A 72089-nucleotide genomic window follows, 5' to 3' on the forward strand; every position below is an offset into this window, starting at 1 on the left:
CGGAAGCCGGACACGTACGAAGACTGTCACGTACCATTTTTACCAGCCAATTTTATTTTAAACCACATTTTCATCATATACTTCGACAGCTGACATTTTAAGGCTTATTTGTAAAAAATTTTGTTTGATTCTGTACAATTGTTTTTTTTTTCGGTGACCCATCAAATATGGAAAATCGAAAGCATCATTTTCGGCATATTTTGCTTTTTTATAACTAAAAAACCAAAATGCTGTTCAAACAAGAAAAAACTTGTGGTACATGTTTGGATAAGATGTGTTGAGAGAAAGACTGTGCCAAAACTGATTTACAAAATTGCGTTCTGGCAATTTTAAAATCGAAGATACACCACATTCTGGATGGCCATTTGAAGCAATCTGCCGTATAACAACACATGAAATCACTAAGAGATTAAGAGACTAAGAGAATTCTGTTAAATTGAACCGTTTATTATTATTTAAAACGAATTGGTTTCGTTTCAAAGCTCGATATATGGGTTTCACATGTTATTAAAAGGAGATACTCTCTTTGGTGGGATTTTAAGGAATTTTTTTTTTCTTTGAGCTTGTACCAGACAATTTAACAATTTATTCGAAAGTGTACTGCCATCGAGTAAACAAATTGAGTAATATCATCAAACAGAAAAGGACAGAATTGATCAACAAACAAAGTGTAGTGTTTTACCATGATAATGCCAAATTTCACACAAGTTTGGTAACTGGTCATAAACTGTTATAGCTTAGATGGGATGTGTTATCACACCAACCATATTCGCCAGATCGGGCACACTCAGATTATTACTTGTTCCGGTCTATACAAATTTTTTTAACTTTAACACATTTACTTGAAATGACAATGTCAAAAATTACTTGGATCAATTTTTTGTAAACAACGATCAAAATTTTTATGAATGTGAAATCATGCTACTACCAGAAACAATGACAACGGGTATTTGATCAAAATGGTCAATATATAATTCAATAAAATATTTATTTATTATAAGAATATTGCGTTTATTTTTCTATGGAAAAAACGAAATTACTTTCCGAACAACCCAATAGCTTATAGCTTATAGATATGTGTACAGGACAAAATAGAAAATATAAAATTGGATAACTTTTAACCATGTTAAATCTAATCAGCCAAAAATAAAATACATCACGTTGATCATAAGTTTCTGTTATCAGGGCATTCGTTTCTACCGAATAATAGAGATTTTGGAGTTGTAGAAATGGCGTTAAGTAAAAATAATTTAATCTTTTTGGGTTAATGTTACCCTTGGTGGCAAGATGGCGACCGGGGAAATTTTTCCCTACATTCTAGACGGCGACGGGGAAAATTTTTTCCCTGCGTTCGACGTGGCGGCCGCGTATCCTATAACCTCGAAACGGAGACGCGCGATTTCGCGTTTGTGACGTGAGAGAGAGGGAGCTCTTTGGAAATGTTGTGACGTAATGTGTTGGTGCCGAGATCGTCGAATTATGCAAATTTCGTTTGCAGGGAGTGTAGAAGACAGTAATGTGTTGCATGTTCGGTGTTGGCATCGAATTTTTTTTTTTACAATATCTGTTCTTTCCGAATTGCTAAAAAGGTAATTTATATTTTTTACGAGTAAAAACAAAAAGAAATTGCGTTCTTTTTGCGCGTGTGTTTTGTTAGAATTGTTTTTTTATTTTTTAGTAAATTCGGTAATATATTTTTTCTAGACGGTTACTAATTTCGTGCACGTCATGAGCGACGTTGATTTGAGTTCGAAGGAATTCTGGGCCAAATGTACTACCAGGAAGTTTTATAAAATGATGGAAACAGATTATTCGGAATTGGGATTGAACCCGGCAATTGATAATGCATTCAAATTTGGTATACAGCAGATAGATTCGACGTGTTCTACGTGCGATAAGACATGCAAATTATATTACAGAAGCGAAAGAAACGAATGTCTTCTTAGATGCAGTTCGTGTGCAGTTAAATATTTAATGTACGAAGGAACTTTTAAAAGCAAATGTGTTGTCTGTCCTGGGGATGTATCTTGTCATTCATATGGCACTACCTATGTCTAGAATGTGGTGCGACGATTTCGGCTTTAGCATCCGGGATATTTCGAAAAGCTAGTGTGGATTGGTCGAATCACATACGTCTGGTAATGATGATATCACTAAGCAACACGACGAGCTTCAAAATCGGCGGGCCGAATAAGATCGTCGAGATCGACGAAACTGTCATTTGCAAAAGGAAGTACGAAAAAGGCAGGTTATTGAAATCGACGAAATGGGTTGTGGGAGGCATATGTAGACAGGACAAGAACTGTTTTATTTGTCATGTAAACCACAGATCCGAACAAACTCTAAATTGGATAGTTTACAAATACGTCAATTCGGGAAGTTTGATAATAACCGACGAGTGGAAGGGGTACAACCACATTGACGACATCGAAGGCGTGGATGAAATGTAAAAAAGGGAAATGACAGACAATCAACGTGAGTAAAAAAATGTTTTTTTCTATTAAAATAGGGTTTACATTAGCTTATTATAATATAGGAGTTCCTAGTCGCGTTATTACGAAACAGTGCGCAACGCGCAGTCTCCATAGAAGACGAAGATAGCGACCGGAAACGCGGCCGCCACGTCGAACGCAGGGAAAAAATTTTTCCCGTCGCCGTCTAGAATGTAGAGAAAAATTTCCCCGGTCGCCATCTTGCCACCAAGGGTAACATTAACCAATTTTTGTCCCCAGGATTATTACGAAGTCATAAAATAATGTTGAAAAAGTATAAACTTTATTCTGAGTGAAATGAAACAAGATTTCATTTCAACAAAACTCTAGAGGACGTAGGTTTTAAAAAGTTAAAGAAAACTAGTGGAAAAACGGTAAGTTAGTTAAAAATATGTTGGATGTATTTTTTAACAAATAAATCGTATACTGTTTAGTGCAGTGATTCTCAAAGCGTGGGTCGCGACCCCCAAGGGGGTCGTGAAAAATATTTGGGGGTCGCTGAAAAATTGATGCCAGATCAATTTTTTTCAAATGTTTTATAAATTTGCTATGGATTCATGTTTAGAAATAATAGAAATAAAAAAATATATAAAATAATTTTTACTTAAATAAATTGCACATATAAATAATAAAAACAATATAAATATTTAAATACGAGCCTAACCCCCTCCCTCCGGGATGTTTTTTGACACACTCATTCTTCGGGGGTCCTTTGAAATTTTTAAGTGCAGAAGGGGGGTCGCGGTCCAAAAAGTTTGAGAAACACTGGTTTAGTGTACAGTACGCGTCCGCCTTCCGATGTGCCGCTCCGCGACGAAAACAAGCTTAAGCAATGGCGTCAGAATACTTACCGAGTGTACACTCGGTAAGTATTTCGACAATATTTTGTTTGTAGCATATTTTATATCGCTAATTTCCAACAAATTATACGTGTTTTGGATATGATTGAGTCAAATTAGTCTAGAAATGATTAATTTTATGGTAAAAAAAACCTCTCAAATAGCCGTACCACTGAACTGCACAACTGCCCATCCGATGACGTTATAATCGGGTTAAACTGTATATTGTTTGTGCAAAATAAAAAAATAATAATAATTTCGGACGTTACAATATCACGATTATTTTTTTCCAAAACAGGAAATTTTCTTTACGCATCGACAAAAATTCAACCGAGGTCGACACGCAACGGGGAGAAATTTCGACATTTGATAGGTTCCTTTCACAGAAAATGCATCGTGAACGACCTCGTGGTCGTGGCCGGCGAAGTTTGAACGATACCAAAGAAGATTGGAGAATGAAAACGGGACTTGCTTTGAGTGTCAAAGTGATCCCGCTTAGTAGTGAGTCTCCATACTTTTGTCCCAAATACGGTTTTGCTTGTTTTATTTTTAGAATCTACGATCTTGTTAAAAATATAATTACCGATCCCATTGTTTTAATTTTAACTCATTCGTAACTAAAGTTGAGCCCGACTAAATGACGATTTCATGTTGTTAGCATTCACAATTTTTAAAATATAACAGGTAGCAGCACACACGCAGATTTAAATGTTGCAACTCGTTGCTGAAATTTTTAAAATGAAGTAAGTAATAAAATTTAATGAAAGAATTTTTACTTAATATGATCATATTTGAGGTTCGAATACCAAAGTGAACTTTTGAAATGTTTACTCTGGTATTGAAATGCGTACTGTAATTTTACTAAATGTGTACTCAAAATATCAAATAATTAAAGAAGTTTATATATGTATTTTAAAAGATTTAGCATAGAGAATGGAAATTTTAATTACTACAAAATATTTTGAATATGAATTTGTCTGATATTTAAAAATTTTGTATTTTTTCATTTAGATAATTTTTACCTTGAAAATATAGAAAACAGAAACTAAAGGAGAAGAACGAAATTCAATCTTGGAAGAATGAAATCCACGAATCAATCTTAAGAATTTGTATTTTACAGGCTTGAACGATGTGAATTTTTGTTAGAGGAAACATGCTATAAAGGAAGTATTCTTTCAAAATACAGTATCCTGTTTATCTGAATCTAACATTATACAATTCTCCGTTTAACAATACAAATAAATAGGAATATGAACAAAACATTCTAATGTTAAAAAGTCATATTAAATTAAATTTCATGCAATGTATTTCATGTAAGTTGTTATTTCTTTCAGTTGTTCTTTGGATGAAACAGAAAGTTTAGAAGAAAATATTTTCCAAGAGTAAAGAAAAAATTGTATATTAGATACTGTTTTACTTACATCGATGTGTTTTATTGTAAAATATCATTGAAGAAGCAGAAGAGATCCATTTCATGGATATAGAAATAAGGATCAATGCAAAAGCATGAAGATATACAAATACTTTTAAAATATTTCAGAGAAATTGTTTACACTAATATGTTGTGTGATTAGCTGTGGCTGAAAATATTTATAATATGATATATTTATAATCGAAATTTATCATCTGTAAAATTAGTTATGATGCAAAAATCTACTTTTAGATATAAAATTCTTGAATTATAGTTAAATATAATTAGTAGTTAATTATTGTTCTGATTGAAGAAAATTAATTGATTATACACAGATAAAATATTATTTAAAATAACCTTTTTTAATTGCAGATAAAAGGAACCAAAAGAAATTTTCATGTAAATACTGTAAAAAGAACTTCACAACTAAACAAAATTTGCAATGTCATCAAAGAATACATACAGGAGAAAAACCGTACAGTTGTGACGAGTGTAAACAGAAGTTTTCACTAAAGCAAGGCTTAATTAAACACCTTCGGGTCCACACTGGAGAAAAGCCTTACACTTGTCCTGAATGTAAACAGAAGTTTAGAGAAAAGAAAACCTTAATTAATCACCTTCGCACCCACACTGGAGAAAAGCCTTACACTTGTGACGAGTGTAAACAGAAGTTTTCACTAAAGCAAGGCTTAATTAAACATTTTCGGACCCACACCGGAGAAAAGCCTTACACTTGTGATGAGTGTAAACGAAAGTTTACACGAAGGGGAAGTTTAATTGCACATCTTCGTATCCACACTGGAGAAAAGCCTTACACTTGTGACGACTGTAAACGAAAGTTTACACGAAGGGGAAGTTTAATTGCACATCTTCGTATCCACACTGGAGAAAAGCCTTACACTTGTGACGACTGTAAACGGAAGTTTACACAAAGGGGAAGTTTAATTGCACATCTTCGTATCCACACTGGAGAAAAACCGTATGAATGTCAATTATGTCTAGAGAAATTCATTCGAAACGCAGATCTGAAAAAACATTACAAAATTCACAGTTAGAAAATTTTCCTTTAAAACTTATTTTCATTTATGTATAATTCATAATCAAAAGATTTAAGCAACACTGGTTTAAAATTAAAAATCATTTGTTATGTTTTTTGAATGCCTTGAAAGTTGCAACTAAAACATTACAATATTTATACTCAGAATTTTTTTCAAATTTTTTAATTCTATAAAAAATACAACTTTTTCGTTAATGTATGGAACTCGGTATTTTGTATCGCACGTCGTTTTATGATACATTTTAAGCTCTTCAATATCCTGAAATTTTTTAATTGTAATTTTCTGTTTGAATATACAGATCAGAGTTTATGTGTAAGTTTGTTGGATACACGTTTTTTTCTTAATGAATTTCATTATCATAACCTCATATCAATACCTGAATTGTTAACATGTAACTAATATGTCGTTATGTAAAACGTTCTTAAATAAAGAAATGTTTCATCGATACTTGCCCGTATTAATTACAGTTAATATTAATTTATTCGATCAGTAATTAGGATAATGCATATTTGGCCCTGATTCCTAATACAGGAAATTCTCGTTAATTAGAACTCGAATTGTTCGAAATCCCGTGAGTTCGTAACCGTACTTTTTTTCCAGGCCTGGATGTAGATTTACGTATTAAAGAATTAGTTCGAAATTCGAAGTGACCTTATGCCTGTTATAATAATTAATATTAAAATTATTTTACAATACAATTATCTCAACAGATGACGCAAAACACAACTTTTAAATTATGACTGCCGGAAAATAGGAATTTTTATAAATGGAAAAACACTATACAAGTTCTAATAACATTTTTTTTTTCTTCGCTTAATGACTTTCAGTTACTGCAGTGGTTTCCAACCTGTGGGGCGCGCCCTCCTAGGGGGCCGCGAGACTGTTGCAAGGGGGGCATGCAGCTGTTTCCAAAATATCATTTTCGAATACAAACCAAAAAAGTCGAATAGGTGTCAAAAAATGAATCAGCAAAATAGGTATACGTAATCCACAATCCTCGCCGCGAATTTTTCGGGTACAAATGCTAAAACATCCATCCATACTCTTGCTGGAACGAAAACATTTCGCTTTCGCGTTTGGAGCCGAGCGCCGGCGGGGCGAGGAAACAAAAGACAAGCACTCGGAACATCCCGGGTATTCTCGTGCTTACTCGCGCCAAACTTCAGTAAACAGAAGCATCTGTTTTTTTTTCTGTTGTCTATGAACAGAATTAGTTCGTTAGTAGTGCTTGCGATAACCACGTTGATATATAGAATGAAACACTTCTCTTTGGTAACTTCTAAATTAATATTGAGGTAAATTTCATAACTGTTATAATAGTACATTATTTTTAGTACATTTAAAATTATTATTTCTTATAATAAATAATTATTTTTTATGTATATTTTTACATAATATTGTATATTATTTTGTAGCCCATTAAATAAATTATAATATCAGTTGAGTATTTATGAAATTACATTGTTAGAAAAATTAAGGGGGCGCAACAATTTTTTTAAGGGGGGCGCAGGTACAAAAAGGTTGGAAACCACTGAGTTACTGCATATTTCGAAATGGATTATCAAAAGAGAAAATTGAAATGGCAATTAAAAGTAAATATGTAAACCTTAACACACTTAAAAATGTAGCCTTTTTACTCACTTTTCAAACGTTTTCGGCCAGATCGTAATAAGTTTTATAATTAGCAAAGTGTAATAAATTGTTTTGAAATACTTGATTACTGTGTTTGGTAAGCCCTAAAATATAAATCGAAAATACGTTGAATAATAATAATGCAAGGGCAAGAAGCAGAATTATGAATGTTAAATGTCATTGTGTTAATTTAAAATTATACACAACGTTCAAATTAGATAAATTTATAACATAAAAATAAGCTTTAATTATATAAAATAATAGAAACTCCCCCTGTCAGGCACGACTGACGCTTTTCATGAGAAAGTAAAGATTGCAGCTAAGGGGTTCGCTAGAATGTTAGATCGTTACTTCCTATAGATTAATATAATGTCACGTGGTCAGGACTGAAACTTTTTTACAAATATGTAATAGAAGCGACAACATGCGGCTGTGTTTTTATAGTTTAAATTTGATAAAGTAACTTTAAAATCAGCCATCTGTAAAAATATTTAAAAGTGCAATGAAGGGAATTTCCGTGGTCAAAGATGAACGTCACTGCAACGTAATACGACGCCGATCCGAAATCGATTTAACGTTTATTATACAGGTTTTTTTTAATCTTGAGACAAAGAAATAACTTACTTGGATCTCATTATTTCGAGAAAAAGGTATCTAGAAAAGTTGTAGGGTTTCGAAGGCCCAATCAGTTGGTGACCTTGGATGTGACCGTGACCTTCAAGGTCATTTGAGGGTCAAATCTTTTATTTTCAATGGGAGCGCATATTTTTGACCCCGGCAATGGAAAGAGCGGGAAATTTTACAACCAGATATACCTTTGACCTTATGGTCTAGGTCAAAGGGCAAGATTATTTTAAGGTTTAAATTATAAGCTATTTAAGTAATAAAAAGTATGGTTTTCCATTTTTTCTAATGGAAAACCATACTTTTTATTACTTTAATACATTAAAACAAAAAGAAAATATACAATCTACATCAACGTCACACCAGAATCCAATCTTACATTTTCTCACGCTAGAGGCATCAAGAATCCTTAGACGTTACTAGCCAACAATTGGCAATTGCGATGATGATGTTTTAAAGGCGTTCACGATCGTTGAAAAAAAAAGTCGAGACAGTTAAGTGCTCAAAACAAACAACCCTAAACGAATTTTTCAGTTTTTCATCTATAGAGTAATTGTAAATGGAGGACACAATGTATTGTAAGCCTATACTTCTGTATAACGCACTATATACCTGTCACGAAGTGAGATAATTTTAACAAGCACGTTTTGCAGAAAATTCAAATCCATGTTGCTCGGGTCGGCAAATTGCAAATGTACTCACCGAAATCTCGCTTCCATTACTCTCCACTTGGGTGACATTTAATACCTCGCTACAACGCGATGACAGTAAATAATCGCGAGCGAAAGTCTCCGAAACGATTGCTTTGCTAGCGGGATATTCAGAAGGCAAGCGTGTGTCACGGACACATCTGAACATCGTTGTTTGGCTGGGTATATTCGGCGCTTTCTCCCGAGGTGACTGCGCTAAACACCAAACATCTCGCTAGCAAACGCACCGAAAATTTCACCTCGATTAGCTTTCGACTTCTGAATCGGATGATTTTAACAATGGAATTCGAACAATAAAATTCAACAATGCGATTAATTGTTGCATTGCATTAAAATTTGAAAAATTTCTAACACTTTTCGTAATTTTTTTCGAATAAAAATATTTTTCGATTAATTGTGTTTAAGAAACAAAAAAATAATTGATTTATATTTTATTTTTATACTATAATATGAAATTAAATTATATTTTAAGGTAATAGAAATGGAATGAAAATGGTATCTTATTTATAGTGATAAATTGTTATTAATATGAACCCCAAATTAAGATAAGATTCATGACACTGGTATTAATATCATAAAACATATATTTATAGTTTTATACATAAACTAAACTCGCTAAATTAAAGATCCTCTACTCGAAAGATCGCTGAAGGGTTGTGTTGCTTTTTCCCATTTTTCAAATTTATGTTAGTTTCATATCTGATCTTTCATTCAATAGATTTCTATTTATTGAATATTTTAATGCCTATTTTCTAATTTGTTTCAAGGCTTTTTTATTTCTCTCTATGCGCAATGTATTAATCTTTCACGAACTCAAATTAGTGCTCACTAATTAAAGTTTTGTAATATTTCTTCTTGTTTAGATTTTGTTGGAAAGTTGATTTTTACACAATATGCTAAAATACTCAATGGCCGACCGGTTAGGTTAACCGCCTACCGTTCTTAACGATGTTTAAGAAAAAGTTTGTTCTATTCATAATTCGACCAACAGAGCCAAAGATGTCAAACTTGCAGTCAACTGAAAATACTACAAGCTTGAAGTATTCATAATCTTTACCTATAATATGAAACAAAATAACTTAGTCAATGTAAACGTCTACAATAACGAAACGTAGTTTTATTCCAATTCAGACTTATTTTACATAACATTTACATTATGTATGGACATTTTCCGTACGGACACGTTGTTAGAACAATTTTGAAAAAATTGACAAATGACACTTCATCGGCAAAAATTTGAAATTACCAGAATTGATTTCTGAAAAATTTATTGGTATTATAGTAAATATGTACACTGTTTATCAGTAAATATCAAATAATTTCAAAATAGAATTTATATATATATATATTGAATTTTCTAATGGTAGCTGTTTTAACTGTTGATTAATTAAGTAAACATCTCTTCAATCCGAAAAATTCTTCGGTAGACTACACTCAAACCTGTTTTTGTGCGGTCTTTTTTTGTGCGATTTTTTATACGTGCAATGTGTTTCGTGCAATTATTTTTGTGCAGTATACCAATTTGATTGAAATTCATATACCGCGCACAAAAAATCACACAAAAGAAATCGCACAAAAATAGACTGCACAAAAACAGGTTTGAGTGTACCTCACAGCCAATTCAGGTTATAAAACTCCTTTATTGAAATGCATTTGTAAAAAACAATAAAGGAGTTTTATAACCTGAATTGGCTGTGAGGTAGTCTACCAAAGAATTTTTCGGTTTGAAGAGACGTTTACTTAATCAATAGAATTTATATATTTAAAATGATTCGGCGTAAAGAATAGAAATCTTAATTAGTGTACAATATACGTTGAGTATGAATTTGTCTAATATTTACCTAATATTGTCTAATATTACTCCCCCTGTCGACAATACTGTTCCATTATGGGTGGATTTCTCTTCCCAAGTTATTATTGATTCTATTGTTTTGTATTTTAATGTAAATATGTTCATATAGTTGTCTTTTAAAATTATTATTATTATTTTTTCTTTATTTTAACCGTATTTAAATATATTTCACGCTTTTTTTTGTTGCAGTGTTCTGCCACTGTCGAATTTGCACAATTTCCTTCGATCGCTCGAATATGTTCTTCTATACGTATTTTTAATTTTCTTTATTTACAATTGCAATCAAATGAATATACTACTTTTTCTTCTGTTAATTCCTGTTTTTTTTTTCATTATTATTATTTCTATAATATAAATATCTTTTGGTTGAGTTCATTTTTTCGGTATTAAATTTATATTATTAGCTAATATTTTCTTAACACTTTCTAATTTACTTGTTCTATTTTTTATTTTGTCTCTATACATCTTTAATATATTAAATTTCATACTAATAAGTATGAAATTTAATATATTAAAATTCGATACTAAACGCGATACGCACGCGTAACTCAGAGTGCCCATTGGATGATCACTCCTCATCGTATTATTATCACTTTGCCCGATCAGGTGATAGCAGTATTCATAATGATCGGTCAATTTGACAAATTAATCAATATTTATCAAACTGCGCACCTTTTTTGGTCATTATTCATAATGCCCGATTAATCACTTGGTCCATAACATATCCACTGTAATAATCGAAGAACTCAGAATGCTAATTGAGCAATTTTTTAAAACATATTTTTATTTATTAATATTTTAGACAAAATTTAATTATCAAAATGAATAAATGGAAAATATTATTATGAACACATATTTCGTATATTGAACACACGGGGGCGCTTCTATTTCGTATGAATTTCTCTTTATCCAAAATAAAACATGAATATAATAACATAACAAATTACAAACAGTTTAATAAACAGACGATTTATTTTAATTAATTTAAGAAATTTATAATTAAAAGTATTTACATTTTCAGCTTATTAATGCAATATTAGTACGATGTTAATGAATCACGTGACACACTTTCCCGCCAGAATTGAGTGTTTTGTGTTGTGTTTAGCATGGTGTATTGAAGATCTTTAATTTTCTTGTTTTGATATTTGTTTATATAAACCTAGTTTAAAGGTAAAATTTTGTTTCAATTTCCATGTTTAGTGTAACTTTGATTACCGAACAAAGAATTATTTTAAAATTTTAGATTTAATATGTCGACTCCTTCGAAAACACCGCCACCACCTGATACAAATGATGAAAATTCGGCTACTCGTAAGTTATATTTAAATATTATGGATTAAATATTAAATTAAATTGTAATTTAGTCGTGTAATATCTATTACAAACAGCGAAACTTTAATCAATTTTAATAAATGCATGGTTAACACATACGTCTTTAAAGTCTAACTGATATGAATAACAAGGAGTCATAATATACACTTTAATTCACATATAATTATAAATATTTAAATAAGTACAAGGCCACTGCCCGATTGGTGGATTATTAAATTATTTTATTTTGAAGTAATTTGAATTATTCAGAAGTAAAATCCTTTCATAATAATCACTTTTTTTGTAATCTGTATTGTTACTATTCCATTTTGTATTATTATTTTTAATGATACATCTTCAAAAATTGGTGTCATTTCCTTGCATTCAGGTATACAGGCACTCACTATTTCTGTTGTGTGAACTGATTGGAAGCAGTGGCATAGCGAGGGGGGCAAAGGGGTATATCATGCCCCGTGTGGTCACCAAGAATGGTCTCCAAGACAAACTATATGTGTTTCTGGAGAAGGGAGGGGGCGCCAATAAAGTGTTGTGCCCCGGGCACCAATTATGTTCACTATGCCACTGATTGGAAGGTAATTATGTGACATAGAACTCACTCTTAGGGGCTGACCATAAATTACATCTGCATTTTTCTTAAAATTTTTACTCCTCCTCCTTGTCCCAGTTTGTCCAAGTTTCTGTAACCTCTCCCCTCTTCGGATGTCCAACAAATCTGTCTTCTTAAATCCTTTATCACTTTATGAACGATAGATACCACAAGTAGAAACAAAACATACAAGAAATTCTGAAGTATAATAAAATTAATTAATTATATAAAATGTAATGAAATAAACAAACGTCCACCGAAGCTTAATTCCTCTCTTCGTCCAACTTTCGTACGACTTGGGTTAATTTCTTCTCCCTTCCGCTGTGGACATCATTTATGGACATCCCCGTACATTAAATTATATTTATTTTTATAATGCAAATTTATGACATTATTATACAGAATTGCATATTTATAGCTCTTTTTACTAAAACTACATTCGTAATATTTTATTTTTAATAATTTATTATCTTACCAATGAAAATATTTATGTGACGATTTTAAAAGGACCTAATAATCGATAGACCACCTAAATATTACTTAAAAACACTTATTTTAATTTTATGAACGTAAACTATGACATTACCATATTTTGTTAGTATAATTCAGGTCTTGAAAAAATTTAACATGGAAAATAGGGGCAAAAAATGAGAAAAATCATGATGTATTTTATGCTAAATTGAAAAATCATATTTTTGTTACACTTCTTTAGTTCTGTATAACTGCTTTATAGCTGTGCAGTTGTGGCTTCTGTTGTAGTATCATTTTTCGGAGATGAAGTTTGAGTATTGCTGTTGCTCGCGGGCAATGTTCCCTCTAATTTTTATTGTAGCTGAGTGGAACGTGTACTTCTCTGAGCCAAAAAAATTTTGCTGAGTAGAATCTGAGCATATATATATATATATATAAAATCTTATTTTTTCCTATAAAAATTAAAGTAATTAATTATAAAGTAGAGATTAAAATTCATTTTAAAACATACTTCTATACAAAATATTATCTTTTGTCAATGATTTCATATTTTAATGTATTTAATTAAAATATATGTAGCAATAATCATGTTGCAGACAGAGTGAGAAATAAGTGAATAACGATTCAAATCAGTGTGCATGCTCGCCTGTGCGACAAAAATTCTCGTGCGCGGCAAAAATTTGAGCAGTGTGCGGCCACGCAGTCACACAGCTTAGAGGGAACATTGCTCATGGGTGCAATTTCTTTAGATAAAGTAAAAATATTAGGTGCAGTAGTTGCCACTTATTGTGATTACTGGTTAATGTTATCAGCTTCTTAATGTACGAGTAATTAAAACACATTTTCCCAAACCACTTCTATATTTCTTGCATAAAATTTGGCCACTTATTGTTATCAGATTAAAGTAGAGCATTTATGATATTTATAAATGACAATTTAAAATTAGTTTAAGACAACTTCGTGAAAGCATTACCTAATACTTTTCTGGAAGTATTATTTAATAATTATTTTTTTGCTATTTTTTAAATATGGAACCTGATTGTAGATTTATTAAAAAGTATTCTATACCAGTTGGCATGTCACCAATGAGAACTCCCTTTCTATGACTGTCACTCCTGAATAAGGTACTTTTAGAACATTGACAACTTTAAATAAACAAATAAATGTTGGAGTTACCATTATAATACTGTATGTATTTAATTTATCATCACTACTAGGTGCATATATAGACACTTGGCAATTCTATCATCAACTTTAATTTGGGAATTTCTTATTTGCCGAGACGCGTTTCGGACTTAAGAAATTCCCGAATAAAAGTTGATAGAATTGCCAAGTGTATGTATATGCACCTAGTAGTGATAATAAATTAATCAAAGAAAAGAAGACACAGTTTCAGATTATACAACTGTATGTACTTTTATTCATTAAATAACATCATAAACTAATTTCCTTTAGTTTACTGTAGTATATATACAATATAAACATCCATATGCCTGATAGTTATATTAAAGCCAAATGATTGCCAGATTAGTATTAATTCATATGTATTTGTATCCTTTTTTTATACTATTTGTTATGTAAATGTCTACTAGGACAGATTGAATTAATAGGACTTATTGTACTGGTTTTCCAGTTCTGCAAATGAGGAATACTTATTCAGAGGAAAAACAAATGATCTTGATTACTCACCTGATATTTCATCTGTAAACAATAAAGATCATTTGTTTTTCCTCTGAATAAGTATTCCTCATTTGCAGAATCAGAAAACCAGTACAATAAGTCTGTTGATTTGATCAGTCCAAGTAGACATTTACGTAACAGATTGCCAGATTAGATTGGCCTATATTATTGGATTTCAAACTATTCGAGTTTGAATTACCAAGGATTTCCTGCATGTAACAATTTTTGTTTCCAGCTAATTTTTATCAAGTAATGTACAGTAGAACACAGTTAAGTGCAGTAGAGTTTATTAGAATAATTATAAATATGCTGCTCCAAGAAAAACGTAAGCGCGAGTTTTCATTGCTATACTTTTCAGTTAACGCATCTCTTAGAAACAGTACTGCTGTTAACTCTTACTACATAATTTTGCACTAAAAATAGTCACAACAGACGATTTTTTTTTTTTTTGTTTTTGGGATACAATTTTCATCAATTTTACAAATAGAAAAAATATTACGAGTGGTTTCATTTCTTTTCAAATGTTTCTCACTGAGATTTTTAAACTGCAGCATATGATATTAGACAAAGAATTTAACTAATCATTAGATTGTTTCTTTTATTGTAAGAATGATTAAAACAATAGCTTTTCAAAAATATTTTTTTACAAATAAAAATGAATTTCTTTTGAACTTTAAATAAAATTTAATTGTTTTTATTGATTAATAATAATAATATTTTTTACTTAGCTTTATGTCTACATAATAAATTTTACTAATATTAATATTTTGTTTTTTCTACAGCTTCAAAAATTCCCAAAAAAACTCGTAAGTTTATAATTTTGTTGTTTAGATTATTTTATTATGCTATAAATATATAAAATATATTATTAAATTTAGTAGTGTAGTTTAAAGCTAGTTTACACATTATTGCCAACATTTTGTCCCTTGAAATTACAATTTATGTGGATTTGCCTTATTTGAACAAACTTGTAATTTATTGACAACCTTAGCTTGACAAGTTGCAACTACGTTGTAGAAAATTTGAACTGTCAAAGTTTTTTTCGTCGTAACATTGGTGAACTAATCAATGACAAGATCAGAATCACATATTAGGCCAATAGAAACTAAGCAACTTGATTGCTGATGCTATAAGTCAGAGACTGATCACATATCTTCAGTACATTACTAATTGTGCAAAGGCTGATTTCTGGATACAAAGCTAAAATTAGCAATATTTGCCAGATATAACCACTTAAAAGGGGGTTTTTTGGACAAATAAACCAAAATGTTATGTTCTTTGAATCCAACTCTCATCCAAGTTTATGAATTACTCAAAAGACAATTAATTCTCAGATATTTTATTTAAATGCATTTTGGATTGGAATTCTCGCTGATTCTACTTCAGTAAAGGCCCAATCTGTGGCAGATGTTACACTGATATTTCTGACTCCGAAATTAATCACAGTAACCTTGGGATTGCTGAGAATTCCAATCTGAAATGCATTTAAATAAAATATCTGAGAATTAATCGTCATCTGAGTAATTCTTGAACTTGTGTGATCATCAGATTCAAAGGTCATAACATTTCAGTTTATTTTGAATTCGGTGTGAAGAAGAGTGAGAAAGTATGAATATTTTAGTGAAAAAGCTGTGCCGTAAAGATGACTATCAGAAAACTTTCATCTAAATATCATTTTTCCCACTTGTAAATAGCTTCAATCATGTTTTCATTTTTGTCACATGTTTCTCAATGAGATTATTCCAAAATTTGGTGCACTAAATTCAATTCCACATGTTTGTCAGACCTTGATGACTCTGGAAATTAACAGGTCATATATCGCTTTACTTGTTAGCCACATTTTTCACATATTGCTGATGGTTTCTAACAGTAACATGCAGACGTACTGCAGACAAACTACATCCTTGTGGACATTACCATTAACCAGGTCTCACTGATACAGGTGATATCACTTTGCTACCAGCCTTAGACTTCATTCTCACCACTTTCAAGACACAAATGCTCTTGCTGCTCAGAATACCTCATAAGTTGTATTTCTGTGCATTATGTGAACGTGAATCATCAACAACTCTCGTCAGTGTTTTTTTGGGAGTGACAAATTGTCAGAGGTAATCATATAAAATTTAACTCTGATTGGTAAAACTATTTGATTAAGTAAATAAAACACTTTGAAATGTGTTTTTATTTACTTTAAAATAATTATAAGGAATTGCATGATCAAGAGTGATCATTGGTAAAATGATATTCTCCATAATTTTCTTTTATATACCTTTTTGTTAGACTAGATCTACATGGATAGATTTTTAAGTTTCAGCTGCTCACTGGGAGTAATCTTATATATATATATAAGATATATATATATATATATATATCCAATAAATAATTAAATGCTGTTAAAAAGTATGTGATGAAGTATTGATAATGTTAAAAGACAAGATAATGTTACTGCTTTATGTATATATCATTGGATAACTTTGTCACTATTACATTTTACATTATGTAAGAATTTTAGTTTTTTTTGTAAGGAACAAAGCACTGTTAAGATTCTACTTTAAATTTCTTTTTATTTTTAATTTTCATTGATTTTCCACAAGTCATTTAGCATTGCAGAGGCGAATTTTTAAAGATCACAAAAGATTGTTTCTGGAAATGTTTTCAGTCTAAATTTCAGCATTGAACAATTTTCGTATGGAATGAAGCACTTTAAATAAACTCCGTAGAGTCAAAGTTTATAAATAGACAGGATTTAATTCTATAATACTTCAAAATTTCGTAGCATTATTAATTCTTATGGATTTAATAATTCTATAGAATTTTGGTAAACTTAAAATATCAGTATTTTTATTTATTATTTGTATTGATACTTAATTTAAATGTTAAAAATGGATTTCTAATAAAATATATTTATTTAAATAATAACAATGATAATTATTATTTTCTAGCATCAAAAATACCTACAAAGACACCTGTGAAGATTTGTGAGTATTAATTTTTTAGTTCTAGAATAAATTGTAAATATTAAATTCCTGTTTATGTTCATAATTTCTTAAAGAAATATTTTATCTAAAAGATATAAAGATATATTTAATCTGTTTGCAATAAATAACCAAGACACAAACAAAAAAATAAAAAGTAATTTAATTTCAGCTGGGATCTAAATCTCTCTTTTTCAATGGTATGCGGAAGGTTTTAACCATTTATGATCTCACTTTTTATGTATATTTAAGTAAAATGTTATGAGACTAAGTTAAATTAATATAATACTCATTTTTGAAGTGTTTATACGCCATTAATAATTATAGCATTTGTTCTAAAGTACAACAGAGTCTTGATATACAGGATGTCTGAAAAGTTACTGTGCAGTGAGAAATTCATATAAACATACAGGTTTCATAGAAACTGGTCTGCTAGATCTCCAAACCCCAATTGCCCCTGATTTTTAACTTAGATGCAATGAAGATACAGACAGATGTACAGTACTGTACAATAACATTCCACACTCTAGAGGAGCTAAAGATGGCAGTTACCAACACATTAAACTGATCATTCTTGCCACTTTCCAGAATGTGTTTGACAATATGCAGAGTTATGTGCAGACATGTCTGCAGGTCTCTGGGGGGGAGACATTTCCAGTATTTGCTATAGGAGAAACTGTGATATTGTACATAAAATTTACTTAAACCTTTTTCATTGCAAGATAACTTTTAGACACTGAATACTATCTTTCTAAAGTGCCACTGTGTATACTTGTTAAAGGATCTTTCCCATAAATAATAAATAGAGAATTATTTAGTGTATGTGCATTGCTAAATGCATAATTTTGCATTGCATATGACGTTATTACCAGATTGCATGACACAAACTTTCAAACTTAAACTTATGTCTTATTACTACAGTAGACCCCTCTATAACACGGTAGATAAGTTTCATGTTATATGAATCTATGTTGTACGAGTCACTTAAATACATGAGCCAATCACAGCCCGGCACATGGGCTGTGATTGGCTCATGTATTTAAGTGACTCGTACAACACGGAACTTACTTACCGTGTTATAGGGGGTCTACTGTATATATAATTTTTATTGTTTGAGAAATACTTTAATTTAGCACCATAATTGAATTAGATGTGAGCAAGTGGTGGTGCTAAATTAAAGTTTGGCTGTGTGTTAACAAATTATTATTAGCTATTCAATGTAGATGGTGCCATATTTAACTGTACTTAGATATATCTGATTTCTAATAAATTACTAATTAAAAATATTTAGTTATATCTTTATAGTTTGATAGTTAAGATCTTTTTCTGTATTATCTGAAAATTGTCAGAACATTATTTTTCTTTTTAGCTTCTAATACGCCAACAAAGACGCCATTAAAAACTCGTAAGATTTCATTTCCATTTTGAAACTTAAGTTATAATTATATTCTAATTTTATTAAAGAATTATTTAATTTACAGCTTCGAAAACGCCCTTGAAGACTCCATTGAAAACTCGTAAGGTTTTATTTCTGTTTTAAAGTTTGATTATTGTATAATCTTATTAAAAAAATTAATTTTAATTTTTAGTTTCAAAAACACCCTCGAAGACTCCTTTGAAAACTTGTAAGGTTTCATTTTTAAAATATTTTCATTTTATAATTAAAATAAGCTAAAATTACATCAATAATTATTGATATGACATTTATAAAGTTCCTATTTATTTCAGAATATGGTAACTCTTAAATTCAATTACAAAACAATAGAAGGTTTACATTTATTGAATAATATAAGAAAAAGATTTACAAATATGATGTCAAAAATGTATAGATAGTTGAATTGTCAACTTTAAATTGTTTGAAGCTTCAAAAACTCTTGAAGACTCCATTAAAAATTTAAATTTGGTGAAAATTGACATGTGATTTTTATATGATAATATTTTATATTGTTCTATGTGTTAAGATAATATTGAAGGTAATAGGCATATTGATCAAATATTTCAGAAAGGCATAAGAACCAAAATGTTCACCTTTGTGACATTTTGTCTATTGATGCAAATTACATCTGATTAATGTTGTTTCTATACAAAATTTTGGAATAAAATTACATTTACATGATTTCGTAATCATTTCTATTCTCCCATAAAATTTACAGTTGGATTTATGTGCCCTTCTGACGTATCGGCCTTGATACAGATGTTCAGAAACAGTGGTAGTGTTCAGGAGTTTTGGAGATATTCTGGTGTCCTGTCAGCCAAAATGCATCTTGTGCCAGTCTAGGGATTGTTGTTCTAAATTTTAGTAAATTTAAATTCTCTCATCTTTTCTGAGATTTTAATATCTGCAGAGTCAAGCACATGCCCCATGATGAATTTTGAGCAGTTTATCATTGATATGTCAATGCCCATAACTACATCTTCTGCATTTATAGTTAGTTTTGTATAAGGATTGGTGTTCTGTTGGTTTACAACCTCCCAGCAAAACATATCTGTCAAATGTACGAGGGGAGTTGATATTAAAGGTACTGGCCAAAATTACAGTAACATTTATAAATAAAGAAAATACTTAATACATTTCACAAAAACTGCATACTTTTGTTTATTTCTCGACATAATCACTGTAAACATTGAGACATTTATCCTAGCACGACATTAGTTTGAACATCCCTTTACAATACTGTTGCTTGTTAAGTTGCTTGAAGTATTCCAGAACAGTGTCTTCCAATTTCCCCTGATCCGCAAAGCGTTTCCCACTAAAACTTTCTTTAAAGCTCTGAATAAAATGAAAATCTGACGGGAGGGGCTAAATTTGGACTATATGCAGGATGTTGCAGGATCTTCCACTGTGCCAACCACAGTTTGGTTTGATTTGACATGTGGAGTGTAGTCAGATTTTGTGCTCTTTGATTTTCATTTATTTGGACTTCTAAAGAAATTTTCAGCAGGGAAACACTTTGCAGATCAGGAGGAATTGGAACACACTGCTCTGGAATATTTCAAGCAACTTAACAAGCAACAGTATCATGAAGGGATGTTCAAACTAATGTCACTCTGGGATAAATGTCTCAATATTTACAACGATTATGTCGAGAAATAAACAAAAGTGTGTAGTTTCTGTGGAATGTATTAAATATTTTTTTATTTATAGATGTTAGTGTAATTTTGGTCTGTAACTTTAATATCGGACTCCTCTCATGTTATTTTGCAACATTTTCTCTCCTTATCCCTGTCTTTATGTTTTGCTTTCTCTGCCTTATTAGTGGCATATCTTCAACTCTCAGCATAGGAGAAACTATAGAACATTCAGCTTTGGATAAATCCATTAAAAATAAAGACACTGCATCCTGTTTTGTTTATGTTGTCTTTTTAAAAAGTTCATTAGCACATAGTAATCTAAGTCAGCAGCCACTGCTTAATTACTAGACACTATCTGTTGTAACTATCCAATCAAAGTCTTCCTCTCTGTACATTACATCATGATAAATATAGTCTGTAATAGAGACTGAATTCCTTGGTTTCATATTTTTCAGATAAAGAAAACATTAGTTCATTTCCAGCAAGGAAATTACTCCAAATTTATCTCACTTGTGAGAAGTACCAAAATTTTCTAAGCAAAAGGGGATACAATCTGTTGGTGTTTGTGCTGATAAGCCACCCTTATGCACTGGTGAAAAGTATTTCCTAGTGTCAATTTAAATCCAGTTCATCTCTGTTCAGAAATTTAATAAATTCAAAAGAGCAATTTATTTAATAATTTGTCTATAGTATCTGGCTTATGAAACTTTCTTTCAAACTTCTGTGTAATTTCATTTTATATCTTTTCCTGAATATATTATTTTATTATTCTTTCACTGAAATAAATAGGGAATCATAAATGCCTTACAACATTTACAAGTGTAAATGAATATTTTGTGTTTAATTAAAATAGTTTAATTATTTATGTATTGAAATATGCTATTCTATGGTTTTCTCATTAGAGCTAAGATCAAAATTTTTTATAAAAGGATATTTTAGAATAATTTAAAGTACTACCTTTTGCACAGAAGTAATTGTTAAAATTATATTAGGACAAATGAGAAACTACAATAACACACTTTTGGTTATCAAAGTTAGCATCGTTCCACATTCTCTTGGATAATCAGGTTCTACCATAATTATAATTTTTCTATTGTCAACAAAGTTTAAATTGCTCTACAATTTTTCAAAAAATTTGTCCAAGTTAGTAGGAATTTTTTATATTCTTGCTGAAGAATCATATTATCCGTACAATCGTATGCATCTTTTATAGAAAGCATTTGAACTTACACAGTAATAAAATCCAAAATGAGTTGTCGTGATGTTTTTTGAAGCATCTTACTCTATTATCAGATAAAATGATGTCTAAATCATATATTTTCAATCATTTTTAATGCATTGAAAATGCATCTGCGAAGAACATTTAGAAAAACATCTTATTTTGAACAAAGAATTAATTTAAAAAAGTCATTTTGAGGTCTGTTGAAATAAATTATTCTTCTAAACATTTGATTTCTACAATTAAGTTTATTTGATTTATATTATTTCTAAAAAAAATATGTTATGAATAAGAAGTAGGATGAGTTTAATATATGTATGTTTTAATGTTAAATAATTTTAGTAAATTACTATTTTATATTTTTAGCATCCAGAACACCTCATGGAACACGTAAGTGTTAATCGATTAAATATTTTAGAATTTTATTTTGAAATTCGAATTTATACATCAAAATTAAATTATTTCTTTTTTAATTCAAAATATGTTTATTATTCAAAATATAAAGTATAGCATATAATACAGTGCACTCTTTATATACAGTGCACTGTATATATTATAGTTAACCAATACAAAGGAATATCTAAGTGTTATAATTATTTTGTTGGTGCCATGTGTTTGTAAGCTGATGAGGGATTCTTGTACCCAAAACGCATCCTTACCTAAATTTGAAATGTGATTATTAAAGACTTAACTTTTTTGTAAAAGATCTGGTCCTTTCTGTCAGCCTTGGTGTGATAAGCTTTCCAAATTGTTAAATCTTATTTACTGGGTTATCTAACTCTATCTAATTTATAGTCATGGGCTAAAAGCATCGTTTATTATTATCAGTAATTTTTACGATAAACGAATGTTTTCAGCCATCTTAAAATCAATAATAATTATATTTATAATGGTATACATTTGTTTTTTATATCTGCTTTTGCATCAATTGTTTATTTCAATTGCTCATAAGTATTATCTCTCCACATTTATTATGAAATAAACAGTTAATGTACATTATCAAACTTTTATCCTGTGACTTTTATCTTTTATTTTGTTTATTTTTATTGTAAAAGATTGATGACAATGAATGAATTTTGGAATATTAATTTGGTTATCAGTTAACGTCATCATTATTTCTTCTATACCTTTTCTTTCTGTGATTAAGATGATTAAAATTTAACATTTCTTTAGGTTTTTACATCAAGCAGAAGAAAATTCTTCACAAATATTCTTTAATTCAATTGAGTAATAATGATATTATTGAGGATTTATATAAATTAGAACATGTCAAAAGAGATTACATAAATCTTTGAATTAAATAGTAAATACAGTAGAGCGTCGATTGTCCGAATGCCGATCAACCGAAACGTTGGTTAACCGAAAGCATTCCAGTTGGATGTGTCGTGCTGAATAGAACGTTTTTGATAGTAGATTAACTTCTAAAGTATAATTTTTTTTTGTTTTTATATTTTTCAATATATTTATTTTGTTTGTACAAAATAAAGAAATAATTTTTAACGATGCAATAGCCACGATTATTAATATAAAAATTTTTGTTAGGCTTAACATCGATGAAAATTCAACGTGAAGCGACACGCAATGGAGAAAAATTTAAACATGGGATATATTAATATACAGTGGAACCTCGCTTAACGAGCATAATTCGTTCCAGAGTCTTACTCGTAATGCGAAACATTCATTAAAGCAAAACAATTTTTTCCCATAGAAATTAATGTAAAATACAATAATGCGTTCCACGCTGAAAAAATGCTCAAATGTTTTATGTATAACGTTTATTTAAAAAAAATTGTACAATACACACTGTTAAGGAGCATGAATTACCGTCATCTTTTCTAGCGCAGAATGAACCATCCTGGAATGAGAATTCGATTTGCAGAAACAAAGAAAAAAAAAATCACAGCCAATATGTTTGATAAACACTGCAAACGATATGCCAAATTCTTCGGTTATGTAAAGGCTATTGTTGTAACGGTCGGGTGTAACTTGATCTGAGTGTCAGGTCAGGGGTGAAAATTCCTACATACTTTTGTTGTCGGGGAGCTGAGTTCTTGTGCAGTCGTCACTCCAGTCAGTTGTATCCGAGAGTGAATAAAGTTAATTGTTAATTAACTATGTGTTTTATGTGAAACAGTGTCGAAAACAAACTCGATACAAAATTGGCGACGAGGATTAACATACAGACTTGCCAGCAGAAATTACAATTCGATATAAAAAGCCGGAAATGTCGTTCCCAGGAACATCAACCAGTGGAGTTCGTTTCGAACCATTCAAGATGGACAGCCAGTGGAAAACTTACAAGGACCGCTTTAATTTTTGCTTGAAGGCAAACCAGATTGAAAATGACCAAGATAAGTGTGCTTTATTTTTTACTGTATGCGGTGAAACTTTATATGAACTTGTAGTCACACTCATAGCGCCGAAAGAAACGACACAAGTTAACTTCAATGAAGTACTTACTGCTCTTGATAGCCATTTTAACCCGAAACCTAGTGAAATCGTCGAATCGTTCAAATTTAACCAGAGGTCGCAAAAACCGGGAGAGAGTATCAACGACTATGTCGCGGAACTACGGAAAATTGCAATGAATTGCAACTTCGGCGCCTCACTAGAGCGTATGTTAAGAGATAGGCTAGTGGCAGGTTTAAGGGATAAAGGAATACAACACGTGTTATTGGCGAAAACGGACACTACTTATAAGGCCATTTTGGATGCAGCATTGGCAGCAGAGGCAGCGTCTAACGATGTTAGCCAGCTTGGGTCAGACGGAAACAACACCCAAGTGTATAACTTAAAGGCGGACTACAAGAGAAAGAATCAGCCGGCCATATTACGCTGTTTTCGATGCACCGGAAGTCATAACCCGAATAATTGCCGATTTGCTCAGGTAATCTGTAACTTCTGCAGAAACAAGGGACACATAGAAAAGGCGTGTATCACGAAACAAAAGAGTGGACAAAGAAAATTTGCAAACCAGGGAAGAAACCAAATTGGGGCACCACGGAAAGAGATATCCAGCCAGAGAGCCAAAGTACACCGAATTGAGGAACATAAAAATTTGATGTCTAACCAGGTCGAGGAATATACATCTCTATTCAAAATACAGGGAAGTAAGATACCACCCTTAAAAATCTTACTCAAGATTGAAAATATACCAATCCTGATGGAAATTGATTCAGGGGCTGGGTACACTGTAGTGAGCGAACGGACCTTAAAAGAAATCAAAATCCAGCGAGACAAGTTAGAGCCGGAAGAAGTCAAATTACAGACATGGACTGATCAGAATCTGGAGGTAGTGGGTACTACAATGGTGAGGGTACAATTTAAAGGAAAAATTAGGAATCTGCCATTGTTAGTAATTAAAGGAAATGGACCAGGACTTGTTGGAAGAAATTGGTTTGAACCATTAGGAATCAGAATAGAGGGACTTTATCACCAACATGATGCAGACGATCTGATACAAGAATTCCAGCATTTATTCAATAATTCAGAAATGGGTCTATTTAGAGGCGAGGCAGTCAGTTTAGCGATAAATAAAGAAGCTAAGCCTATTTTTATGCGGGCAAGACAGGTTCCTTTTGCATTGAGAACAAAGGTAGAACAAGAGTTGAATCGACTTCATCAGTTAGGAGTTATAGAACCAGTTAGAACTTCTAAGTGGGCCACTCCTGTGGTACCCGTTGCAAAACCAGATGGAAGTGTACGTTTATGTGGAGATTACCGCTGCACTGTAAACAGAGAGGCAATAAAAGTAGATGTATACCCATTGCCGGCCATTAACGATATACTTGCTTCACTATCTGGTGGAAAGGTATTTGCCAAGCTTGATTTCAAGGAAGCGTACTTCCAATTTCCTGTGGACCAGGAGTCGTCTGAGATTCTGACTATCAACACATGCAAGGGGTTATACAGAATGAAAAGGTTACCATTTGGAGTGAGTAGTTGTCCAGCTATTTGCCAGAGAGAGATGGAAAAGATCGTAGGAGGTATTCCAGGGACAATTGTGATGATAGATGATATACTTGTCATGGGACTCAATGAAGAAGCCCTACATCAAAAGTTGAGGAAAATTCTTAACCGGATTTCAGAAGCTGGACTAAAACTAAACGAAAACAAATGCCTATTCAAGACTAACCAACTTAAATTTTTAGGATATTTGATAGATGCTCAGGGCATTCGGCCCACACCGGAGAAAATTGCGGCGATCCAACAGGTTCCGGAACCGAAAAACAAACAAGAATTACAAGCATTTTTGGGATTTGTAAACTTCTATGATAGATTTTTGAAAGATAAAGCAACCGAAGCTGAACCCTTATATAGACTCCTTGATAAAAACAAACAATGGATCTGGAAAAAAGAACACAGCAAAGCATTCGTGAAAATAAAAAAGATGTTAACACCAGAAACATTATTAATCCATTATAATTTAAATAAACCAGTAGTGTTATCCTGTGATGCTTCACCATATGGAGTGGGAGCAGTCCTTTCACACATATTACCAGATGGATCCGAAGCTCCTATATACTTTGCATCGAGGACACTTCACCCAGCAGAAAGAAATTATTCACAATTCGAGAGAGAAGTATTAGCTATAATCTTTGGCATTACAAAATTTCATAATTACCTAGCTGCCCGAAATTTTACTATATATACGGATTGTAAGCCAGTTGTGGGCCTTCTGAACCCTGCTAAACCAATTCCTGATTTAATCTCACCCAGAATGATTCGTTGGTGTTTAAGATTAGCAGCATACTCATATAAGATTGAACATCGTCGGTCAGCAGAGATGACTAATGTCGATGCATTATCTCGTATACCAACTACTGTGGAAGACAAGACTATCCCTGAACCAGGAGAGATATTCCTTATATTTGAACAGCCAGAATTGCCCATCACATCTCAGGAAGTAAGCAGAGAAACAAACAAAGACTCAGTGTTAAAAAGAGTTGAACATGCAATCTTACACGGATGGCCACTGAGTAGTCCAGAAGAACTTATGCCTTTTTCTAGGCGAAAACTAGAACTTTCAATTCACCGCGGTTGCATTTTATGGGGACAAAGAGTAGTTATCCCTAGAACCTTGCAACCACAGCTATTACACCTGTTACACTCCACACATGAGGGTATGTCTAGAATGAAAAGAACAGCCAGAAGCTATTTTTGGTGGCCTGAAATGGACTCCCAAATTGAAGAGACTGTATCGATGTGTAGAAAATGCCAAGAACAGAGGTCAAACCCAACCCCAGTTAAGGATACTCATTGGCCATCACCCTCGGGACCCTGGGACCGAGTACACATTGATCATGCAGGACCACACTATGGACATACATATTTTATTCTAGTGGATGCTTATTCGAAGTGGGTGGAGGTAGAAGAAGTACAAACGCAGTCAACCCAGGAAACCGTGAAATTATTGAGGAGAATATTTAGTACACATGGACTACCAAATACAATTGTATCAGACAATCACCAAAGCTTTAAATCCCAAGAAATGGAAGAATTTATACGTAAAAATGGGATACAGCACATATTTACCCCTCCATATCATCCCTCTTCCAACGGACAAGTAGAGAGACAAGTGCAAACTATAAAGAGGAGAATTGAAAAATTACATCACAACCAAGAAAAAACTGAAGTGTTGCTCCCCAGACTTTTGTTTAGCTTACGCACAACACCTAGTAGTACTACAGGTAAAACGGCAGCAGAACTGTTGATGGGAAGAAGACTACGTACCATCTATGATCGACTAAATCCACACCTATATAAGGATAGAATAGAGGAAACAAGAATACGAGAATTCCAGATAGGAGACAACATCAATTACAGATGCTATAGAGACGCAAAGAAGTGGAAACCAGGTAAGGTGACAAAGAAGACCGGACCATATACATACATGATAGCTTCACCAGAAGGAACTATAGAAAGGAGACATATTGATCAACTGATAGCTCGAAGAGAACAACCACTCCAGAACAGGCAACATCCAGTTTCTCAGAATAACCAACATCCAGCTCCCCAGAATAATCAACATCAAGACAAGGACCACCTGTTAGAAAGAGCTCTAGAACACGGACACTACCTGCACATCTCCGAGACTTCGTTTTAGAGGGGAAGATCTGTTGTAACGGTCGGGTGTAACTTGATCTGAGTGTCAGGTCAGGGGTGAAAATTCCTACATACTTTCGTTGTCGGGGAGCTGAGTTCTTGTGCAGTCGTCACCCCAGTCAGTTGTATCCGAGAGTGAATAAAGTTAATTGTTAATTAACTATGTGTTTTATGTGAAACAGTGTCGAAAACAAAATCGATACAAAAGCTATAATTAAATATTAGAAATTAATTAATTTGACTAGAGGTAGGCAGTTATGTTTCCATCTCGTATTAAACTTAATTAATAATTATAAATAGTTAATTTTTAATTCAAACATTTCTAAAATTTAATTTGGAATCGGTCATTAAATTTAATGACCCAAGAATTTGGCATATTGTTTGGCGTGTTTATTATATAACGGGCTATGGTTGTTGATGTTTATAAGTAATATGTGGGAACACAAGTTTGGAAAAATATGTGATCACAGTTGACACTAAGATGCTAGTGGAACGACTGCTAAACACAGAGTGATGGAGCATGTCGCATGCGCACAATTCGGGACTTCCCCTCTCCTCATCACTCATTATGCGAAATACTCGTTGTGCGAGGTGCTCGTTAAGCGAGGTTCCAGTGTACTATTATTGGGATATACTATATTAATAATGTATTTTTTCATACATAATCGGTTATCCAAAAAATCGATTTTCCGAACAACCGCAGTTCCCAATTGATTCAGATAATCGATGCTCTACTGTATATCATTGAACAAATTACATGTTAAGGTATCATTAACTATGGTTTATTTTTTCTACATTTTAAAGAACAAATGTCATGAGAAATGCTAAATGAGAATTAAAATGTCATGATAAATCACATTCTAAAATTAGAATTTAGCATTACATTTTTTCTATTTTTTTTTTAAAATATTAATTATTCTTAAAAGAATTTCTTTTTATGATTTAATATAATTATTATTTAAACTTTTTATTATAGCAAAAAGTGCAAGAATTACTCGTGAGTATTATTTATTAATTTTATCAATTGCCTTTAATATTTTTAAAGTGTCTGGTAAGATAACCTGTAATCGTTTTTCAGCTGCAAAGAGTTTACGAGGAACTCCAAGAAGTTCAAGACAGACACGTTAGTTTTATAACTTATTTTGGCTGTTAATATATTGTAAATATTTCAAAGATTTGATTTTATATAAATAGCTTCTAGAAGATTAAATAGAGATAGTGAAATTGCTATAGCAGAATCTTCTCCTAGCCCTTTAATGGCTTCTCTTCAAAGCAGTTTAGAAGTTCCTCCAACCAGTCCTCATACTGGTATGTAAAAATGTATTGACTGTATTTTAAATAATAGTTGTTACAAAGATAGCAGTAAATGCTTAATTTGAGAAATTACTAACATATAGAATTGAAATTTTCTTTAAATTAATTATAATTTAATAAAGATTAAAGCTATTAAATACATTTTTTTAGTTTTTATTTTGTTAAATAGATATAAAGGATAGAATTTATAAATTTTATTTAAGTATTATGAATTGTCTATTTTGTGAATATATTGTATTTTTTATAAATAATTTATTACCTTAGTTTATATAACATCTAATTATTAAAAATATTATAATGCAAGATTACCTGATGTAGTTAGTAATCAAGATAACTGTGTATAATATAACAATTACAGTTATTAGCTGGAAAAAATGATATATTTCATATGTTGTTTCACTCTGTGAGCACTAAAAGGGTTTTTTTTTTTAACTTAATCGTACCCATCATGGGTTTAACAGGTCCAAAATGGGAGTAGCCAGACAGTAAGACAGAGCCTAACATATCTGGGATTTGATACACTAGAAAATTTCTTGGGATGGCTTAACTACCTCTATTGTCCCCTACCGATATTTCATATTTGAAAGCTTTTCTTGTTATTTATAGAAGATATGGGATCCATTTTATAAAAATACTTTAGTCTGGGGACATGTTTATTATTTCAGTATCATGTGTGAATAATTGTAAGGTACAGTACATTCAGATATATTGCCAGATGGGATTTCAGTGATTAGACCAGTTAATATTAAGTAATAAAGATTTTTATTGGAACTGTAGTTATATTTGTTCAATTCCTTTAATAATTTTTATATGCACGGTAGAACCCCAATTAGGGATCCATTACCTATCACAAAATATGCAATTTGCAAAAATCATATTCATCTGCCAATTGCTTTTATCATCTGATTGGAATGGTGAATAGCCACAGAACAGTCCTGAAATTTAAAAAAGTTACTCAGTGAAAAAGAGTATCACAGAATGTGAATAAGTCTTGGTCCAATACAATTTTGCTGTTAATAAACAAAAATAATGTTGCTTAAGAAACTCAGTCATAAAAACTCTGCACTTTATTTTATATCATCAGTTGTCTTTTCACTTGCGGCTGGTAAAAAAAGTAAACAGGTGAATAAAAAATGTGTTTGGCAAATGGATTGGTAATTGCTATAAAAAAGCCAGGATGACACTGCCAATTATTTAATCCTCAATTAACCAAGTAAGTACCAAGATTAAGCAAAATTTCACAAAATATGTATGTAATGCTCTCTTGCTTTATGTTGAGATTTGGTTTAACCAACCAGACCATGTGGGTCAGATATATTCCTAAATAAATATTTACTGCTCACTATTATTACTCATTATTATTCACCATAAAATAATGTATATAATTAGTGGCTATTGGTTATTATGCTGTTATTCAAGTTGTGTAAAAGAAAATATAAATTAATGTTAGTAAACTTTAAATATACATAAGACAGAAATTTTAATTTAACAAACTAAATGATGTGAGCATTTGAAACAAACTTTGTTGGAGCTATTACTATCATATACATTACTTGTATAAGTTATAAGCCTTTACCTAGATTTATTTGAAAATATTTTAATGGCAGTTTCAGAATTAGTTTAATGTTTAATATATATACTCTTTTAGGTTTTAGTGAAATTGATTTGAGTTCTCCTTTAAATTATGGAACGCCTAGTTCAGCAGGAATGGGAACGCCTAGATCTAAGTATGATCAAGTTTAAACTAAATTAGCTTACTTTGTTTACTTTTACCTCAAAGATATTGAATTATATGTTAAATTTTTAGTCGGGGAACTCCAATTCGTCATCGGAGTGATATCCGAAGTGAAAGAAGATTGCGACAGGTCGATTTAAATGCAGTGGATCAGGTAATATATTATTTTGCTCAAGTTAACAAAGTTTTTTTCAGTTTATTTGATACGTTTCTGTTTCTAGGACAATCATAGTGGTGATGTTCCTATGGCATTAAGTGATCAGGAAGGACCTCAGCTTGTTATTTGGGGAACAGATGTTGTCGTCAGTCGTTGTAAAGAAAAGTTTAAAAACTTTATTCAAAACTACATAGATAGTGAGTTAGAAAGAGATGAAAGAGTAGCTAGCCATGATATAGACCAGCCAATATATTTGCAAAAATTGGATGAAGTAAAATATTAAATTTATTATTTAATTATGCCGTATTTTAAATTTCATTATAAAACAGCATGAATGCATTACAGATTAACACACTAGAGGAACCATTTATGAATGTCAATTGTTCTCATTTAAAAAATTTTGATGAAATTCTGTATCATCAATTAATCTGTTATCCCCAAGAAGTAATTCCGACATTTGATATGGCCGTAAATGAGCTATTTTTCCAACTCTATCCTGACACGGATCTTCCTCATCAAATTCAGGTTCGTCCATTCAATGCTGAAAAGACAAGGAATTTGAGATTGTTAAATCCCGAAGGTTTGTAACATTTGTAAAATTTTGTCGATAGATTTATTTTGGTTATAATATTATTTTGTATTCTATTGATTCTAGATATTGACCAATTAATAACGATTGGTGGCATGGTAATTCGAACATCTAATATTATTCCTGAAATGAGAGAAGCTTTCTTCAAATGTAATATTTGTCATTTTACCGTCACTTCTGAGTTAGACAGAGGAAGAATAACCGAGCCGACCGTCTGCCAAAATTGCAATACAAATCATACATTTACCCTCATTCATAACAGATCGGCATTCTCAGATAAACAAGTTGTCAAGTTGCAAGAGTCTCCAGGTTTGTTTTAATTATTATTTATTATTAAATTAATATGATGCAAAGAGATAAAGTTTATGATAAAATGTAATTTATCTAGATGATATGCCACCTGGTCAGACACCTCATACAGTTTTGCTATATGCTCATAATGATCTTGTGGATTCTATCCAACCTGGAGATAGGTAATATTTTGATGCAAATTTTTATAGTTTTACAGTTTGGGTTAAAAATTTAATGTGTAATACAGGGTCTTCCAAAAAAAAATGCTACCATTTTAATTATTGTAATTATGTTAGTTATTATTTGCTACCATTGTAGTGTACATTAAAACATTGAAAAACCATATTTGAACATTATAATTTCTCAACGTGTGTGATATGAAGTTTTCCTCCTCATGTGATATGTTAGGATTTCCTACACTCACTACAGCTTCTGCAGCTCCTGCAGATTACTCACATTGCATAATGATGATTGATCCTGACTTTCTAGGATAGGTTTTTCTCCTTAACAAAACACAAAATGCATTCTGTGTTGTGGCGTCTCCACGTTTGTTAATGGCACTTCCTAAGGTAGTAGACAACAAGAGATTTGAGTGCAGATGGGAGATGAAACTCAGACAGTGACTTTTTCAGTTGATGTACAGTACATTACATATTTTTCACGTGATAATTAACATAATTACAGTAATTTAAAATGGTAGCATTTATTTTGAAAGACCCTATATTATAATTATTTGTTTTTAGTTGTGTACCAACATCATAGATACTGTTAAACAATTGAAAACACTAAGAAAGTGGAGTTAATATGGCACGTGCAAGCAACACAAACTTGTGCACGTATTGCTTGTACTCTCCAAGACATAATCTCATCCCAAGAATGGCTACGCTGTTTTACTTGTTATTAAATAATGTTAATATTTTATAACTGATTTATATTCACATTTCTTTTTTATAATAATTTTAATTTTAGTGTTATAAAGTTATCAGCATTTCTGTTTGTTTTTACTGTGATATTTAATAAATTTAATATAAAATGATTTATTAAATTGTATTTTAATATACTGATTATCCAAAATTTATTTTAGAGTGACTGTCACAGGTATATATCGTGCTTGTCCCGTTCGTGTTGATACTAGAAGAAGAAATGTAAGATCCGTATATCGAACCCACATTGATGTAGTGCATTTTCGTAAAATTGATCAGAAACGTCTTCACGAGGATGTAGAAGAAGGGTAAATTTGTATTTTGATAATTTTCTTAACTGTTAATATAACATTAAATAATTACATAAATTATTTTGATTGTGTAGACAAAGTACACGTTTTACTGCAGAACAAATTGAAAAATTAAGAAATCTTTCAAAATTACCAGATATTTATGAAAGATTAGCTCATGCTCTTGGTAAGCAAAATTTTTTAAAATTCAATTTATATTAAAATAATTATGAAGTAAAATGTAAAAATAATAGAAAATTATATTATAGTTTTCTAATTGTAAACATAAAATGGCTGCAATTTATTTGAAAGGATTGGTACATTGCATTAAAATCTATTTATTGATTATGAAAGTAGTGTAGTGACTCCCATAGACCAAAATCCACAGAGTATCTGAAGATAATAATGTGATAAGGACTCAATAATTGACCAAAGACATGTGCACATAACTGACAAAAAATTATTTATATACCTCCCTCTCCTCTACATTTATTTCATGCGATAGTCCTAGAAAATCCACAATGACACATTGGTTGCTAATATGACAAAAATGTATATGTACTAAATATCAATATTTCAGAACTAAATGTCCCATTGGAGTTCTTGGGTGGTCTCAGATGCACAGTTTATGTTACTAGCTGATATCTCACTATTTGGGTACGATGGAAACAGATTGTCCTATTCCCATCGAAGATGTCCTTTTGTTGACGGCAGTCATCACTTGTGTCTCACTTGAAGGTTTCAACTAGTTTCTCTCTTTTTGTTTTTCCAGAATAGTCCAAAGGGAACAAAAAAAAGAGAGCTCACAATGTGAAAGTTCTTCAATTTATACTTTCCACACTCTGGAAGTAGGGCCTCTTGCACACGACACTACCCCAGACCAATTAGAGGGCTCCAATTGTGGCACCCCCAAGAAAAGATGGCACCAGGGCAAAAAAGGAAAGGATCACACGATACACCGTACAAAAATGAAAATACTATACATAATAACGGAACATTAAGTACAAAAAACAAAGATAAACAAAGAAAATATATAACACACAGTCATGTAGCTTAAAAACAGTAGCTTAAAAATGTTTTTTTCACAATGTGGTTTAGAAATCTGTTTAATTCTCTTGATTTTTGCTGGCTATCAAAAGCATATTAATAAATTTGTTCAAAGCTGTATGACTTAATGTGAGAATGACCTAAAAGTCAGAAAATGTGAGAAAAATCGCTTCTCACAGAATATGGAATGTGCAAAATCACAGACTTTTGAGATTTTTGGCAGGAAATTTCAGAAGCAGACAGTTGCTATAGTAACTTGAAATCTGAGACAAAGTCGCATGTGTTTGATTCACAATTTTTTGTTTTTTCCTTTATTTTAATACATTTTTTAGCATAAATTTCAAACAAATGTCAAACGCTTGCATGCTGTAACAGTAGCTGTGCTGATTTGAGTAATCCATTGTTTTTTAATCCTTTTGCCTAATAAAACTGTGTAGCAAACAAGTTTTCCCAGTGGCAATAAAAGTATGCAATTAAATTTAACATATGCATTTTAAGATAAGATTGTAAATTACATATATTTACATGTTGGTGCCATTATTATAACATTTTTTGCATTTAATTCAAAATTGGACATGTTAATATGAGCAAATTTATTACTTCAAATTGCATTATATAATATTTTTGTCAAAGTATCAATAAATTACCTTTTTTTTTTTTTGTCAGTTAAAAGAGAAATTTTTATATACATTTAACTGTAAATTATTAATAAACATATTCAGCATGCTTGAATTTGAATTTATCTGTGAAAAATTCTTAATATGTTATATAAACATTTAAATATGAAATTTATAATTAAAAGTATTAATTAAAACGTTATATTTATTAGCTCCAAGCATATATGAAAATGAAGATATCAAAAAAGGTATCTTATTGCAGCTGTTTGGTGGTACAAGGAAAGATTTTGTTAACAGTGGAAGGGGTAAATTCAGGTAAGTTCTGTTTTTGTACTCTTTTAGATCTAACATGTATGTTAGATTTAAAAGATATAACATATCTTTTAGATCACTAATCTATATAACATACAGATCTTTTAGATCTGTATGTTATATAGATTAGAATTTGAAATTTCAATAGATAAAAAATTCTTCAAGATTTATTGGAAATTGAATCATTAAAAAAAAACTAAGACAAGCCATAAATATGTTGAATACCGGGAATACACTAAAAATTGACAATATTAACCCTAGGCTACTCACTTGTGTTAAGAATTGTCTGTGTTTAAAATACATCCTAAATACAGTAATATAGTGCCTTCTGGTATTTGGTTTCCATTATGGCATTTCCACAAGAACCTGACCAAGTTAAAAGCAGTTGAAAAATTTCTGGTATATTATATACAAGATCTTCCGAAAAGAATGCTACCATTTTAAAGTACTGTAATTATGTTAATTATTATTTGAGAAGTATGTTATATATACCAATCGATATAGTAACTGTCCGCGTTTTCTGTCTGCATTCAAACATCTTGTCTACTATCTAGGAAGCAACGTAAATAAAAATGACAACTATGCAACAGAGAAGGCATTTTGTGTCTGCAGTTTGCAAAGTCAGAATCACTTATCATTGTGCAATGAAAGTAATCTGTAGGAGCTGTAGAATTGTGGCTGCTGTGGGAGAAGTGACCAGAGATGGAGAATTGGCAGAAAAATACACTACTACAGACTCCTGAGTCTGTATTTTTTTAAAAATCGACTCTGACTCTAACTCTCCATCCCTGGAAGTGACAATGAATATGTTATAGTGAGAGTTATAGCGTTAAACTTGAACAGTTTTCCAATGTTTTAATGTACCTTACAACATTCTCAGATAATAATAATAATAATAATAATAATAATAATTGACATTACTTACAATAATATATTTTGAAGGATCTTTTATATATATGAAGTTAACAAATTCTGGACAAAGACTTTTAAACAAATAATTTGTAGAGAAAAATTTTATTTGCCCAATTTGTTGTAATCTGTCAAACTATCATCTTTCGTTGATTTAATTATCTAGTAAATGCATTACTTTCTTCACAAATCTATTAATATTTTATGCTTTTATTTTAATCTTTTCAGAGCCGAAATCAACATTTTACTTTGTGGTGATCCTGGGACCAGCAAATCACAACTTTTACAATACGTTTATAATTTGGTACCTCGAGGTCAATACACATCCGGTAAAGGATCGAGTGCAGTCGGATTGACGGCTTACGTTACAAAAGATCCCGAAACAAGACAGATGGTTTTACAAACGTAAACTTTCTTTCTTAAATTCAATCTAAAACAATTTGAATCAATCTTATTTGAAATTTTATATCAAAGTATAAATGGGAATAACTTTTTACAGTGGTGCTTTGGTATTAAGTGATAATGGAATTTGTTGCATTGATGAGTTTGATAAAATGAATGACAGTACAAGATCAGTACTTCATGAAGTGATGGTAAGGTTTAATTGTTTATGTCAAAGTTTAGTAGATATACCATAAATTAATATATTTCATTAATTAATATGCCTTTGTGTCTTTAACTTAATTTAAACTTATCTCGTTTACTAGTACTTTATCAATTAACAGGACTTACTATACTGGATTTATGGATGCAGCAATTAGGTCTTACAGATCAGAAATAATATTGTTTATTTAAATCAGTGGTTCCCAACCTTTTTTTTGACCAGGGACCACTTTGATTTCATTGTTGTTAGCAGGGACCACAAGGTTTAAGAAAAATAAACTGTGTCAATCTAAAAATCAAAAACTTTTAACATAAGTAATCGTTAAACTCAAGAGTAACATGCTTTAACAGTACTATTATAATAGAAAACATAACATTTTTAGTAAAAATTAAATTCAGTTTGTATCAATGTGGGAATAATAATTTAAAATGAATAAAAGTTTTAAATCTTTTGCGGACCATATTTTAGCTCTTGCGGACCACTGGTTGGAAACCGCTGATTTAAATAAACAATATAATTTCTGTAGTACTAGTAGACGAGATGAGTTTAAATAATATATTCCATTTTCAACATCTTAAAAACAATATTATTTTTTATCAGAAATGAGAATGTATTTGAAAATGGAATAAATTAAAAAAACCTTTTATTTCATATTTTGAAAACTTTGATTTGCTGATGTATTTTCTGTGAATAGTTAAAATAATTATATAAATATTAATATAAATTTCTAATCATAAATATCCAGCTTAAATTAATCATGAATATCAACTTTCTATATACAATAAGACTCTGCTTAACGCTGCCTCACTTAATGCTGATTCGATATAACGCGGTCTGCTCGAAGCCTAAAAAAAGCTCAAAATTTATGCTGATTTAAATTATCACAGCATTTCATTGATTCATATATAATTTGATTATTTGTGAACACAAACCAATCAGCAAAAGTTGGCAAAAAGGTGTATTTCCTTTAAATTTATGTTTGTTTGGTGCAATTTTGGAAAAAATATAACATCATGGATGCCATAGGAAATATCGCTTGGCAAGAATTAACTGATAAATGCACGAACGAAGTGTGGAAGAAGTTATGGATGAAGATATCCAAGAATTCTCAATGAGACGAGCCTATCGCTGTATCGTTATGTTGACCAAACTCAACCTAATCAATATAGCAGGACTAGGAGATATAGATGGAGCAGGATATTGAGGAGTTACATTTCTGGTGAGAGCTTTACCAATGACGACCTTCAAGAACTGGAAGAACAAGGAATTCATGTGAAACTGGAAAATAGAGATTCTGAAAACAAAGAACCCAAAAAATTTCTCTACAGATTTGCTTAGTAAAAGTTTGGTAAGATAACCAAAATCATTGATCAAATTTTAGCAAATGATCTAGATTTTGAAAGTAATGCAAAAGCAAAACGAGGCATTTCGGATGCAATCTTCTACCGACATTTGCTTAAGGAAAGAAAAAAGCGACAAATGAAACTTCAAGACTTTATTGCAAAAAAACAAGAATTTCAGAAAAGTCAGGACCTTCATCACAAAAAATGAACTTTACCTTTCTGTGTGCATATGTTTGTGTTATTTAACATATATTATTATACAAATTAATATAAAAATAACTTAAAATTAAAGTAAAATTTGTTTATTTTTGGTCGTGTGTTTCCCTATCCCTATTTACTCTATATTAAAATGACCTCATTTAATGCTGTTTTGCTTAGCGCTTTGTTGTCTAGGAACGCATCCCCCACATTAAGCGGGGTCTTACTGTAAATAATTATACATTAGTTTTATGCAAAGTTGTTTTAAAAAAAACAAACTATAGTCTGACCTGTAAACAATGGCCATTTTTTATGTTCCCATCAGTGTCACATTTTACAGGTTTAACGGTAAAAATATTTCAATAAAAACATTTAATTAATCAAAATAATCAAATCCATCTTGCAAACAAAGCAATAATTACAGATACATCTTACTAACCTTGTATAGCTTTGCAGTTAAGTTTTTAAGTAGTAACTGCAAAGCTATACAAGGTTAGTAAGATGTATCTTTAATCAAAATAATTTATACTAATGATAACATATACAGTACATATTAATGTCAAACAAACTGCTGGGTTAACTTGGTTAATATTCTATCAGGTTCTTAGACATTTACAACAATAATATAAATAAAGTTCAAATTGATGGAAAGGTAATTAATTATAGATAATATTTATATTAATTGTATTTAACAGAAAACTTCAACTTTAATATGAAGAGCTCTCTGACTGATTTATCAAAGTCTGTCTAGATGTATAAAGTTAAGTAGAGCAGCTCACTGCTCAACTTGATTCCTAAAATATTTGGAGAATAAGGTTAATCACAGCCACCTGGTGAATGAAGTTTAGATGACTTCATTCATAGAGCATAACTCTTTTTATTTAAAATTATTCTGGCAAAACAGATAGTTGTTATTTTGTCTCAGTTTTGTGTACAGTTTAAATTTTCCAATGACCCAGTTTAGAGTGAAACTCCCAGTGGATTGTTTATTTTAAAGAGAAAGTATAAACATCAAATTTTTGTTGTTAGAAAAGGACTTGAAGAAAAATGTCACATTTCCCTTCACATTCTTTTTTACTTAAAAAGCAAACATAGGTTTAAATTTTAAGTATTTATTTTTAGGAACAGCAGACTCTATCCATAGCCAAAGCTGGAATTATCTGTCAGCTAAATGCTCGAACTTCAATCTTAGCCGCAGCCAATCCAATTGAATCACAGTGGAATAAAAACAAAACTATTATTGAAAATATTCAGTTACCTCACACATTATTATCAAGGTTTGTTTTTTATCATCATTATTGAATTTCTATAAAAGAATTGATTGCTGAAATTTAATTTTTATAATTTTTAAAGTATGTTAATGTGTTCAAATGTAATTAGGATTCATCTTACAACTGTACTTTAAATAGCCAAACAATATATAACGAAAATATTTTTGTTGTTCAGTCATTCAGAAACCGTTTTGTATTTAATTTGTAATATTAAAAATTTTCAGATTTGACTTGATATTTCTTATGCTTGATCCTCAAGATGAAGTATATGATAGGCGTTTAGCCAGACATTTAGTTTCATTATATTACAAGACTCAGCAAGAAGAAGAAGAAGAATTCCTGGTTATTTGCTTTTATTTTAATGATTGATTTTTAAATTAAATTCTGATTATTATTTTCCTACTTAACTATTTTTTCCTGTTACAGGATTTAAATGTTTTAAAAGATTACATTGCATATGCACGAACTTACATTTTTCCAAAAATTACCGAAGAGGCTGGCCAGGCTTTGATAGAAGCCTACGTTGACATGAGAAAAGTCGGGAGCGGCAGAGGCCACGTATCCGCATTTCCTCGTCAATTAGAATCGTTAATTCGTCTTTCGGAGGCACATGCCAAAGTCAGACTTTCTAGTTCAGTTGAGTTGGTCGATGTAGAAGAAGCTAGAAGGTATTTAGATAGTCACAAGCTAAGTTGTTTTAATCTTTAAACATTGAGGTAAATTATATAATAATTATAGATTGCACAGAGAAGCTCTTAAGCAATCGGCCACAGATCCTGCTTCCGGAAAAATTGATATTACTATTCTAACAACTGGTATGAGTAGTTCAATCAGAAAACGACGTTTAGAAGTTGCACAAGCATTAAGAAATCTGCTAAAGGGTAAAGGAAAAACTCAAACTTTCAATTATCAGAAAACATATTTGGAGCTGAAAGAAAATTCTGATATTGTAAGTGTTCTTATTGATTTTTTAGTATAAGTTAAATTAATTATCAGTAAATATTTAACATTTTATTAAATTTGTTTTCTCTTCTAGATGATAACAAAAGAAATGTTTGAAGACGCTGTAAAAGATCTTCAAGATGATGAATTTTTAGTGGTGACCGGAAAGAGTACCATTCGCATTTGCACTTGATAACATTAAGTTTTTTTCTTTCAGTTATATTTCTTGTTAATTTTAATTTCTTAACAGTTTTGCACCAATAAAAATATAACGTTTAAACTTTTTATATATAATATATATATATAATATTTTTTTTTTTTTAATTAGAACAACCTTAAAATGTAAAATAAATTGTTATAAAAATTGATTTAGTATAATGACAATAAACTTATAAATGTTTCATTATCACTAATATTGGTTTAGATTTGTGTATAGTGGGCAAAATTCTACTGGATATTTTTCATTACAAATAAATAAATAGCAAATAATGCATTAGTTAATTATAAGGGCAGGTCAATAAATAACCAGTCATGCAGTTTGCTTTTGGCTGGTTATTTTATTAATCCAGTCTTACATAATGAGTAGAAACCCTTATGTTGAATTAAGGAAAGTTGAAGGAAATGAACACAATTAATGTAGTGAAATATTAATGCAGTGTCCTCTTATTTATACATTATACTCATGAAATAAACATGCTCAGATCAGAATGCACACAAATGAATTGCCATGGCAGCATCCAAGAGGCTTCCTGTTGGTATTGTGTCAACTTTAAAAATCTTATGAATAGTTGTGGCAACAATTAGTGGTTTTCATAGGCAGTCCTTCCGGATATGTCGAGCCCCGTCACTCACCTCATGAGTACTAAGAAGGTATGTAAGAAAATATTCCATATCCATTGTGGGTATGGAACAAAGACCTTCTTTGTACCCACAAGGCAAAAGTTTAAAATATAATAGACTAATAATAATAATTTATGATTTTTCTGTTTTTAAATATGAGATTATTTTCTGCAAGGGAATACAAATTATTTTCAGATTCTGATTATGTAAGAAAATTAAAAAATATATTTTATTTTATTTTTTTTATATGATTTTTTTTTATAAAAAAAACAATCTATGTAAAAAGATTTTAATGAAGACTGTACACTTATATTGCATTTAATTATATTTGTGAGACAAATGGACTTCAGGTGGTGTTGTGTGGTGTTTCAAATCAAAACAACAGTCATCATGAGTTATCATAAGTTAATCTAGCCCCTGTGCAATATGTCACAACCTATAAAAACTGCTTGGCCATGCAGCCTACAGGCTGCATGGCCAAATGGTTAAAGCGACAACTCAATGCTCTACGACCGTGGTTCTCGATCTGTGGTCTGCGGAACACGGAAACACAGGCACCCCGTGAAGCCATTTCAAGTGTTTCACGAAAAAATCAAATATACAATTAGAAATTGTTGCAAAAGAAAAATCAATACTATCAATGTAATCAATTCAAACAAATCAATATAAAATAATTTTTGTATGGGAATGTAATAAGCAAACGCCAATGTCGTCATCTACTAGACCAACTGCGCTTGATTTCAAAAACGTTTGCCACCCCTGCTTTAAAGCTGATGTATTGTGTTTTGCAGAAAAAAATGTCAAAGTTTAGTGTTCCTCGACTTCAAAAAGATTGAAAACCACAGCTCTAGAAAACCTGGGATCAAATTTGGGCGGATCAAAAAGTCCCATCAATTTTCTGGAGTATGGTCCATCCAGATACATCGCATCCCATCCCTCATCACTCGGCCTCTCCATTGTGGACCCGATCGAACCCGTAATAGGCTTACTAGAAAGGTTTTCTTATTCGGGGAATCTGGGATCATGAAAAAGTATATAAAAACCATGCCAATTATTCAATATTAATGTGTGTGATATTTTGGCATTGATTAGGGAAGGGTCAAGGCCAGTTTTGAACACAGTTCATATTGTCATTTGGTATTAACAGACAATGCAGAAATTTATGAATTGTTTTATGTCAATAGATATCACAGATCGAAGTTCACAGCATGTTACATGTAAAAAGAACTAATCTAAAATTCCAATGGTTCGAACTTAATGTCTTATCCATTCGGCTATCCTCACTCAAAGCCTAAAAATTTTCAAATGTTCACTCAGCCTGAGTGTTGGGCTTTTTCAGTCGGCTAATCATGACTAACGACTAATGTTGCCTATATTAGTCATTAGTCAGTCTTGGATATTCTGATTGATGATTGATTTGTCGTGTTAGTTATAATGAATACGAATCTACATATAATTGCATTTAACTAGGAAATTAGATCTTCCCTAATCGTCTTTTATCTAAAGATCATTTAAATTCAGTAAATTCTATTAATTTATATTGATAATAGTCTTTCGTTAACTTTTTCAAATGTAAAGTTTCTTAAATGACAAATTGCGAAATAAATAAACTTTAACGACAATTTTAAATAAAAATAACTTACAGGCGCCAAATATATTGGAAGCAGACGATAAAATGACTTCTTATGTCAGTTGCTATGGAAACGAAAGTTCGTCTGCTGACTTTTTTAAACTTTTTTTTAATTATTATTTAAGTTTTTAAATCAGTTATTTTCGTGTATTAATTAAATAATTTAAGAAGTATAAATGTTTATATTATAATATTTAAATAAATTAAAAAATTGAATTTACGGGAATTTTTTATTAAAATGTTGTACCGCGCGTTGCCATAACGACTTTGTCAGATTGTATGAATTCTATGTTATATGTAACATAGAATTTATACAATCTGACAATGTTATAAAACAACAATCCATTTTATTTAATTTGTCTAGTTTTTAATGTAATTTATAGAAATTGTATGTAATAATTAGTATGTTAATTATACGTAGATTATATTAATGCGGTTTTTGGGCTGTAGTTTTCAAATTGAAGACCTATACGTTCCCACTGTCATCAGTTGGCCGTCTGCGGACGAACGGACAGACACGCAGTGGATGGACAAAATGGAAACGTATAGGTCTATCAATTTGAAAATTGCAACCCAATAAAGTAAATCACGGCTTTGGGTTTTCCGCTTGCCGAGAGGCTATTAGCCATCTGTTTAGTCATTCATTATCAGTCGCGATTGAAACATTATTCGACTAATGCACAATTCAATTCACAATTCAATATGATTGACAACCGACTAAATTAGTAATAGCGAGGTAGCAACCGACGTTTCATCGCCAAAACGTAAACGTCAGCCGTTCACGTTTTTAAAATGAAAATATCGGCCGCAACATCGCTAATGACTAATTTAGTCAGTCAATTTCAATTATGATTGGAATTTTTTTCAACTAATGCCCAACACTAGCTACAGCGAATCTTTGTAGCAAACGTTTAAAAACGTTTCGCTGCATTCAGTAAGGGTTTCTGAGTGTTCGCTGTGAAGCGATTTTTGAGCGACAAATAAAAAAAATGCACAGATCTTACTAAACTAATTCAACTGATATTCAACTAATGACATCGTTCGTTTGATTTCTATTATTTTATAATATAGTTTAATTTGATATTAACATATTCTGGAAATAATATTAAAAATGTTTCTATTTCAAATGGAAAAAGTCAATTAAATTTTTATTTGTTAAAAAATTAGTACAAAGCAACAAACAATAATATTGTTGACTATTATTGTTTGCATTGTATTGTTGAAAACATTCGATTCAGAAGTGGAAAATTAATCCAGGTGAAATTTCGATGCATTTGCTCTAGCGGGACGTTTGGAGTTTAGCGCAGTCACCTCGGGAGAAAGCGCCGAATATACCCAGCCAAACATCGATGTTCAGATGTGTCCGTGACACACGCTTGGCTTCTGAATATCCCGCTAGGAAAGCCATCGTTTCGGAGACATTCGCTCGCGATTATTTACTGTCACTGCGTTGTAACGAGGTATTGACGAAGACCTATGCCACTTTCTCGACGGATCCATGGAGGGAGATCTCGGCCTCCCATCTAATGACATTACCTCTGCATGGACTCACCTAAGATCAGCAACACGGCGACTGCGTAAGTATCTTGACATCTCTTGGTCTTTCCTAGCTGGCACCATCGCACGTACCCACAACGGCACTCCAATCCCTCGCCATGCATGCACGAAAGTTCTTTCTTTCCTAGCCAAATCCGTCTTGCTAAATCGCCTCCTACAGAAGACGGACCAGGGGAAGGCCTTCCAGTTTATCGCCCAACACCCGACCAGTAACCACTTCCTTCGAGACAGCCAATACACCTCCTTTGCAGACTGGCGATTTATCCACCATTATTTATCGTCTTAGCGTTGTGCCTCTTCACAGTCACCGTCGTTTCGGAAACAAGTCCAAGAAATACTGTCAGTGCAGCCATCCTCATGAATCCTTGGCACATGTACTTAACCATTGTCACCCCAACCTACGTCTGGTCACCCAGCGCCACAACTTTGTTCTTGACTGTCTCCGTCGTGCCATTAACGACAAAAATATGACGATTCTCTGCAACCAGCGTGTCCCCAGGTTTGACGACCGTTGCCGACCCGACCTGGTAGCAATTAACGATGTCGCCAAAATAGCCACAATCGTGGACGTAGCCGTCTCCTTCGAAAACATCACCCGTGACACGAAGGTTAGTAAGTACTTCGCCCTTTCCCAATTCTTTAGGCGACAAGGCTACGACACCTTTTGTGACGCCTTCGTCATGGGATCCCTCGGCGGCTTCGACCCCAACAACATCACAGTACTACAACGTCTAGGCATCAGCCGCAAATACTCCCGCATGATGACCAAGCTTATGACCAGCGACTGTATCAGATGGAGCCGAGAAATCTACTGCAATCACTTACGCTACAATACTGCCCCACGTCGTCACCTGTCTAACATCCAGGAACGTCCAAGCAACTTATCGAGGCACTAAGCTTCTCCACCCCTGGGACTGCATACTACAGTTCCTGTACTTACACTCCATCAATCTCCTATATATGTACTGTACAGTACCTTCAATTCAGGCAGGCTATGAGCCCATGTCGCGACATCATTCACTCCTATACGGCAGGCCATGTGCCTGTGCCGTAGTCTCCAAGGCCATAAATTCTGGCTTTCTTATTACATATTGTATTTACCCTCCACTTCTTTTTTAAAACCCTTGTAATTTTATTTAGTTTCAATAAAAATGTTTCAAATCTGAAGATACAATCTCCGTAAGAGTACTTTGAATTCTGTAGATATTTTACCGTAATTTATACAATCATATATACTAGGGGTAAAGAATCTATGGCACACGTGCCCGAAGAATTGGCACGTTGGGATATATCATCTGGCATGTAACGTATCATACGATCTCGGTTTATCACCTATATTTGTCAATAATCTTGTTTGTTTATCATGCGATTATTTTTTTTTCAATGAGCGTCTTAATATTTACTGTATTTAAAGCATATTCGTTTAATTTATTTAAATATCTTTATCTGAAAATCTTCGGCACGCCTTAACTTTTTATAGATAAGGATGACTATATGATATGCGGACTCACAAAGCATCGTCCATCCGTGGTATATACGAATACGTTTTGTGTCGTAATAAAAGCAAATTTAATTATCATTGCTTAAGCAGAATTTGTATGTGATCGATATTGGTTCTGAAAAGAAAAATAATTGCAAGATTTTCGATATAATTTGGTGGTAACATCGAATAATAGGTACAGTTTTGTAGAATATGGGCAAAACAAATCATCTGCAAATCCCGGTTTGTCCAAGTTTCTGTACTGTACCTCCTTTCTTCTTCAAACGTCCAACAAAACTCGATCCCTGTTAAAACTTTCAGTGATGGATAATTTCGGTGGGAACCGCTTCAGACTCGAAACAACTAGAAACAGTTCCGGTTCCGGAATTACCAACATTTGTCTTATATGAGTACAGCTTTTAATTGAACAGTGAACTCTATCTGGATTTGAGCCTGATGATGAACTAATTGATAATTGTTCTACGAATTTTAAGAAATAATGAAATTAGTTTCGAGTATTTTAAATTTATAATGATACTTTATAAAATTTATCATTTTATATTAGAGTTCTTAATTATTTGTTTTTATTAGTAGCAGATATGTTCAGCATTGCCCGGCCAAATAGTAAGAAGGATAATCGTTAAAAAGGAAAACTATACTACAAGTTTGATTATTTTAGCCTACCGTTGTTATGGTTGTCACTAAGTGTCAAGGAGGTCAAATCGGAAAGCGATTGGGGCGTTCAGATTTCACGGAAGTCTGTATTCCCCCCCCGAGTTCCAGGGAATAAGTTTACAAAGGGTTTGGTACAGATCGGGTAAAAGGCTTAAAAGGTAATAATGAGGATGAAATCAGGAGAAACAGGTTGTCCATCTTATAAAATCCAAAGCCTTTTACGCGATCTGTACCAAACTTTTATACTTATTCTAAGGGACTCTGAAGAAAATTTAGAATACCGTTAAACTTTGACAACTCGCCTTTCCCCTTATTTACGTTTAACGGTATTCTATATTTCCCTCAGAGAATAAGCAAGAAAAATTTTGTGAAGATTGCTAAGAAACTCCAGAAAGCCAAGAATAAAGATATAAATATTTTGTCATATCTATTATATATAACCGAAGAGAAACCGTCGAGTCCAACAGCAATCCTGACAGTACATAATTCTGTGGAACCGCCTACTTCGACAGACTAAGCAGTTCCGAGAAACCGTTCCGTCGGAATGGTTTTGCACTCGAATCAGTTCCAGAATCGAAGTCTGATGGCCGAACAGCCCTTTGGTAGACCCGGGATCGAATCCGGACGGGTCGAAAAATCCTCCAGGAATTTCTCTGGGATGATCCGTCCGGATGTGTCGGGCCCTGTCCCTCTCCACCTGGCTGAACCCATAATGGGTTTGCTAAAAATAGGCCCTCTTAGTGCACACAAGGAAGAAAGAGTAAAAAGTTTCAGAAGCGTAACTGGATTTTTTCCACCTCTAATCCAGGGTTGGAACGTTATATTTATATAGACTAATATAATTTAAATAATCTCAATATTCCGTTATTTAAAAATTTTGTCAAAAAAGTTAGAATTAAAGTGACGCACATAACGACCAGTGCGCCCTAGCGGACATTTCACGAAACAACTTTTTTGGCCGAAAGTGAAAGAAAAATTTTTAAACAAAACGAGAAATGTCGATATTTAGAGAACGAATGGATGGAACTTGATAAAATTTGATACGTAGGTTGGAAAAAAATAGCGAATGACGACGACTCTCGTATTTTGTTCGGATGATGCGTATATTTTTAGTATTTTGAATAAAATGTGAATTCGAATATAGAAGTGTTCAAATTCCGGTATAGAACGTTGGCTTTGTTAAGCCGATCGTTGCTTCGTTCGATTACTTAACGGCTTGTCTCTACAGAGCCTTAGGATTTACGTATCCTGTTGAAACCATGGAAATATTGTTTTGAACATCGATCGTTGAATTGCAAAAGTAGCTCGAGAGGTGGAAGCATACATCACGAAATATTACCGATTTTGAAAATTTAAAAACCACAAATAGTACAGAAAACTGCATCAGACCCCGTCCCTCATCACCCAGTCAAACCATTCAGTAAGAGCATGATAAAAGTCTCAGTCTCCATTAATGGCACAAACTTGTAAGACAAGCATCTTTATCAAATGTCCATCGTCGTTTCGGCCAGACAATGAAAGTCAGTAACACAACAACACGGTGAGAGACAAGAGCCCATATATGCAAATCGATCGTTTCCCGATAAATTCTTGTAGGCGTCGACCCGTCCGGATTCAATCCGCATCCCCAAGAACGGTAGCTGCGTCCAAATCCGTTCGGACATTCGATCGTCTGACAAATTCTGATCTGCAAACGGTCAAACTTCACGAGTGGTGATTATCTTCGATTTATTATTATCTTAAAAGAGCATTAAATATTTAAAATGTAAGATCAAACTAAATTTTCTGAACCCAATGTGTATAATAAAAGTGAATGTATTACAAATGTCATCTTACTAACGATATTAATAAGGTAATTCATTTGATTCTATAATCTTAAAATATAATTTCATTTCATATTAATATAGTCTAAAAATAATATTAATCCAAATATAAAAAGATATATAAATTATTATTTTTTTTAATTTAATAAAACGCAACAATTAATAGTATTGTTGAATTCTATTGTTAGTGTTGCATTGTTGATGACATTCGATTCACAAGTCGAAAATTAATCCAGGTGAGATTTCGATGCATTTGCTAGCGGGATGTTTGGTGTTTAGCGCAGTCACCTCGGGAGAAAGCGCCGAATATACCCAGCCAAACAACGATGTTCAGATGTGTCCGTGACACACGCTTGCCTTCTGAATATCCCGCTAGAAATGCTATCGTTTCGGAGACTTTCGCTCGCGATTATTTATTGTCATCGCGTTGTAGCGTGGTATTAATTTTTTTTAAATTTAATGCGTATCAAACTTTAGTTAGATTACTTTGTATTTACATATTGCGTAATATATTAGGATGCATGTATTATCTAGATTCTTGTTTGAAAATTCCAGCTTTAATACACTACTTCACAATTAAAAGACCCTTTACCAGTGGTTCCCAGAGAGTATGAAAAAGAGACCACAAGCTATAAAAAAAGGGCGTAGTACATTACGCAAAGAACTTGAAACTCTGATTTAATGTGATATCAGCTATCTGTGGCTATCTTGGGCTCAAAAGTTAGGAATGGGGTTTTGGTGAACATATTACGAAGTTGCATGCGTCAATGGACAAATATCGTTTGCTAGTTTCTTTTATATTCGCAGAATTTGCTACAAGTAACGAATTTTCTGTTGTTTGTGGCCCCTTTGGGATTAGAAAATCTCTGTGGGGCCCGAGGAGAAAAGTAGGCACCTGCTTCAATTTACGGGCGCCCTTGCCTCTTACTTTGTAGGAAGGCACGTAACTTAGCAAACAGACAAGTAAATTGTGAATAAATGCTTTAAATTTTTTATATCAATCTATTGGTGAAATACCGTTTTTTAAAACTATTTCTGCTGTTTGATCTGAGAGGGTCACTTTTAGCAGGCCCGTTATTGATACGACCAGGGCCACAATTGGGATGCTGGGTGGTGTGGGACGGGGCCTGACTGTCCTGACATATCCGGACAGACCACTACTCGAAAAATTCCTGGGACTTTTTCGACCCGTCCGGATTCGATTTCGGGTTCCCAGAACTGTAGGCTGCCATCTTGACCACTCGGCCATGCGGCCGTTATAACCCAGTGTCCTAGAATATAAGGTAACCTCACACAGCCGGTTTAGCCACTTCCTGCCAGATTCCGGATATACGTCATCCGTAGTCGAGCCGTGATGGAGCGACTGATTCACAACAGTTACCAACGGAAGAAAATTTAGGAATTTCACTATTTTTGTTACTTCGTTGAGAGTTTTAGACTCTTAATCTTCTAAGGTAAATATATCTATCGTTATTACTATTAACAAACATAATTATGATAATTATATCGATAAAACTTGTACGGAAGTAACAAAACTGTTCCTAGAGCCGTTTGATATTGTGTTGTAGTCTTTACACTTTTTTCTGTAGAAATTACAGAATATGATTACAGATGAAATATATTTATTACCAAAATATTTTAAAATACTAAGAATGGTTTTCTACGTGTATAAAAATAGCATCTGCACAATGAAATGACGACTACAAATAATAAGCTGGCCCATAACACTTGTAAAATAACTTGAGATGTAAAAAGAAATATTGTTTATTATTAATTAATATAACTTTCTTAAAATATGCATATTTACGTAAAATGCATAGAAATGTAAAGTATAAAAATATTTTATACATAGGCCTAGTATAAATTTATTGTAGTGTTATTTATTTGTATAATAATTTTTGTGTAAGAAATGTTAATACTACTTTTTTCTACTTCAGAATATTATATCTTGATTAGATTTATTTGGGAAAATTTTTAAAAAATGGCTAAATTATATTATTATTTTTAGATGCCAGGAACAATATGCTGTTGCAACCTGTAATAACAGCTGTCATAACACAAAGTTATTGAACAGGAAAGTTGGTTATTTTCGATTTCCTAAAAATCCAATAATAATAAGAAAATGGATTCATAATTGTAAAAGAAAAGACAAATTAAATCCTAAATCTTGTCACGCTTGCTCTGATCATTTCACAGAAAATGATTTTGAGAGAAATTTAAAAGCCGAATTATTAGATTTATTGGCAAAACCTAAACTAAAGGAAACTTCACTACGGACAGTAAATTTAGGAAATATTAATCAGTCGAATCAAAGAAGGAATCGTTTATTAAAAAGAAATAGAAAAAACCTGATAGAAAAACCACGAAGCCGTCATAAGATTAAAACATAATAATTCCCCTTGGTTTAACCACATCAAACATAGCAACTGCCAAATAGATAGAAATAATATTGTAATCCTACACTATGAGAAAAATATTTAGAAACGGAAATTCAAAGAACACATAGAGATAATAAAATATAATGGAGATAATTTAATGTGTCAAATGGTATGCAAATCGACCAGCAATGGTACAACATGCCAGAGGGGGCAACGATAAGTTAGAAAATTATATCGTAAGAATTATGCATTGTCGCGTATGAAAAGTTATTTTGTATGAGAAGAGTGTTCAAAGATTATACAACATATACTGATATTTTAAAATAATATGCTTTTAATTGGTAAGAAACCTATATGTATATTTATATTTTTTGACAAAACCTTTTTTTAAGATGTTTTTTAAATAATATTGTAAAATGTTACTAAGAGTTATAATTTATAATTACTTGTGTAACATGGTGAACGATCTGTCGATGTAACACGATATACGCCCTTAAAGTAATTTTTAAGATTATGAAAATATTGTAAATGGGACTAGAAGTACCGTATAGGTGTGAAAAATAAGTCATTGAAATCTGTGGAGATTCTTAGGGTATTATGAAATGTGTTTTTATTGTTTTGTAAGCATTAACTACTCGCGTTGTTATTTTTGTCAATTTAATAATTGAAATTTATTTTGTAGCACTGAAGAAGAGCTAGAAAGTTAACCTTGCTCGAAATGCATCTATAAAAAACAATAAAGGAGTTTTATAACCTGAATTGGCTGTGAGGAAGTCTACTGAAGAAAGAGCCGCAAAGGCTATAATCTCCATATTAAACTGTGAAAGAAGAAGAAGAAGTCTACCGAAGAGTTTTTCGGATTTGAAGAGACGTTTACTTTATTAATCAACAGATAAAACAGCTACCATTAGAAAATTCAGAAAAAATATATTGATATCAAAAATATGTTTATAACACAAAACTTGTTCGTTTGACAAAGTTATTTTTGTATATGTATGAGTAAATAATTTCGTTTTCGGTACATGAGTATTAAAAATTAAAAAATAGACCAATATAATTTTTGGTTTTAAAAAAGAAGTCGTTTGACGATATCAATTAAATTAATTTACTTATATATAAATCACTTACGTAGAATTTACCAAAATTAGTCCTTTAAAACATTATTATTATATCACGAAAATAGATAAAATCCATTTCATTTACAAAGTTGAAAAGCGCATTTTAATTTTAACTTTACATGTAGAAATTACGAAGATTTGCTCAATAATCCAAATTTTTCTTATTTATAATCCGTTTTTATTTATATTTAAGTAAGAATCGTAATTAATAAAATATTAACGTGTAATTAAAGCTACGTGCCTCTGATTGGTAATGTTTTTACCACAAGGACATAGTAAGATGTTTCGTTTTCGACTATGAGTAAAGTCAAATAATCAAGAGAAGAAACGTTTCTTCCCTATAAAAGAACCTTATAATCTAGCCTATCCATCCAGGGACTGTTAACGCATGGCAACCCTACTCGAGATCGATTCCGGTTAGTGGTCCAATCTGAAAATGTCGGGCTTCGTTGTTCACTACTCGGCACCCCATGTCGGGCTGGACTATACAGGCTGGCTCGATGGGCAAAAAACGATGCGAGTGTTACAAGTAATAAAATTACAAGAGTGGCAAAATGAGCAGTAAAACATGTTGAAAATGAGAAAAATAAATGAATATAATAATGCCAAACCCAGTGAATTCCCGTAAATGCACTCTAAAGTTTGTGGCGAATGGTAGCCTACAAAGAAAGGTCGACTTCGCCAGTGGAATCGTTATTGCCTCATACAGCGTGTGAAGGGACAAAAAATGGACTAGACTCATCTATGTATGTATAGTCAAAAGAAATATATTTTTCTGTAAATGTCATATTTGTCCTGGCAATATTTTTTAATTGTTTATAAATAGTTCATAGAAGTGCTCTCTATTAATAGCAGTTCTGGAAGCAGGCGCAGTAGAAATAGGTTTAGCCTCAGGTGCAACTTACCACCTAGTAGGCATTAGGCCCACGATATGTTTGAAAAAGATGCTGTTAATGGTTTGGTTTGGTGGAAACTGCAACTCAACACAGATTATCTGTCGAGGGAGATGTTCTCGAGAGGACTTTTATAAGAAACTGGCCCCTATTTAGGTTTTAGACACTTGAAAAAAAACCAGAAAAGTTCACTTACCCAATTGAGGCGCAAACTTGCGATCAGTTACCAATGTTCAGGTGTTTTTTTTTTTCCACTCGGTTACTAGTGGGCTATACTCCTAGTATTAACTGAGAAAGCAGTTTTACTTATGCAGGTGGCTGGCATAAATAGTTTTAGAGTATTGAATGCTATGTTAAATTCAAAAACAAGGAAACAAAAACAAATTTTGTTATAATAATTACTTTTCCGAAGTAATAACTCAGTGGCTCAGTGGCCAAGTGGTACGGCGTCGGTCTCGTAAACCGAAGATCCAGGGTTCGAACCCCTGCTGAGCCTTTTTATTAAAATTATTCTTCCTTATCCTTCACATAATTTGCGCTTAATATGCGGATTTTACGAACTAGTTCTAAATGTTGCTTATGTTAACTTAAATTAAAGACAAGTTTCCTCTGAAATAAATATACATAATTTATATTCATTTTCTATCCACAGTAAATCTTATTTCCCAATCCAATTTTAAGTTTATTTAAGATATGAAAAGTTTCTACTAAATGTACTATTTATGGAGAAATTAATAAGTAATAAATGAATAAATTTATTAACATCAATTGTATGGCAATATCGCAATAAACATTTGAAACGTAACGCCACAAGTTCTTTGACAAAATTTTCATAAAATTTAAATTTCAATTGTTTATTTATCTAAGGGATATAATAAGGGATACAATTATTTCCCTTATGCGACGCGAAGCCACAATGGTGCATCCAATTTGGAGACAATGGTTAGAAGAATCGTCGTTGACAAAGTGGAACAGGCAGACAAATGTTAGAACATATCGATTGGCGTGTCAGAAATAGTTTTGCACTCTCGCCCTTCTTTACGAAGATTCCCCTCAACTTGTCGTGAAAGCTTGCAGTCATGTCGTACCAAAGCTATCAAGTGTAACGAATGAAATATTGTTGCGTTCAAAGTCGAGTCTCCCATCTGCCTCAGCAATAATGATCGCCAAGTCGATTGAGTGTCTAGAGACGATGTAGCCACTGGGTGATCCTACTATCTACGTGCCACACAGCTTATTAGCGTAGAATATTGGTTTGGAATGCCATCAGCATCAAAAACCGATTACTTTTGGTACACGTAACAGGTATAGTAAGGAACGGCGATACGTTGATGAGATGTTGCAGCCTGTCTTGTTACTGGTCTTCAAAATATACAAAATGCCATTTTTCAACACGTTAACGCACGATCATATACAATTAAAAACCAGAAATCGAGACATTGTACGTCAGGTAGCATTATGGTAAAATTTGATGGATATCCAGAAATAGATAGGTAGTAGTAGCTAGTCTAGAAACTAAGTCAATAATTCTAATTAAATTAATTTTATTGATCAATTACCAATTAATTTTATTCACAAGTTATCAATTATTAAGCATTTTTTATTTGTTTAACCAAAGGTATTTGTTTGACTTTTGATCGATTTGAATCTTTTGATAATTTTGTAAATAACTCGCCCGGCACTGTATAGGGTCAACAGAACATGACGCGTTGTGCTACAGACTACTTTACTTTATTTAAAAAGTACAAGAGCTGTCTGTCATTTAACGGCAGACTTAACCCTATAAGAAACGGAAGGAAGAGGAAAGGAATGAGAGACCAAGTGTGAAATAAAGGGGGATAGGAAAGTGTGAGAGAAGACATGAGAGCCCATGGCAATTGCTTCAGTAATTACTAGTGTACAAGAAACAATGCAAAGTTACAAAACAAGGTTACAGTATAAATCAAACATAAATAAACAAACAAATTGCCTTTCTGGCAATGATGAACGCATTGATTTTCAGAGATGAGTACATTGGAGACTGAATGAAAAAAAACACATATAATTCCTTCCCCCATATATATCAATATATTGGATGACAAATGGCCAGTGAGCACCAAAAGCCACTATGCTGGTTCAGTCAATGAGCTGATATTTGCCGCAGCTGTGTAGTTGTTGTCATTATTGATGTCGCTAATGTTGTTACTGTTGTTGCTGATATAGTTGTTGTTGTTACAGGCTGCAGACTACTAAAGGTGTAAGCATGCACGACATCTGTAAACTTCTACCGCCTACGAGCCCGCCAGTTTCTAAGTGAATAAAACCACTCAACACTGGTAGTGCTTAGTGTTCGTGGGTTCGCGGGCTGGCCACGTAGAGTTTTCTGGGTTTTCTTCACGTTAGTAACATCTAAATAGGGGCCAGTTTCCTATAAAAAAATTCTCCCCGGGAGACATCGCCCGTGTGTTGCGTTACCGTATACAAATAAACTAAACCACATCAATTTTTTCGCCTGCATTCTTATTTGACTGCTTTTAATATAATTCGGATATTTTCAGGTAAAAATGGACAAATCCGGATATTCCGGAAAATTTTTCCTAATCGACGAAATGTTTCAAATCGGATGATCCCAAAAAAATCGAGACGTATAGCAATTCTAATCCCGGGTTTCCGTAGCGGAAGGCCGACTTTTTAACCTCTCGGTCATCCGGTCATCTAGATTCTAGAAAACACAGCTAAAGAACAGAAAATTATGTCAAACATTTTCTTTAATGTTTAATAATTAAATAAAAATATGTAAGGTAAATTAAATTACTTTATAATTGGAACTTTGATGTTTTTAAATATTTTGTTGTTAGTTTTTAATTACGATTTTAAACGGTAGGAGGATTGCAATCGTAAGAATCACGTGTTGCGTGTCGTGTTTAGTTACTGTAATGTGATGCGCTTTCTGCTAATAGTTATATTAATGTAAGTTAAAAAGGTAAAAGGTACCACACTAAAATTTAAGGTTAATGTTACCTATGGTAGCGAACATGGCGGCACGTCTCTGAAACAGTGGGGACGCACGTTCTAACATAACCTAACCTATTCTAATAAATTACCATAATTATTGTCAACCAAATTATTAGAATAGATTAGATTAGGTTAGAATGTGCATCCCCACTGTTTCAGAGACGTGCCGCCACGTTTGCTACCATAGGTAACATTAACTCCAAATGAACTAAATTATATTTTTCTAGGGAAAATTAAAGCATGCATCCTGATCTCTCTCCTCATCTTCATTCAGATGAATGCAATAAATTTGTACAAAGTTTGCAAGAATGCCATAGAAGTGTAAGTACGAATGCTTAATAAATATGTGATATGTATCTTAATTGTTCTTTAAACTTAATAGTAAAAACTTTAATTTCAGAATAAGTTTAAAAAGTATTTAGGTGTTTGTAATGATCTGGATAGGCAACTGCTAAGATGTCTAAGAAAGGAGGTAAAAGTTTAATATTTTGAAAATTATTTATTTATTTTTCTCGCAATTTTAAATAAACTGTGGGAAATTTTGTTTTTTACTCCTTTTTCCTCTCTCTGGGCACTAAGAGGCCTTTTTATCATACCTATCATAGGTTCTGCCAGACCCATAATGGGGACAACAGGGTTGACGTATTCAGGATAGACTGTCCATGAAAAATTTCCACGGTTTCCTTAGATTCCATCCCTGATTCTCTTTACTTTGGCCATCTGCCCATTGAAATAAGGAAATTGCAAACTGTTATACTTTTAGCTGTCATTATTAATTCAATATAAAACAATGTAAGGTTTTTTTTATCTGCTGGAAGAACAGATCTATCCAACTTTTTTTAACATAGTAAGCGTATTGTTTTATATTTCACACACATTTGAAATTAATTTTTACTTACTTTTTATAATTACAATACAAAGACAATATTTCTTTTATGATACAGTAGCTTAGAAGTTCATTTATCTGGCATCCACGATTAGCAAAAATTCTGAATTATTGAACATTTTTGTATTTTCACAAAATTTAGTAAGTTATATTTCAGAGGTCTCAAACTGAAACACGCAAGGGGCCAGTCAAATAAATGTATAGTATATCAGATAGGGGCCATATTTAATATTATTAGGTAAACTAAAACATATTGTAATTATAAAAAAAAGCTATAACAAAGGCCCTTTTGTTTCCAGGCCTTTATGACTTATGTAATTAGCAGTTTTCATTCGTTTACTATGTTTCCGTAATGCATCTTGTAAATGATTACAAGGTAATGTCTGTTAATGATCTAGATATATTTTATAATCCTAATAATATTTTGTAATTATTGTACATGTAAGGTTTATTGTAATGTTGGCAATAGTTACCATAAACTTTTTCTTGTAGATTGTTATCATTGTGCATGATCCAATTGAATAGGGCCATTATGGCCAAAATGCATTTTTGAAAGTGTTAATTAAATATCTTTTGAATCTTTTACTATCACTTATATCTAGCATCCATATAATATATGCATCTTTAATATACTTCATTTCTTGCTGCTTTTTTGCTTTTATTTCCATATTTTGCTTATTACCTATAGAATTATCATTGTCTTTACCTTTCTTTCTATTTTTAATTTCTTTTTCACAGTCTCTCTCAACTGTCCTCGTGTACAATACAAGCATTTTCATTCCTTACATTAACTATAGCATCAGAAACGGCATCCTCTTATTTGTTGATGTACACTTAACACGTTAATTAGTGCATTCAAAATATAAAAAAAAAACTTTAATAAATATTATTGAGATATTAACCTTTTGTTATATATTTCCAAATGTGATTTTTTTTTTTGTTTTTGTTTGAAATATTTAGTGGAAAAACAAACAAAACTGCTTCAGATGAGTGAGAGTACACTTAGCACTGTGTACTCTTATTTGTGTAAATCTCACTGTGCTATGTAATAAGGTTAATTGTATGCCATTTATTGGTCATTTTTGCTTATTTTCATGAAAGTTTTTAAATTATTATTAACAGTATATTAAGAGGAACAAAATGTTATCAGAATATGCATAGTTAATTTTATCTCATATCAGTTAGACTTTTTAAAACAAAAATGTCATGATGACTTTCTTGTTATTTTTGATAAGAATTTGGAAATTTTTGGCTACTTTTGAAGCACTTTTGGCAACTTCTGATTGAAAATATATAACAACTTCATACACTTCACAAATACAATGGGTTCATTGCCATACTTAAGTTTTCCATGTATCAGTTGTCCTTGTGCACAGGATACATGCAATGAATTTTATGAATATAACCTTGTATAGGCTTTGGCCTATAGCCAAAGTTTTAGGGTATTAAATCATGTAATTAATCCAATCATAATCCAGAAAATTTTTATCATGTACTGTACATCATATATCCAATCATAAACTGTTCTATTGTGTTCAAACAGTTCATTGGTGTTGCAACATTTTTACTGTTTTAGTTTGTCATTGAATAATGAAACTGAGCAGATATTCTGGTTACATATTAATTTAAATTAATTAATATCATAGAATACATAAAAATGAATTATTAAAGTTACAAATCTACAAAAGAATATGGTCTGAATATTAATTTGATAGTGGTTGGTTGTAACCTCTTTGGTTGTGCATGTGATATCCAGCAGATAGTGTTAAAATTATAATGCTTTTTCTATGGGAAAGTCTTGGAAATGGAAGCAAATAGAACAGTTTTTTTACATTAGAATCCTGTTTAATCTTTGTTAGTTTAGAATTTTGAAAATCAAACTTCTCTGCAAATTCTCTATGATTTTAAAAATTCATAGAAAGTTAGGATAATTGGATAACACATAAAATAGCATGAGAAATTGTGTTTATAGTTAGTTCTCTCAATATCTTCTTCTTTATCTTAATCAAATTTGACATAGAGAAGTGGCACCCTAAGGTGTGTTGTGGGCAAAATCTAGCACCAAATATATTTGACACATCACTTATAAATGATAGAAATAGTTCTACTCGTTGTATATATGGAAAATATAAAATATTTATGGCCTGTCTATCTATAACTTGCATGCAATTTGGCTCACCAATCAAAAAGTTTTTGCACCACTGATGTGGAGTATCAAAATTTTATCATTACAACTTGTTAAAAAATGTTTAAAAACTTTTTAATGTGATGAAATAGTTCCATAATGACAAAAATGAGAACACAATTGATCTTTTCTCATAGGCTCGTAGGCACTTCCCTTACGCAGATTTTTTTTTTTAATTCTTTCTGCCCTGTGAGTACTGAGAGGGATTTTTTTTCCTATATTCATCAAGGGTTTGGCCAGGTAATGAGAAGGTTTCCAACATTTCCAGAATAAATTGCCTGTGAGAAATTCCTAGGATTGTTTTTGAATTTGATCCCTGCCCTTGAGAGTGGTTGGCTCAACAGTCCACCATTCTGGGGCTTTAGCATCAGACCATTGATATTAAAAAATTTAAGTATTTTAGATTAATTAAAGTTTATAAATTAACTTTAAATTATATTTTTATTCTAGTATCTGTTATAAACTTAAACTTTATCTCTTACAGAGAAATGAAAAACGAAAACAGAATTACGAAAAATCACTAGCAAGAAGAATGTAGTCTACTCAAGATTAATATTATTTCGTTTAGCTTTAAAAAGTTTGTAAATATCCTTTATTTATATAGAAAATTAATAAAATTTATTTCGTACAGATTACTTTCTGCATGTATGCATGTATTTTTTTTAATAATTTAAATTATATAAATATTTCTGTAATATATTATTTCAATATTCATAATTTGTAGTTTGATGAAGAAGTAGTTAAAGTAAAATTGAATATGTTCACTGCTGGTGCCTTGGAATGGTTTACGTGGCATGTAAAGGTTTACGACACTCATGAGAAGAGTTGGCATAAAGTGTTCCGACTCCTCTCATAAGCATCATATAAGTTTTCTGTGTTTCTTACTCAACAAATAAGGCACACCTAGGGACAAAGGACAGTCAATGTGGTTAAATAGTGTTAAATTCCTCAGTTATGATTGTTTTGAAGTCCAGGGTTGATTTATTAATGCACAGAAAAACAAAATAAATGATAATTTAAGTGCCATAAGCCATAACACAATAATTACTTCAGAAATCATAATTCTTAAAGAGATTTGATGATTTCGCACTCAGAATGCAGAATTACATGAAATCATCTGAAGGAAATGCAGATAATTAGATAATCTTCTACGTGACGTTCTGAAATACTGCATTTACACTCCAACAGAAGCCTCAGAACGTGTGGATTTAGTTGACTCTGAAATCTGTTATTTCAGAAAGGATAAAAATTGAGTCAACAATATATAATTACCAATTTCATATTTACTAAAATGTTGTATTTCATTTCTGATTAGGTGAATTTAAGAAAATGACAATCACAAATGATCTTGAAACTAATTTCTCTCAAAGAATTGATATGATTCTTTTTACCATTATTAATTGCTATCAAATTTCAACAACTTTGATAGAACCTTTTACAATTAAGAAACATTTAGCCTTCTATTTCAAATTCTAGATTAAAAGATCATTGATTGCTATTCATGCCTTCATCAATTTTTCTTCATTTTTAATATATAATTTAACAAAATAAAGTCCCTTATTAAAAGCTTCATAACAATGTCGGAAATTAAATTCATTTCTCAGAATTTCAAAACTAAAGCATAAAATTGACAACTGGATGGCCAAGGCAGTTAAGGCTTCCAACCACTCTTATTATGGGCCTGGTCGAACCCAAGATGACTGTCGTAAAAAGGCTCTCTTAGTGCCCACAAGAAGTTAAAAATGAAAATAAAAAATTAAATAAATATAAATTTTCATGAAAATTTGATGTATTTTTAGATGAATATAAAACGTACACATCATTTTTAAAATAATTTCAATATTTTTTTCATTAAATTATGTTACACGAAGAAAATACTGTTAGTTAAACTTTTATTAGTTTAACAAGAACAAATTTTATTTAATAAACTTTACTAAACAAAACATTTTTAATGATGATAAGAATATATTATAAGTTTTTAAATTAATTGAAAATAATAATAAGTTTATTTATAAGCAATTTCTACTCTAATTAACCAGTTACTGTTGCTTCTTGAGCAGGTTCTACCTGCGTAGAGTCTACTTGAGCAGACTCTACCTGAGCAGATTCTGCCTGTTGTGCGATTTCGGGATCATTTGCAGTATCTTTATGAGTATCTTTTTTAGCCTTTTGAATAACTCTGAACTCGGAATAAATGCAAATGAAACAAAATGTCTGTAAATTTGAAGAAATTTATTTTATTTTATAAAGATATAATGTAGCAAAAGAATTAAGTATATACTCACACCAATAATTGGATCTGGTATATTAGCAATTCCATGAAGGATGTTTTCCTGAATTTATTGTATTAATAAATATTATTTTATGAGATATTATTAACAAATTTATATGCGAAAGTAAGAATTGCTTATAAACTAATTTGTAATTCATTAACTTACTTGAACCAGTGCATAAATGGGTGAGACAATTTCTCCGACAATGAAGCAAAGTGCTAAAAACAACCATGGATACATCCAAGAGTCATTTCTCTAAAAAAAAAAAGTCAAATTTTTGTCAAAGTTCAGAAAATCTGATAGTGTTTTTTGTTTTTGGAGAAACAAGAAAAGCTGATTGATATATATGATGTAATTGCATTATATTAATGTACGTTTCATTCACTTTCTCTTTCCTGCAGTGCCCACCAAAACCATTAAACACTGGTAGTTGGTCATGCATTCTAGTCTCACCATCAAGCTGGTCAAGTGGAGTTTTGCAGGTTTTTTTCATGTTAGTAATGCCTAAATAGGGGCCAGTTTTCCATAAAAGATTTCCCAGGAGGACCTCCTTGTCAGATCATTCACGTGTTGCATTGCTGTAATCGATTAAAACCAAACCGCTGTCCTGCAGGCATAGATTTGACCAAGTCTATAATGACCAGATGGTGACAGACAAGAAACAACATATCTGTGTCAAATTACTCTAAAAAATTTGAGCTTTCAACCTGGATTTATCCTGCCACTTTGGAGACCCTGAGTTTGACACCTTCAATGCCTTGGCCATTCAACTGCCAAAAACCTTACTATGGTTCCACCCAAAAATAAAACTTATTCTGATATAGATCATTCTTAATTAAAATCATTCCATAAAGTAAATTAAGACAGATTGTTATCGGGTATAACCCCATAGGCTTCGGACCACCCAGGTTTAACTTCAAATCTTTGACTTACAGTAGATATACTTAACTAGAAAATCTGGCATAAAGTTATTTTCACAATTAATAAAGATGCAAAGTATTACATAAATAATTGATGCATTATATAACAGTAATAATTTTGAAATGCTTAAGCTTTATATGAGCCATTCACAGGCCAAATTGATTAATTCCATTTGTAAATCCTTACTATAATCATTATTATTTTTACGTTTTTTGCGTAACTAATTTTATATATTGTTACATTACAGCTATGCTTTAATATAACAGTATGTAAAGATACATTTTACAATGTTTATTTAAATTTAAAGTTTAAAAGGAATTTTTTTTAAATAATTTATATTATTAATTTTTATGCTTATTGTTTTATGGAGTTAATGGATTTAGCAAGTGAGAGGCTCATATAACACTTAAATTAGTTTACATGTTACTAATTTGTAATAATATGTCATAGAATTATATAAAAGATAAAATAAATTTTATAAGTATTTCTTTACTTACAGTTTTCAGTCCATACAGCAGCATTAAGCTTGCCAAAAACAATAATACATATACAATTAATACCGCAAGACGAATACCAAGAAGTTTCTTGAGAGTGTAGTCTGAAAGTAATTATTTTTACTTTTCCAATTATATAAAAACATACCTCTTAAATTCTAACTCAGTTTTTTTTTTCTTATAAGCTAAACTATATATAACTCGTTTTATAGGGTTAAAAATTACTGTTAATTATTTTCAATACTTCTATGCTTCATCTTCAGACTGCCACTTAGTAAAATTTTTAAGATGAGTGAATGAAGTTTATTCTGAACTGTATTCCATGATAGTCAGATGAGCAAGTGGCTAATGTGGCAGTCTATCATTGTGTGGGATCATGTCCAGATGGGTAAAAAACCTCCAGGAATTTTTTGGGGTGGTCCATCCAGATATATCATCTGTCTTTCACTACCTGGCTGCCCCATTGTGGTCCTGGCCAAATCCATAATGAACTTGCTACAAAGAGGCCTTCTTGGTATCCACTGGACAATAAGAGTGTTAATGCATTCTGGATGCCACACTCAAGAATTTAAATCCAGCTTTAAGCAAACATAGAGTGTACTTAGTCAAACCTGTATAATATAACCTATATAAGTAGTAAACTATATGTAATACAGTTGTAACACAATGATAATATTTATACATCTAAACATAGAAAAGGTACAGATGGCTACAAATTTTCCAGCTCTGTTATAATCTTATGTGACTGCCATGTTATATGTTGTCCATTGTTAGAGTGCGACTACACAGACGTGAGTGAGAATGTGGCAAGAAGAGGCGAGACGCGGTAAGTATCAAACCCTGTCAGATATGTGCGAGAACCAGAAATTCACTCTCACCAGTGAGATTTCTCACTTCTTGCTTGTGCATGGTTTTCCTTTGCGAGAACTATATCGCTCGCAACCTCTTGCTCGCTACTAAATTCGCATCTGCATAGTTGCAGAATGCCATTAAGCAGAACATGCTTATACGTAATATGTGTTATTTTAGCATCATTTTATTTGCTACAATCTATCCAAATTCATCCTAATGTATCTTATTGAAATGTATTAAAAACAATCTTATTTATGAATGAATTCCCATTATAAATTAGTAAAACTAAATTACTTAAATCTTACCTGCTTTCTCATAAGAATCTTCCTTCAGTGCTATCATACAAGTATAATAGCATATCTTGAACAGACAGTATAACTACAGAACAGGAAAATTATATACATATTATCTATTAACTAATTTCAGAAATGCTATAAATTTTTGTTTTATATTAAATTTAAAACCATTAAATTTGTCGATATTAAATAATAATTTGTCATATAATAGACAAATCTTGATAGAATAAAGTCCCAAAATTTAATTTTTTAATAAATGATGAAAAATCTGTTTTTGATTTTTATTCATTTATTTTTATAGCTTTTGGAATGGAATAGGGTTTCAAATAAAGTTCAAAATCCTGTACAAGTAAAAAAAATTAATTATCTGATTTCAGTTTTGTAATGAAATCAAAAATTTATGGTAATTGAAGTTATGTTAAGAAGTGTCTAAGAAGAAGAAAAATGATATGAAGTGAAAATACAGGTTCTTCCAGAAAAAGTTCTACCATTTTAACTTATTGTAATTATGTTAATTATTATTTGAGGATGTTATAATGTGCATTAAAACATTGGAAAGCTGTCCAAGTTTTACATTTGACCATTACAATTTCTCAATGCGTGTATTTTGTGTCATGTGGCACACATCCAACTAATATTCAAATTCTTCCAACAATTCCTATAGTATATCCATTGTCGCTCCTCCCACAGCAGCCACAATTCTATAGCTCCTGCAAATTACTCATGTCATACAATGATAAGTCACTGTGATTTTTAGAACTATAGAACACAAAACACCTTCTTTATTGCAGAATTGCCATTTTTGGTTATGGCCCTTTTTAGAGGTGGTAGACAACACAGTGGCGTAGCAAGGGGGTGCAAGAGGTGTATCATGCACCGGGCGCCACTTGCAGAGGGGCGCCCAAATGGTCTCCAAGACAAACTATATGTGTTTCTGGAGGGGGATGGGGAGTGGCAATAAAGTGTTGTGCCCCAGATGCCAGTTATGTTCACTATGCCACTGAGACAACAGACATCTGAATGCAGAGGGGACACAAAACTCACAGTTATTCTATCTGATAATAATTAACATAATTACAGTAATCTAATGTGGTATAATTCATTTTGGAAGACCCTATATTGTTGAAAATTAATCAACCTGGAATATTATATCATAAAATATGTAAGATTGGAAATTATTTTTATAAACTAATATACTTTATTAAAAACTCATTTCAGTTTTCATAATTAAAAGATATTAGAGAAACATTCTTTAACTTACTGTGCTGAAGATGCCAACAAGCCAAGCAGCAACAACAACTTTGAAATATTTATAATTCTTAAGTTCAATACACATTCTAGCTTTTATTCATAACGTGAGCCAAACACAACATTCGATAAAAAATATTGCACAACTCTAAAATTAGAATTGGATAATTATTATTTCCTGTAATCTTTACATCAGTGGCGCGTTATCCTATGGGCAAAAAGGGCAACTGCTTGGGCCCCAAGCCAATCTTTTGTAAGAAAATATTTTCCCCTAAACATTCCCCGAAGAAAGATATCCGAAGTCAACACTGTACACGGGTCTTGTAATTCGAAATTGCCTGGGCCCCATAAGACTATAACGCGCAACTGCTTCATATCAAAATGTAAATAATGATTCAAAATAAATATATTTTTTTAACTTATATAACTTTCCTAGTGCATCTTTATCAATTTTAGACTTAGAACATAAAATTTAATAAGTAATCATCAGTTTTATAAGAATATGCATGGATGCATTTGTTAAAGATGTCACTCAGAAATATAATTTTCTGGCAGGTGTTCTTAATGGAAAAAAAAATGTTTCAGTAATTAAAATCAAGCAAGACAAATGGCAATTCTATAAGTACTATCGATCAGGACATTAATTATTTTACATTAATAACACTGGGGAAGAGTTATGGTAATCTCCGACTGTTTCGAATAAGTTATATGAAAAAAATCCAATGCAAATATTTAAGTAAACTGAAGAAGAAATAACAAATCGCTAAGATATGCATAGTGTAAAGATTATATATTTCCATTTAACTGAAATTTTTATTTTTTAACTCCAGCCCGCGGCCACCAAGAGGATTTGCTTATGGGTTCAACGAGGCCTGAAATAGAACACGTCACTAATGTACAATCCCACATACTCTGGAAATGTCTGAAGATCCAAATAGAATTCAAACTTGTATCCCTCGGAAAAGAGAGTATTCGACTGTTGGATCGCTGAGCGAGCAGTTAAGGTGGCATCCTCTGCTCTGGGGAATCCAGGATCGAATCCAGAATGGAATGGATTGATCCTGGATCAAATCCAGGCCCAAAATGGGCCCCAGACATATTTGGACAGTTCAACCCCCGAAGAATTCCTACCGCTCTGGGGAACCCAGGATCGAATTCAGATGGGGGTTGGATCATCCGGTGAAGCCCGAACCCGCGACAGGTATTAAAAAAGGCCCCGAAAGATTCCTTAAGAAACAACGTTTGAATTTTTATAATTACTCAATTACTCGTTCTAAAAGTTTAGAAATATTTAGGGTCTAAATAGTAATGAAAGGGCCACTTTTTTATTTAATTAAAATTCTTCTGTGGTTTTGAAAATTGTAGTTTTTTCTGTGTAAATTAAGGAAAATTTCGTAATTAAATTTAACACAAATATTAAATAAAAACAAGAAATAAACTTAATTTTATTTACCTATTCAATTTCGTCAAAGTTCCGTTTTCTATAATCGCCGAATTCGTATTTTTAAATTTCAAATATAAAAATTTCTACCAGGCGGAGTTAAATATTCAGTTGCAAGTTTATTAAATTTTGATTATTTCCATTCTTATATATGCTAGATTTTTACTTTTACCCCTCTCAGAAATTATTGTTAAATATATAATAAATTATAATATTTTATTATTTTGTAATTTTTTCAGTTTTATGATTAGATTTGAACTGGCAGCAGCGTTTTTATTTTTTTGACTTGCAAGTGTTGCCAGCTTATAAACTAAGAAAATCATGAAATAAAAAAATTTATATTTAAGATTTCAGATTTTATTGTATTTTTTAACGTGTAATACAAAGATTCAGATAGACAAAATATATAATTTATTTAATTTTTTCGTTCTGTCCTTCACGCTCTTACTCTTTTGTTTATGTAAAAGTATTCAAATTAATAAAAGTTTCAATATCTATGGTTTTCACATATCGTTAAAATATATTTATCTTTGAAACCGTGTTTGAAGAATTTGTTGGACTATGAACCCAAGGTTGAGTTTTAAAATAAACACTTGGCTTTATTTCCATCTTTATTTAGTTGACAGTTCAATTTGCATCTACTTTCGCCGAATCGGCAAATCACAACAGACAATCATTGCCACAAACTTGCCGTTTTTCTTGATGCGCCGCATGTATACGTCCGCTTTTAATGTGCTAACGCTTCGTATTAAGTAATCACTTAATCGATAGTCATTAACTAATGAGTAACAAAGGAAGATCGATTATCTTAAGAGAAATGCTACCTGCAAACTGTTAATGGTTTTATAACATCATAGATTAGATTACGAAAGCCGCTAGCGGTACATTCAAGACACAAAACTGAAACTTTCTAATCGGATATCTACAGGTAACTCCATGGAAGAAATCTACATACAAGGTGATTGTTACTGTTGTTATATGAAATATTTATTTCGTTTGATGAACATTCTTTGGATGAACGCTTCCCTCCCCAACAATGCCAGAGAAGATTCTAAATGGACAAAGACCAATAAATTGCTGGTTACTTTATATCTTTTCGCTAACATCACTTTCGTTTCGATCGTTGTGATACTAAAATACTTTTTAAAGATGGATAAATTGGGAATTTATCTAGCATTTAAGAAGGTCTTCCATGACAATGCTAATACATACTTGATAATGACGTTAACGTCATTAGTGATTACAAGTATACAGTTTGTTTATTTTGCGTATTTTGCTAAAAATAATGGATCGGATCAATTGTGTCAATTATGGAAAGCAAATTTCCATAAAACTACTAAATGTAGATACCAGAGTAACTTAGAAAATCACATATTTTTACAAAAGCTCGTCGTCCCTACAATCTTATCCATAAGTATTGTTATGCAGGTTTTTCTTGGAGCATTTTATACCTTGAAAGTTTATACAGAACTTTTTAAAAATTATAATACGCACGTAGCTTTGATAATTACCATAACTACGTCTGCTAGTTCGGTATTATGTGCGATGTTATGGATATCGATCGCTGCTTATGTTACTCTGACAGCGCATGCCATTTCTCAAAAGTTTCAAGAAGTTTCCTATCATTTAAAAACCATTCTTGGGAATCACAGAAAGGTTAAAAATATTAAAATAATCCAAACTCGACATAGTCACGTCATAAATATGATTACAGCAGCAGATCTCTTTCTATCTCCGTTTATTTTCTTGATGTATCTATGTACTGTGCCAGCCACTTGGTTTGTCCTACGATATTCATTCTTTGTGGAACTTTCTAATTTCGAAAAATGTGTTTTACTCGACTGGATCATTAGTTTCTTGACTATATGCGTCATCACTACTCTTGCTTACGGTCAAGTCGCCGTAAATGTGAGTGTAAACCAAATTCTTTTATCGATGATGATATATTTTTTATTCCATTAACTTAATATTTCAGGCACACGAACCGGAAAAGCTTCTTCATGAAATAATGAATTTATCATTAAAAGCGAAATATAAATTACAGGTAAGTAATCTACAGGGTGGGTGGAAAGTAACTAAGCGTTGAGAAATCGCTGTAATTTATATAATTCTAAATCAAACGTGATAAAAATTATTTCACATGTATCTTATTAAATGGAAACAAGGATGCATTCCTTAAAATTCAACGAAGACACCGGTGCCATCCACCAATGACACATTTTCCTCGGACGGATTGCGACATTATGTTGTACGGCATCGATCAACGTGCTAGCTCTTGAATAGGAGCGGTCGGCCAATTTTTTTGCCACTGCGCTTGGAGCCTCTCTCGGTCAATGCCCACACCATTGATGACGAATTATAAAATTCCTTTAATTGTTGTACATACGCGCACAAATTTTATTACGATTGCATTATTATTACAAAAATTATAGCGATTTTTCAATGCCTAGTTACTTTCCATCCAGCTTGTAGGCTTGCAACATCTTTTTAGCTAATTCTTGTACACCGAATTCTTGATTATCCGTGATAATTACAATATTTTGACGAGGCACGGATAACCGGGAATTCTGTGTATTTTATTTGTATTAAGATGCATCGGTTATTTATTGTCAGATATACCTATTTCTCGAGAGATTACACGGGCCAACGATTGGTTTAAGTTGTTTGGGAATTTTTGTCGTTACTTACGGAACGCTGTCTAATGTAAGTTGATGCATCAATATTAATTTAAAAATGTTCAATAATCGATTTATGAATCCACATTCCTGTTTTTCAGCTTTGCAGTATGATCGCCACGTATCTCTTAATGTACAGTACATTCAATATAGTGTTGATAAATACGAGTCTAAGAATTAAAACATTTTGTGAATATCGTAAAATAAAATGATCTTCTTTTATAAATCATTTAAAGTATTTCGTCCGAAATTACGCTTGTAAACATTACTGAAAAACAAAAATCTAGCAACTAGTTGCGTAACTTTCCAGGCTTTATTTTTAAGTCTCGTATTAATAATAAAACTGGGTGTGGCGCTATTTGTTACGAGATTGTCATAAAAGTATTATAATTTTGAGTGTAGTGGTGTTGTGAGTTCGCAGACGAGGTCCGAAATAGCGTAAATCGTTGAATTCTTGTGTTTAAATTATAACCATAGATTAGAATGAGAGAAAAAACTCTTGATCCATACAACTCCAACACGTGTTAGGTGACCTGTCAATGTCAAAACGAAAGGTAGAACTCTGATTCAAGCATTCATAAATAGTCAATCTAGGAAAACAATTTCGGAAAAAGGGGAAAGATTTGATGGATAGAAAAACATCAAGTATGATCGTTAGAGTTCCAAAATGACAGCATTTACAAACAACGGGCTAAATTATGAGCGGTGTTGTGGTTCTATCAACAATCTCCGAGCATAGTCGATTCGACAAAAAGGTGTCAAATAGACACCTCGAATCGGACTTTTCTCGTCCCCTGAGTTGGTCTCGGTTTTACCCCGGAAACAAAAGGGAGACCAATCGAGAAGCGAGGAATGGGACGAGGGGCCAATCTGAAATGTGGATGGTGGAAGAAAAACTATAAAAATCGGAATTTCAAGGTCGAAGGACAGTCTCCTCTGAATTAAGCTGACCGTGTGCTTTATATAGTGAATTGTGTCGTCGCCCAAGACGTCTCTGTGACTCTCTCATCATCCCCAACACTCAGAGATCTCATCTCGTTCGCCCCGGGGCTTCAACAGAAAGGAAATCCTCGCCATCCCGAAGAACGATAAAGAAGTGGAACTGAACTGTCACATAGATGTAAGCATAAATGTTACCAAATAAATGGCTTTTTCGTTGTAAAACACTTGTCATCGATTGCCTCCTCCATCACACCCACGTGTAAACTTCCCTGAGGTTCATCCTGACACGGGATTAACTGATCCCCACCTAACAGATGGCACCCATACTTTGGTGCCAAGGAGTGGGTTTTCAAGTTCCCTATCACCACCAGTCGGCAACCTCACAGTGCATTGTATTAGTATTTACACCTGAAATACAAGTCACCATGCCAAATTTCGTTTCTTAATCTCTAACCCATCTTGAGATATTAAAGACTAGCTATCTAATTACAGTAGAGCGTCGATAAGTGGAATGGCCGGAAAGTGGAACGATTTTCAGTCGGAAAGTGGAACGATTTTCAGTCGGACTGTGTCGTGCTGAATCGAATGTTTTTGATACTAAATTTACTTCTAAAGTATAATTTTCATGTTTTTTATATTCTTTAATATATTTATTTTGTTTGTACAAAATGCAGAAATAATTTTTAACGATACGATAGCCTCGATGATTATTATAAAAATTTTCGTTAGGCTTAAAATCGACGAAAATTCAACACGAAGCGACACGCAACGGAGAAAAATTCAACAGGAAGTGATACGCAACGGAGAAAAATTTGAACATCGGACAGGTTAATGTATTTTTTCGTACAAAGCCGGAAACTGGAACAAATCGTTAACTGGAAGGACCCCAGTCTCCAATTGGTTCCACTTTTCGACGCTCTACTGTAGTACTCTCTCCATGTGCTTGTCTTAAGTTCTGATTGAGTCTTTCCCATCTAATTTGAGGTCTGAAGAAATCATCTTACCTTAGGAGTTTCAGTTAGTATTTGATACGTGGTTAGACGACAGTGATTAAAATGCTGGTCTACTGTTCCGAGGAATCCAGACACATTGAAAACCTGATTTTTTGGGGATGGTCCATCCTGGATTATTTTGGGCCCTGTCCTCATCACCTGGTCACCACATTGTGGGCCAGGACAAATTGATAAAAGATCACAGTACCCACAGAATAAAAAAAAAAAAGTTAACACTTGACGAATATCTGTTGGGCTCTGCAAATTGCATCGGCTACCCATCTTAATTTCCTTCTCTTTATTGTTTGAATTATACTGTCACTTTTCTAGAATTTTGAATTATGAAGCAGTCTCCAATTTCCTGCAACTTCATCTTGTCTTGGACCACATATTCTTATAACTTTATTTTCAAAAGACTACGTAGTTTGTTTTCTTAGATAGAGCTCACCTCTCTCACCCGTACATCATTGTAGGAAGGATTATTGTCTTATAAAGTTTAATCTAGAGATTTTTTCATAGTTTCTTGGATGAAAAGAGATTTTACAACTAGTAATTATATATGTTTAAATCGTGAATCCATGCATAAGTTTTTCCTTCATTCAACATATATTTTAGGATACTCCCCACATATTTGAAGTTTGGCACTTTGTACATACCTGTTTCCAGATAAATTCTAATAATGTTCTTATCTCTGTTCAAGACCATATATTTTGTCTTAGAAATATTAATGTTTAGGCCAGTCTGGATGTTAGAATTGCATGTATGCTTGGATCCTCCAAGCATATGTGCAATTCTAAATTAGATCCATTTTTAAACCAAATATTTGAACAAATATATGGTTTTTCTTTATTGAGCATTTTTGTAAAATACACAAAACTTTAATGTAATTGAAAAAT

The 72089-nt window shown here is 32.0% G+C and overlaps 4 protein-coding genes and 1 non-coding gene across 5 annotated transcripts; 4 read left to right on the forward strand and 1 right to left on the reverse strand.

Moving 5' to 3' along the window:
- Window positions 1-5104: 5104 nt before the first annotated feature.
- Window positions 5105-5797, forward strand: LOC136987402 (gastrula zinc finger protein XlCGF57.1-like; the record flags this gene model as incomplete). Its single annotated transcript, XM_067285140.1, has 1 exon — window positions 5105-5797. A coding segment is annotated over one exon (693 nt), but the record flags the coding sequence as incomplete, so codon positions are not given.
- A 5908-nt stretch (window positions 5798-11705) lies between these two features.
- On the forward strand, window positions 11706-40880 carry dpa (disc proliferation abnormal). Its single transcript, XM_067285141.1, has 27 exons — window positions 11706-11788; window positions 11862-11929; window positions 15470-15493; window positions 17630-17665; window positions 19032-19067; window positions 19144-19179; window positions 19252-19287; window positions 22320-22343; window positions 29035-29055; window positions 29137-29181; window positions 29253-29366; window positions 31021-31099; window positions 31180-31261; window positions 31329-31535; window positions 31610-31844; window positions 31920-32162; window positions 32242-32326; window positions 33229-33375; window positions 33453-33544; window positions 35234-35336; window positions 36471-36647; window positions 36742-36835; window positions 39510-39664; window positions 39883-40000; window positions 40085-40326; window positions 40397-40607; window positions 40695-40880. Exons 2-27 carry the CDS (start codon window positions 11869-11871, stop codon window positions 40791-40793), a joined length of 2802 nt encoding a protein of 933 aa, XP_067141242.1. The 5' UTR covers window positions 11706-11788; window positions 11862-11868; the 3' UTR covers window positions 40794-40880.
- A 12538-nt stretch (window positions 40881-53418) lies between these two features.
- TRNAT-CGU (transfer RNA threonine (anticodon CGU)) lies at window positions 53419-53490 on the forward strand. The gene has a single exon. It is a non-coding gene; the product is annotated as a tRNA-Thr (tRNA).
- Window positions 53491-60934: 7444 nt separating this feature from the next.
- LOC136987401 (uncharacterized) lies at window positions 60935-65322 on the reverse strand. The gene is made up of 6 exons (XM_067285138.1): window positions 65157-65322; window positions 63905-63977; window positions 62751-62851; window positions 61498-61587; window positions 61345-61392; window positions 60935-61273 (listed from the first exon to the last, which is right to left on the reverse strand). Exons 1-6 carry the CDS (start codon window positions 65229-65231, stop codon window positions 61091-61093), a joined length of 570 nt encoding a protein of 189 aa, XP_067141239.1. The 5' UTR covers window positions 65232-65322; the 3' UTR covers window positions 60935-61090.
- A 2685-nt stretch (window positions 65323-68007) lies between these two features.
- Window positions 68008-69547, forward strand: Gr63a (Gustatory receptor 63a). Its single transcript, XM_067285142.1, has 4 exons — window positions 68008-68492; window positions 68560-68628; window positions 69198-69287; window positions 69361-69547. The coding sequence occupies exons 1-4, from the start codon at window positions 68130-68132 to the stop codon at window positions 69469-69471; spliced, it is 633 nt and encodes a 210-aa protein (XP_067141243.1). The 5' UTR covers window positions 68008-68129; the 3' UTR covers window positions 69472-69547.
- The last annotated feature ends 2542 nt before the right edge of the window (window positions 69548-72089 follow it).

This window comes from Centruroides vittatus, unplaced genomic scaffold (genome assembly GCF_030686945.1).
Source record: "Centruroides vittatus isolate TY-2023 unplaced genomic scaffold, ASM3068694v2 scaffold_1614, whole genome shotgun sequence".
Lineage (NCBI taxonomy): Eukaryota > Metazoa > Arthropoda > Arachnida > Scorpiones > Buthidae > Centruroides > Centruroides vittatus.

What these genes read in the sequence shown, in the direction of transcription:
- Gr63a (XM_067285142.1), top strand. Translation starts at nt 68,130, where the DNA reads ATGTTATGGATATCGATCGCTGCTTATGTTACTCTGACAGCGCATGCC. An exon ending in ACGGTCAAGTCGCCGTAAAT is followed by an intron (nt 68,493 to 68,559) that starts GTGAGTGTAAAC and finishes TTAATATTTCAG; the next exon opens with GCACACGAACCGGAAAAGCT. An exon ending in CTTACGGAACGCTGTCTAAT is followed by an intron (nt 69,288 to 69,360) that starts GTAAGTTGATGC and finishes CCTGTTTTTCAG; the next exon opens with CTTTGCAGTATGATCGCCAC.
- dpa (XM_067285141.1), top strand. Translation starts at nt 11,869, where the DNA reads ATGTCGACTCCTTCGAAAACACCGCCACCACCTGATACAAATGATGAA. An exon ending in AGTGGAAGGGGTAAATTCAG is followed by an intron (nt 35,337 to 36,470) that starts GTAAGTTCTGTT and finishes TAATCTTTTCAG; the next exon opens with AGCCGAAATCAACATTTTAC. An exon ending in CCTCACACATTATTATCAAG is followed by an intron (nt 39,665 to 39,882) that starts GTTTGTTTTTTA and finishes AAAAATTTTCAG; the next exon opens with ATTTGACTTGATATTTCTTA.
- LOC136987401 (XM_067285138.1), bottom strand. Translation starts at nt 65,231, where the DNA reads ATGTGTATTGAACTTAAGAATTATAAATATTTCAAAGTTGTTGTTGCT. An exon ending in CCATTTATGCACTGGTTCAA is followed by an intron (nt 61,393 to 61,497) that starts GTAAGTTAATGA and finishes CAATAAATTCAG; the next exon opens with GAAAACATCCTTCATGGAAT. An exon ending in TACCAGATCCAATTATTGGT is followed by an intron (nt 61,274 to 61,344) that starts GTGAGTATATAC and finishes TCAAATTTACAG; the next exon opens with ACATTTTGTTTCATTTGCAT.